The following is a 72,089-nucleotide window of genomic DNA, read 5'->3' as shown; positions in this document are numbered from 1 at the left end:
CTACCAACCATATCCTCAATTGTCATGCGTTTGCAAGAAGTTGTCGGTTATCTTTTGCAGAAAACACTAGCTAGGGACATTAATCTACACCTTAAGAAACTAAATAGAAATGATCCCTATGAAGTCCGTTAACGGGGCAGCCCTATCACGATGTCCCTCGGTCATACAACATATAAACTCATCATTAATCAATTCACATCAAGAAATAGGGTACATCACATTCATCTATCCCTCTTCTTTGTAGATTCTTACATCACCCTTCAAGGTGATCCTCTAAATGTTCGTTAACGGGGCAGCCCTATCACGACGCCCCTCGGTCACACAATCTATAGAATTCCTTTACAAGATCCACAAGAATTACAAACATCCAATAAAGAATGGTAATTAGATCCAAACACAACAATCCACACAAGATTGAATTGATACAAAACATAACAACATCATTGAAACAAGAAGTTAGCAAATCCATGAATTCATAAATCAATTCACATGACAAATACTCTCTCCATCCTAGAACAAGGACATCTACTCCATGAAACAAGAGAAAAGAACCGAAGACAAGATGATCGTAAACATTTAGATCCCAATCAAGAAGATAAAGAAGAAATGCTTATCTAAAGATGACGAGTGGTCTTTGGAACCAATTCGTGCTATCGGAGGCAAATCTTGGATGGAAACGTCTTGAAATCTCCGGATCAATGCCCAAAAGGTGAAGGAAAGGCTCAAGATTGGATCTCCCCAAAGGGAGAGCCTCCCCCCTTTTTCAAAAGAGAAGAACTCTTTATATAGAGAGGGGGGTTTGGGCACCACACGACTTGTGTCACGGCCGTGTGGATCTCACACGGCCTGGCAGTGTTTCCTCTCGGCCAAGGTCACACGGTCGTGTGACTCTCACAATGTCGTGTCATGCTTTGTCACTGGATGCCTTGCACAGTCGTACAGATCCACACGACCTAACAATGTTCTACCTCTGGAAATGTCACACGGTCGTGTGGCACACACGGCCAGGCAATGCTTGGTCTCTGGAAGGTTTACAGGCCGTGTAGATCCACACGGTCGTGTTCTGGATTAGCTTCAAAAGTGGCACGGCTGTATGGCTCTCACATGGCCGTGCCATTCTCTTTCTCTGCTGAAGTTGCACGGTCAGCCAGCTTCACATGGCCAAGGTCATTTTTCTTTGGCATGGGCGTGTGGCACTCATGGCTAGTGTCTTCTTCCTTTATTTGATTGTTGAATTGGCCATGAACATTAATTCTTCTCCAAATTTGACTCCTATAGACAGAAAATGCACAAGAGCATATCTCCGAACAATGAAGAGTAAATATGCTAAAAAAGCAAGGAGTATGAAAATACATAGATAAAGCATGCATAAAATATAGGAATGTGCGTCAAAATATGCTAAACAAGTGTATAAAATCTATGCACATCACACCTCCAGACTTAAACTTTTGCTTGCTCTCAAGCAAAATGTCGTAATCTAGACTCACGTGCTCAATAATGCATTATAATCCCTAATGCACTTTCCTAACTCTATCTACAAGTTTCATTAATAAGCATGATCATAGAAATAACCCAAGTATGGCTTAAGTCTTGTGCACAGTGCAAATAAGTGACCCAAACCCTTCGAGTTTCAATTTTCATCCTAATCAAGTCGTCATCCAATTGAGTTCCTAATGTTTCTGGTGATAGACACTTACCTGCCACACACTTGGTTTATATTTCTCAATTAACCCAAGGTCTCAAAGGCGTGCTCGATATCAAGAGAATCATAGTAGTTATTTCCCCAATAACCTAACTCGGTCTCAAAGGGGTAACTTTCTAGTTTCTACTCACGACAACTATTTTTTATATCCCTTATTCAACATTTCCTTTTCATTTTTTTTCATTTTTTTTCTAAGTGATTGCAAGGTGCAACACTTAACACATATGTACATAAGGACAAATGTTGGGATATTTTGATTTTTTTCAAATGAGTTTACATGATTCGAGCCTCATCTAGTAACCAAAATGAAGTTTGAGAAATCACCATGGAAACCAAGTACTAAACAAATAGGATGAATCATGACTATTTCAATGATATCAACTATTCAAGCTCAAGTAAGTGAGGGTAAGATCCTTAAGGTTAAGCCAAAACTTAAACTTATCTCCATACGATATTAGCTCACATCATGCTACTTAAAATAGAGAAAAGAAGTACACTAAACATATTAGCATAATTTACAACATCATGAATCAAAATAAAAACGTGCTAATAATTTTTACTTTTAGACAAACAAGCATATAAGTGAGGATTGATGTTTCCAAAATGAATGTCACAATGTTTCAAAAGACAATCAAATGAAAGTAAAAAACAAACCAAATAAGCATAACAAATGTGAGACAAAAACACACAAAATGCAGAAAACTGAAAATGCAAAAATTTTAGGTTGCAAACCCCCGACTTAAACCTTTCATCGTCCCGATGAAATCAATATGGTGGTGGAGGTGTAGTTCGGGGAACTCAGGAAGAGAAAAAGGAAAAACATTAATGAACCATCTTACTTCATCTCTAAAAAAATTTATGATATTCAAACAATTTATCTAAATCATCTTGCAAATATCTCATAAAATCTCGAAAATCTTCATTAAACTCCATTCGAGCTCTTTAAGATTTCATAAATCTAGAAATTTTATCACACAGATCTCTCTCACTCTTGAAACACTCTTGCAATTTCCTAAATTATTCCTCTCCCATGCAAGCTTTATTTGTAAGTAGTTCGTTAGTCGAATCTAAATCACTATGAATTTTATCCAAAATTATTGGAAATACCTTTGAAACAAGAGTTCCTTCCTTTTGTGGCAAGCATCTTTTCTTTCCCTCTTCTTGTTGATGAAGTATCCTTGATTACATTCGATATAGTAGAAGCTAAAAAGGTTGAACTTTTAAGGAAGATGAGAGAAGGGATTGAGTGGAAGTGGTTTAGAACCCTTGAAGAGAAGAAAAGAAGAGAGAAAAGAGTAGTGTGCGCCGGGCACGACCGTGTAGCACATACACCCCCATGCCCTAACCCTTAAAGGCTGAGTTGGGTCGTGCTTTTCTTTTCACACGGCCGTGTATGGATTTTTAGCACGACCATGTGAAATTACACGAGCCTTGCATTCTCCTTCTCGGGAGTGTCCACACGGTCATGCCAAATGGCACGGGCAGTGTTGGGGTTGCAAGGTTGCAAACATAGTCCCATATTGGAAACACATGGGAAAGATCATGGGTTTATAAGAGAAAAGATATCTCGATTGGCTTGAGGCCTTTTGGGGAGAGCCCAAGAGCAAAACCATGAGGGCTTAGGTCCAAAGTGGACAATATCATGCTATTGTGGAGATATCTAAATTCTTTTCGATCCTACAATTGGTATCAGAGCCCGGACTGCTAAAAGGTTTAACCACCGACTATGCAAAAGAGCTATGGTCTGATTGAACCATGTGAGTACAATATTGACCTCGAATAAAGAAAGTGGGGGCTCCTATGTTCGGATCAAGAGGACCAGACACCAGGCAGGAAGTCCTAGTTGCGGCTAGGCAAGGAAGTCCTAGTAGGTCGGGTGGACCGAGGGGCAGGAAGTCCTAGTAGGTCGGGTTGACCGAGGGGCAGGAAGTCCTAGTAGGTCGGGTAGACTGAGGGGCAGGAAGACCTGGTGGGTCGAGGATCGGACGTGGGAAGCCTATGGTCTTTTGTTTGAGGGGGGGATTGTTGGGGTTGCAAGGTTGCAAACATAGTCCCATATTGGAAACACATGGGAAAGATCATGGGTTTATAAGAGAAGAGATATCTCCATTGGCTTGAGGCCTTTTGGGGAGAGCCCAAGAGCAAAACCATGAGGGCTTAGGCCCAAAGTGGACAATATCATGCTATTGTGGAGATATCTAAATTCTTTTCGATCCTACAGGCAGTTCAATCCCCTTCACGGCTTGACTGTTACGATTCCACAAGTGCTCGGATTCATTGTCAGTAATAAAGATTATCGATCCCACGAGGACTGGTTATAAGCACTAGCAATTGTTCACTTAGGATTAGCTAAACTACCGATGATTGTAAGTTATCTAAAGAAAAGAGGTTGGGAAGAGGAAACGAGAACTAGTGAAGATAGAGTAATTAACTTGGTTTATGAAGAGTTCTAGGAGTTCGGTTTCATTATGGTGGTATTGATGTATCACGTTTTATCCTTTACTCATTGTCCGTCAATATACATTCACCGGAAGCTAAAGCAACTATCCTTAAGAACTAAATAAAGAAAATCTCTGTGAAATCCTGTTACGGTTAACCCCTGTCACTAGGGTGCCTCGATAGATCACAAGAGCGCAACTCTAATTGGTGTCATTAAGGATAGAAATAAGGGTTTGGTTTGGTCTCTTACTTCCTTGTGGAGAAGTTGCCTCTCCTTTCAAGGAAATACCCTAGATGTTTGTGAATGGCTTACCCCTGTCACTAGGGCCCCTCGGGTATACGATCTAAGATACTCTTTCTACGAGATTATCAATTCCTATACAATCAATTAATACGATATGGAAAACTAGCAACAAGTCTCATGCATAGTAGTTGAAACAAAGCAAGCGAAATCATCCAATGAATAAAGGCATAAACATGGGTCTTACATCAAAACCAATCCACAACTACTCTCTAATCCTAGAACAAGGAATCTACTCCATAGACGCTGGAGAAAAACCCGAAGACATAATGTAATTAAGCATGCAATTCTCAAACAAAAAGAGAGAAAGAGAAAGGATGCTTATCCAACGATGACGAGTGATCTTCGAATCCAATCCTTTGCTTCTGGAGTTGATGTGGTGATGAAGGATCGCTGGACGGAGGTCCGGGATGGCATGGAACGACACCAAGGCAATTCTCCCTTTGACGACTTGCCTCCTCCTCTCGAGAAGGGTTAGAACCCTTTTTATAGGCTAGGGTACGGCACCGCGGCACGACCGTGCAGATGTGGCACGGCTGTGCCTTCTTTTACCTCTGGCCGCACTGCACGGTCGTGCCAATTGGCACGACCGTGTGGATCTGGGGCACTACTCCTGGGACACGGTCGTGCAGGATCGCACGATCGTGTATGGCTTGGCTGCTGGTCGTGGGGGGCACGGCCGTGCAGGTTTGCACAACCATGCACAAATCCATCTCTGTTTGGTTGCACGGTCGTGCACTGTTCTTCCTCTGTTTGGCCACACGATCGTGTGAGGTTACACGGTCGTGTTCTCTGCCTCGTTCCGCTATCAGAGCGGTGGCAAGGAATGGTCTCCCAAGGATGATTAGTATTTTGGGATCCTCCTCCATATCCAGGACAATGAAATATGTGGGAACGATGCATCCGCCTACTTCTACTGGCACATCTTCCAATATTCTCATTGGGTATCTACATGAATGGTCAGCTAATTACAATGTCATAGTAGTCAATTTAATGTTCTGGAGTCCTAGCTTTTTACATAACGAGTACGAAAGTAGGCTAACGCTGGCTCCCAAGTCGTAGAAAGTTTTCTGTATGAGTCCAGAACCAATTTTACAAGGTATGGAAAAACTCCCTGGGTCCTGAAGTTTCGATGGAATATTTGCCATAAGTAGAGCGCTGCAATTTTTCGTTAATGCTACGGTCTCGAAGTCGCCCTTCTACCTCCTGTTAGATAAAATACCCTTTAAAACTTTTGTGAACTTTGACATTTGGTGTAGTGCATCTATCAGAGGTACTTCTACGCAAATTTACTTAATCTTCTTCAGGAATCGGTTGAACTCTTCATCCTTTTGGGATGTTATCAGTTTATGAGAGAAAGGAATTGTCTGACTTTGTGAGGGAATTTAAAGAGTTCCTTCGACCTTCTTGGTGATCTCCTCTCTATCCTTGTTATGGATCTGATTGGGCATGAGGGGAGAGGGCTCTTCCTCTGAATCAAGTCCTTTTTGAGTAGTGATTTGGGGGTCTCCCAAAGTTTGTCCGCTTCTCAGCTCAATACGGTTGCAGTGTTCCACCGGATTTATATCGGGCTTTCCTGGAAATGTTTCTTGTACTCTTGAAAAGGACTGGGCTATCTGGCTATCTTGCATCTTTTGATATTTTTCAAAATTTTCCAGTCTTTGAGTCAATTGCTTGATTTCATTCTTTATCTCTTTTTGCTCTGAGAGAGCTTCTTTAAGCATCTTTTTGATTCTACACAGTTGTGAAGGTTGCTGTTGTTGATAAGTCTGTTGTCCAGATGAGTAACTCTGTTGCACAGGTTGATAGCTTTGTTTTGCTGGTCATTGGTCCTGATTATTCAGGTACGAAAAATTTGGGTGGTTCCTCCATCCAGGATTATATGTGTTGGAGTACGGATTGTTTTTCTTTTGGTTGTAATTTACTATCGCATCGCATTGCTCAAGTTGGTTTATCTGTGTTTGTATTAACCCTAGGGGACAAGTATCTTGAGCGTGATCCATACTTCCACAAATTTCGCAAACACAAGTTAGGTTACAGACAATATGATGGACAATAAAAATTATATGTAAGATATCTCAGCAACCATTAGTTGGACAGAGGCAAGAAAACACATGCAACTAACCTGATGATTCCCTGTCCTTACATACTTGATATGATCCCCACTACCATAACATGTCAAAAAAAAATCAATTGATTGAAATCATATTTCAAATTATTGGTAGCATTAAAGCTGACAGTAAAATGCCACACCTGTTTTCTACATTAGAGATAATAGCCAGCAAGGTGTTGGAACCCCAAGGTTGTTTTGGTGTGATCAACAAGTTAAGTTAGGTCCTGCGTTGTTTCTAACCTTGTGTCTAAGTGTGCAGGAGCTTAGGAACACAGGTAGTCGAGCGGAAGACGCAGCTAGCGAGAAGGACGGCAGTCCGAGGGACGAGGTACTGCAGAAGAGTACACCGGCGGACGAGAAGGAAGCGCGCGGTGGCTCCGAGGGACGAAAGCTGGAGCGGAAGATTGCTCGGGGAGCAAGAGACGCAGCTAGCGAGAAGGTCGACGACTGAGGGACGAAGACTGCGGATGAGTACGCTGGCGGACGAGAAGGAAACACGCGGCAATTCCGAGGGACGAGAAGCCGGAGGGAAGCCCGCTTGAGAAGACCGGAAGTTGGGTTCGGGTGAGCCCTTTTCCGGATGGCAGAGATCACCCAAGTAAGCGGATCCGGAGCGGAAGACCCGGACCGAGGTGGGACTAAAACGGAGCAGAGGTCCCGGACGCAAAAGTCAACCAAAGTTGACTTTTTGCTCCGGGGCGCCCGGAGCATCCTAGGGCTCCCGGAACAGTCTGGGGCGCCCGGAACGTGAAGTTTGACCAGAACGCGTCTTTCGCGTTCTGGACGTTGGGGGATAAAGTTTTATCCCCCCAGGGCGCCCGGAACCCTTCCAGGCGCCCCGACCAAGACTATAAATATAGCCTTGGTCCAGAAGCTGTTAATCAATTGAGAACTCAAGCATTCTTTATACACTTGTACGCTTTTCTGTTTTAAGCTTCTATTGTGCGCTTCATTGCTGTAAAAGGCTTCTCCGCCTGAAGGAGATACTAGTGCTACGCTTTCTTGGATTAACAACCTTCCCGGTTGTAACCAAGTAAATCTCGGTGTGCCTTTTACTTTTCTGCTTTTATTTATTTCTCTTATTTTACAAGTGTTAGTTTAAGAGTTCGAGAAGGGTGTTTGCGTTTTGATTTTTGCAGGCCTATTCAACCCCCCTTCTAGCCGGCCCAACGGTCCGACAAGTGGTATCAGAGCCAAGACGCTTCAGGAGGACTAACCGCCAATCGAAGCAAAGATAATGGCCGGACCAAGCATCCACCCGCCGAAATATGGAGGAGATTTCGCTACGTGGAAGAATCTGATGCAGGTATTTTTTTACCACAGACTTTGAATTAATTTTAACAATGGAATCCGATTTTGTAGCTCCAGAAGGTAAGGAAAAATGTCAATGGACAAAAAAGGAGCAGGCTGAATTCGTGGTGAACGGCAAAGCAGAATACCATCTGCTAAGCGTTCTTCCACCTCAAGAAGTCAACAGAATCAGACAATACCAGCACGAAGGGACTTCCGAAGCCAAGCTCGCCAGAAGAGATCTACTTCGGAATCAGCTCACCAGCCTGCAACTTGGGGAAGATAAGACAGTCGCGCACTTGCACTCAAGAATCAAAGAGATCATCACCGGACTATCGAATCTCGGAGAAACAGTAAGTAACCGAGATTCGCTAAGGTACGCACTAAATTCATTTCCTAGAAATTCAAAATGGGCATCACTAGTAGATGCCTTTTATATTTCTAAAGATTTAGAAAAGATCTCGTTAGAAGAATTTTTTTCTACTTTTGAAGTGCATGAGTCAAGATGTGCAGGAATGAAGGAGCCCAAGAATAATGTCGCCCTCAAAGCTTCAAGAGACGAACCAGAGTCGGAATCCTCTCTCGATGACGAGGAAATGGTAATGATGGTAAGAAGATTCAAGAAGCTTTGTAAATCCAGATCTACTAACCATCCACAGGGGAAGAAGAAAAGGACGATCCGCTGCTACCACTGCGACGAAGAAGGGCACGTCAAGGACAATTGCCCCAAGCTGAAAACAAGAACAAGGAAAAGGGTAAGAAGCCTATCCAAAAGCGAAAAGCCCTAAAGGCGACGTGGGATGATACGTCGTCGGAAGTCGAGGCATTCTCCGGACTTGCTCTAATGGCAAGTCATCAAGACGACGACTGCGAGTCAAGCTCTTCCGAAATGAGCATCGAGAGCATCGATGAAGGGGGAGCTTCGTCTGAGGAAAGCAGTAGTTCAGGGGGAGACACGGAAAACGAACTCGACAAGGTAAGTCAGGTACGTTCACTTCCTCCCGATAAACTTTATAAATTTGTTAAGTTATTAACTAAAGACTGCTGTAAATTAGAAAAAAGAAATAAAAATTTTAAAAATAATCTTAGTTAAATCCTGCCCTCTAGAAGAATTAGATAAATCAAAATTGGAAAATGAAAAATTGAAACTTGAAAATAATGATTTGAAAATTCAAGTAGATAATTTGAAAAACCATACATGTTCATCTAATTCTAGAAAATTTAAAAATTTAAATTGGTATTATAGATATCACCCGGGACAAATTAAGAATATCTCTAGAAAATATGTCCCTAAGAAATTTTTAATCAATCCAGTAGGCTGGAACCTTTATTGGGTTTCTAAATCTTGCTTAGTCTAAGTTTTAAAATTAAGATTAAAATTAGCGCTTTTCAGTGAGAAAATTAAACAATGAATTTCTCTATGAGGTTTTGTCTAAGGAAGTGGTTGTTGCTCCAATAACCAAGAAGGCCTAGTGCCTCGCCACGACCCGGAAGCCAAAATATTGAAATAAATGTTTAATTAACTTTCTGTCAAAGCATTAAAATTAGAATTAATTAATTCTTTCAAAGTTTAAAAAAAAACATTTTTTCAAAATATTTTTATACTTAGAAAAATACTTTTTGCCAAAGTCAAATTTTCACTTAGAGAAATTCTCAAAGTTTTCACTTAGAAAAATTTTCTGCTTAAGTTACTTAGAAAAATTCTCATTTTTTATTAATTTAGAAAAATTTTCATAAGACAATTTTGTTTAAGTTAAAAGACCATTTTGAAATTGAAAATTTCTGCTTAAAGTCTTTAAGAAATTTTTTTTACTCTAAGTCTTTAACCCTTAGTTCTTTTTAAACCCCATTTTTTTTGTGATTAAAGGGGGAGAAGAATTAGTATAAGTCTAGGGGAGGTAGAAATTGAAAATTGAAAATTTTTAAAATTTAATTTTGTTGCACATTATTGCAATAACTTGTTTTAATTTTATGTCTAGTTTTGACCCTAGCTTAACTTGGGTTGATCACACCAAAAAGAGGGAGATTGTTGGAACCCCAAGGTTGTTTTGGTGTGATCAACAAGTTAAGTTAGGTCCTGCGTTGTTTCTAACCTTGTGTCTAAGTGTGCAGGATCTTAGGAACACATGTAGTCGAGCGGAAGACGCAGCTAGCGAGAAGGACGAGGCGCTGTGGAAGAGTACACCGGCGGACGAGAAGGAAGCGCGCGGTGGTTCCGAGGGACGAAAGCCGGAGCGGAAGATTGCTCGGGGAGCAAGAGACGCAGCTAGCGAGAAGGTCGACGACCGAGGGACGAAGACTGCGGATGAGTACGCTGGCGGACGAGAAGGAAACACGCGGCAATTCCGAGGGACGAGAAGCCGGAGGGAAGCCCGCTTGAGAAGACCGGAAGTTGGGTTCGGGTGAGCCCTTTTCCGGATGGCAGAGATCACCCAAGTAAGCGGATCCGGAGCGGAAGACCCGGACCGAGGCGGGACTAAAACGGAGCAGAAGCAGCCCGGGGCGCCCGGAACAGTCCGGGGCGCCCGGAACGTGAAGTTTGACCAGAACGCGTCTTTCGCGTTCTGGACGTTGGGGGATAAAGTTTTATCCCCCTCAGGGCGCCCGGAACCCTTCCAGGCGCCCCGACCAAGACTATAAATATAACCTTGGTCCAGAAGCTGTTAATCAACTGAGAACTCAAGCATTCTTTCTACACTTGTACGCTTTTCTGTTTTAAGCTTCTATTGTGCGCTTCATTGCTGTAAAAGGCTTCTCCGCCTGAAGGAGATACTAGTGCTACGCTTTCTTGGATTAACAACCTTCTCGGTTGTAACCAAGTAAATCTCAGTGTGCCTTTTACTTTTCTGCTTTTATTTATTTCTCTTATTTTACAAGTGTTAGTTTAAGAGTTCGAGAAGGGTGTTTGCATTTTGATTTTTGCAGGGCTATTCAACCCCCCCCCCCCCCCCTTTTCTAGCCGGCCCAACGGTCCTACACAAGGTTGCTAAAAATCCTGCTAATTTATGCACATCTCCATACCTGAAAGTGCAACAAGATGATACGAAACAGTTGGGATTTTATTTAATTGAAATAACCCGCAAGGTTGCTGAAAATCCTGCTAATTTATACTCATTTCCATACCTGAATGCAACAAGATGATATGAAAGAGTTGGGATTTTATTAAATTGAAAGAAACTGCCGTGCAAAGGCATGCAGATAGAAGATATATTTTTGAATAATAGATGAAAGAAATTCAAGTCTACCTAGAAAATATTGGCTTCCCAGAGTGGCTCAGTAAAAAGTAGTGTTTCTTTCGCTTTCTCCATGAGATGATCCACTGTCCTACATTTCAAGTGCATGTAAACTAAAACCAACAACCAATTCTAGGAAAAAAAAAATTGACATTCTAAAGTATGCAAACAATCATTAGCAGATGGATGAAGAAAAAATTCCATATATAGCTTGCCAGCAAAACTTTTGAATTTTATATTCCAAAAAGGGAAAATCATATAACTTGCTTTCAATCATCCAACAACCTTCAGCTTAAAAAAAAGCTATTGACCGTCAAACGTTCCCAAGACCAAGACAGAGATACCTCATCAAGATGACGCTTACGACTCCAATCATCTAGCAAAGCCCCTGGATGATCGGTTTCCTCAATCCCGCTAGACACTCCTCCGCTGCTCCCCCCTCTCACCAGCATAACCACTACTGCTGGGATTAGGCCGCACATCTAAGTCTTGCTCTGGACCATCACGCCAGGCATCACGACCAACAAGAGACGAAGTCCCCGCCATATCCCCAGCTACCGGAGAGCCCTCATCTGCGACCTCGATCTCAGTATCATCCATGTAGAAATCCGAGGGCACAGTTCGGTTACCGGAAGGTCGTTCAGCGCCCGAAGGGGCACTCATATTTTCGACCTTGGCAAGTTCAGCCACAGAATTAGGATTAGAGCTGTCCGGATCAGCCTGCTGGTGAAAATCAGTGGGCGTAGATCCATTGCTTCCCAACGTTTCAGCGCCAGCGGTTTCTCCTCCGTCCTCGAGATCGAGAGAATTCACCCGATCCACTACGACATGCTCGGCGTCGGGGATATAGTCAGGTTGGTCAGGATAGAGGTCTGTGGGAAGAGATCCCTCGGCGGCCGTTTGCAACGTCGGCATTCTCCGGACTGGGAACATTCATAAGCTCGACAGCGGAGGGCTCGGCGTCGGGGTCAGGTAAGGGATTCGAATCGGCGGAAGCGCCCTCAAAATCAATGGCGAGTGAGGGAGAGCGGAGGTAGGAGAAATTTACACAATTTGTCGCGGTTTTTGAAAAAAAAAAAATGTATCTTAAATTTTTTAAATTTGTATCGTGAGGATTTTCATTGTGTTGGATTTTTATTTTTAATCGTACATTTATTGGCTGACTTTTTGCTACTGGTTTCCTAGTCAGTATTTTTCACCTGTTTTAGTTAGGCAAGCATCGGACAAAGAGTCTTGTACATACGTAATTTCAACTGAAGAAGAAATACTTCGTCGCTACAAAACTAAATAAATCCATAGCGTCAAGCTCATTCAGGACAATCTCTGGAAGAAATAGATTCAGCCATTGACACGAAAAGAAAGCTGTGATAAAACTTTAAAATTCATCAAATCACTAGATTATGAGTTTCTCCTACCTGCATGATTCCATAGACCTTCAACGAAGGTGGCAACTGGAACAAATCACTTAGCCTTCTTCACGAGAGTTGATGTCCTGAACTTAGCGTCATTCTTGACAAAGCTCCACCAAAGATATGTGAGAGGAATAGTTGTGGCATGCCACAACGCATGGGCATCGACAAACCCATGAAATGGAGGGAAATCATATACCTCCAAAAGCACCGCCAGAGCACATCCGAATACAGCCGTCCACAGCCTGAAGCGCGAGGGATGACGAGTTACACCACCCCAGACTGCCCATATAAGAAGCTGAGAAATGCCCATCACAAGACACACTTTCATGTTCCACCCTGATGGAATAGAAAAAGATCAGACAATCGGGAGAATAATATGTATATGTTCTGCATGTGTTTGCATATTTTATGTTTCAACCTCAATATGAGAGATATCAGGCAAATGGGGATACACTTGCAAATGTACCCGTGCATGAAGTCTGGAATTGACTACTTTAAAGGATAAAACTACTTTTGATGCACTAGTTTTCTGAATATTTGGAGATGATTACTGTGACACAAGCTTAGATGAAGCACACTGAAACAAAAATGCATACATTTGATGATTACAACACTCATGTTGGTGATATTTGCTATCTGACAGTCAAACTTATGCATCTAGGGAAATCAGTTCAAATTTCTAAAGACGTGAAACTAAAACTAATCTCAAAGTGGATCCGAGATTATTTGAGTAAAATCAAAGAAAACATTTAGGGAATGCATGCTTAGCAACAGAGCCGCCAATATTTGGATTTTGACTATAGGCTATGCATTTTTCTGTGTCAAACAAACTATTATAATATCTCCTGCGAAGCTAAGAATGCCCTAGTTTTATTTTTTAAGTTGAAAGGAGAATGTATCTGAGGACATGTTAAATAGTGATAGATTCACATAACAAAAATATGAGGGGTAAAAGGAAAGCTGTTTGCTGTTAAAATGACAGAAAGGCATAAGCTAAATTTAAACCATGGAGACATTACCGTAATCCATTTCATAGAAGTTGAGGTACAAGATATGAGTTGTCACAAAAGCTAAAATTGGGGCAGCAAACATAACTCTTGAAGCTTCATCCTTTACATTGAACACCCTCAGTAAACACAAAATGAGTGAATATCCGAGTACTGCAACTGCAGACGAATAATCCAATTTTTCTGTCAAGTCAATATCTCTGCAATGAGTTTATTGCCAACATCATCAGGTAAGTATTCATCAGAGTAATCAACAATGATAAATATGAGAGGTTAGATCACATACTGGGTATGAAATATTGCACTCCAGAACCATGCGTTCATCGATAAGAAGCCATATATATGCCATAAGCCAGTGTATTCATAATAGGTCCTCCGACTCTGAGGCCTTAGAGGCAACTTGTAATTCACAAGGATGAAAAATGTCAGCCAACCAATGAAATGCGTCAATAAGTTGAGCGCTGAAAAGATAGCAGACACTGGCTCCTGCATGCAAGGGGAAGTTACCAACAAAGCAGTAGTGTTTACCGAGTGTACCATTCTGAAATTTAGTCTGTAAACCATGATGAATTAACAAACCTGGAAAACAGAAACACGTTTAAAAGGCCATTTTCCATGGTATTTGTGAGGGTTTAGGCCGTGTTTTTCCCGTTCATTTTCTCTCTGCACCATACAGTAGTATCGACAGTCACTCCTGCAGTTCAGTTGCTTCCACTGCAAATAAAGTGGCTCTTGCATATACCATGAACTGTTGGAAGGCATATCATTCCTGGAATACTGGCAGTGCTGGATTGTTTGGTCACCAATTATTCCTGTTCTTTCACATTGCTCCACACAGTTTCTGATACAAAGGGATGACATGAAACACAAAACATAACCTCAACAATTTAAAGGCAGGCATATAAAAGTTTAAAAAGGGAAAAACTAAGGAAAGAATCTGGAACTAAATATTGAGGAACTCTCAACAATCAGTACTTAAAGATTGCAGATGTTTTAGACATATTTGACGAGAATAACAAAGCTTCCGATTCAGTTGAGATGATCCAAATCTTTTTGTCCACTAATTTATAATATTTAAAAATAATTAAATATGAAATATATATATATATATATATATATATATAATTCAACTTTTAAAAATTTTAGCTTCGTTATTTATTTTATTTCTATTGTACTAATAAGTTACATTGAATTTAATCCTATCCTTGCAATTTCTTGTTTTTGTATAATTGGTGATTGTTAAATACTTATTGTATTTAATTATTTACAGAGTAATATCAATTATGTGTTTATTATCACTCTGGTTTTGTCATACTAAGTTTAATCTATAAATTTTCAAAATACAATTTAATATGAAAGAATTATAATTTAACTTAAAAAAATATCCCAATTCATCATTAAGAATATAGAAGAAAATTTTTTTAAAAAAAAGTAATATAATTGTTTCATAAAAGCTTTTGAACTTAAACTTTTAAATGTGTAATTCTAAATCAATGTTAAAACAAATTAATAAGTACATATATAAATATTAAATATTAAATATTAATTTACAAAAATAACTAAGCATTGTGCAGGATAAAAATTAAACAAAAAAAAGGACAGCCCGGTGCACAAAGCTCCCGCCATGCGGGTCCCGGGGAAAGATCCATTATACGCAGCCTTACCCTGCTTTTGACAAGAGACTATTTCCAAGATTCGAACCCGTGACCTTTTGGTCACATAACAACAGTTTTACCGTGCAGGGTAAAAATTAGTGGTACCTAAATTGGATAGTTGTGATTTTGCATATTTTGTTAGTATGAAGTTCACACTAATGCACATGCATTACAAATAAATTAAAAGGATAAAATTAACGCTCACCTCTATTGCAAGGTCCTGTGACTAACTAGCTGAACAAGAATCAAGATATTGAACTTTTAAAGTGAATTAAACAACAACTTCAAACAAATATGATAATGGGATAAGCTAATAACATGCTATTTTAATTGTTTATTATTTACCATTATTAAAACATTCCACAAAGTATTTATTTGGTTCTAACTTCAGAAATGCATGTTGTGTTACCTCGTGTCACATCTGCAAGGAAATTCCAAATAACCAGACATAAGAACATGAATTAATGCAGCTGCTTAGAGTAACCTAAGAATAATTTTCTTATATTGATATTAAAAAAAAATTAGTTTCTTTGGTAGAATATTATGCATTGTGCTAATGAATCTGAAAACTCTGATGATGGTCGACCATACCAAACCCTAGCACAAAGTTTCCCCTATAGAGCTTCTGGTTGCAAACTCGATGCATTCATCCATGAAATAATGCAAATAGGGTAACCTTTAATGCAACGTCCAAATTATTCATCTCAAGAGATGAATTTTTTTTTTGAAAGTATTGAAGTATAAAATGATTGATATGCTAAACCAGTTGTGCAGTTAAAAACAAGAGAAACATCTTAATGTGTCTTAAACAGGATGAAGGCGAAGGAAAAAGGTAGATTCTATCCATGGATGTGTAAATCGAGAACTCAATCACTACTCACAAGGAAGATGACTTGATAAAACAAGCTTCAAAATTTTGAACTATGAGAGTTAAACATTGAGAAAATCCTGTGAGTATCTACAAATAAGAGAAAGTGAGAATCCTTTCATTCACGAATACATGAAACTCTTATAGGTTGGACAAATTTCTAAAACAACCAACCAGTGGTGAAACCTAAAGATTATATTAGAGTCAAAAAAATCTCTAAATAATGTAAACAATGATTCTGTTAGGTTCATTAATTATGCATTGCTCTCATTCTATTTTTACCTGTGTTATCTTGTCTACTTGTTTATTTGTCTTTGAATTTGATGTATATTGCATCAAGCATGTGCACAGGAAGAACGGAGGTTCAGAATGTTCAATAATCTTGTTAAACCTTGTATATAATGAACTAATTCATAAGTAACTTGTTGATATTCCTAATGAGAAAATAACTAATGAAGTGCTATAATCTTAGATGTACAAAATACCACACATCTGAATATGAGCAGTGTTAGAGCCATAGGTCGCTAGATTAGGAATGAGCCAAAGTGATCAGTTCTTGCAGACTTTGACAAACTCTGTGCATCTTCGTGCTATTAAAGTGAAAAATCATTTCAGCGGCTATATTTGTTTCGAAGTTGTCATTTTATGGGTAGTGAAACCCTAACTGAACGATGCTAATATCTCTTTTTGTTCAGTCCTCCCCTAATTTATTGCCTCGTAATAAAAAGAAATGGCTTAGAGAAAACTCAGGTCCATTTTAAGGGAGAATAACTGGATCATACAATGAATCAGAGCTTGAGACAAATCTAAGAGCATCTCGTACCGATAGAGCGGATCCGCGTCGCCGGCGCTGGCATCTAGCTGGTTAAACAAGAACCCGAACGCAAAAAGCAGAGAAATCCAAGGATAGGTACCCATGTCGCTGGAGAAGGGTAGGGCAAGCGTGAGCGGCTCCGAATCCGATGGAGGGATTCAGATCAAGATCACGGATAAGAACCGTCTTGAATGAACGATCGGGCTTGCCTGGCCTGTTAAACCAACGGATCTTGAGACTAGAAAGACGCCTCCGGCGACGAATCGAGGGAAGGAGATCGGAAAAAATAGAGAGAGAGGCGACGACTTGAGGGAGCTCACTGCGAAGAATGGAAAAGCTCAACGCGATTCCTCCTCACTCCATTGGTCTATTCCCAGTCAACGGGTCGGATTTTGAAAAATATTTGGGCTTACTGAACTCGTTTACCCGTTTAACAGGATTTGGAAGACGACATATGTTTAGAATGCCGCTCAATTTTTTTTAAATCATCCAAGTAACCGCTTGTAAGTTTTAATATTTTTTTTAATGTATAATTGATCTAAAAAATATTTAATTGATGGACCTTTTATTACGAATGCTTTTTAATTTATCTTGTGTTAGGTGGAAAACTTCCGTGAGATAAGGAAGTATTTCCTGATTTATTCGATGAACAAATCAAGAATATGACCACTCATCTCTAGGGTTGATAGGTACATTAAATAATAATAACTACTTAGTAATCTCTACTCTTTAAGCTTAACATTTCATTTGTATTTGAGAATTGAGTATCAATCATCACAAATAATTGAGATTACAAAGAAGTTTGCTCTATTATTTATTGTAAAAGAGCAATTATAGTGGATTGATTGACAGGAACTCATCTAACGAGTTATATGTTATTAAGCAGTAACAAAGTTCCTAAAGCACATAATATTGATAGTATTAGAATTGTTTTTAATTTTATTCTATTTCCGTTGTGAACAATACTCGAAACAATCAACTAACTCACACAAACACATACACGAATACAATACTAATAATTAAATTATCTTAGATCACGACTATACTCATCCTCTCTTTAGTTGGTACACATTGTACACTACAACAATTCTACATTATGATAATAAAAGTTCATATTTTACAAGGCACAATTGAAGTGGATCAAATAGTTTTGCTGTTAACAAGCCCAAACACCAGAGTCAAATAGAAGAAAGATGAAAAGTAGAACAGTACAGCTCAGATAAACCATGAATAAGTGAGCACAAAGTTTTGCAACCATAAACACCATGTTTATACCAGATTACATGTGATAGCCAGACCATGTCAGGTTTTACATCTAGAAAATTAAATATATTTACATCACAACCGAAATAAATAAGCATCACGAAAACAATGACATTTACACTTGAACACGGACTGATGAGAGATTACCTATAGAGCTGGTCGATGTTGACAGAATTATAATCATCCATTTGCCTGCCCTAAAGTTCACATTCCAGATAAATTTACACAGTTTATGAGACGGCTAGTTAAAGCTACAGGAACTTTTCTGCCAGTGTTGATGAGGAACCAGGCTTTGCAATAACTAGGTCACTAATCCAAATACCACAATGTACTGGAGAGGTCATTCACACAGATAATAGAACATCAAAGACCCAAACTTTAGCTCTTAAAGCTACTTACTAGCCACAAGGTATGGTATGCCCGGTGTGGAGTTGCTGGAATCAACTGGAGTTGTAGAAGTGCTACCGTTACTTGAATTGCTAGCAAGCATAGCCATAAGACTGCCACCATGCACCCTGCCTTCTGGAAGAGAAACCACCCTAGAACTAAGAGATGTTACACTATGCACATGCTCCTTGGCATTGTTTGGGCCCCAGGAGAGGATAAGGTTCTTTCCATTTTCCTTTTCAACAAATCTATCTAGATCAACAATCTCTTTCATCTTCTCAGGTTTTGTGATTCCTTGATTCTCCGAACTAAATGCCAGAAGTTGACCTTCCCCATGAACACATTGATCATCCACCAGAGCAGTGTGTGCAGTGCAAAGGCCACTCTTTCCTCTAGCCAAACGCTCGCAGGGAGGGCTACTAATACCAAGACCTGACTCAGGTTGGCCCCATGAACACCGCTTACCACCCCCATGCGCTTTACAGAATTCAGTGCTGCCCTGAGCGCTCTTTCCACAACCCTCAACTTTGCATCTCTTTCCACCGCCATGACGAACACAGAAATCTGTCCTACCTCTTGCACTTTTAGTGCACTCTGATACAGCGCATCTTTTTCCACCACCATGAGCAACACAGAACTGAGTGCCACCATGCACACTCTTTGTGCAACCGCCTTGAAAAGCACAGCGTTTCCCTCCACCATGTGCTTTACAAAATAGTGTGCTTCCTTCAGCTCCTTTTGTGCAACCCAAGTATGAGCACCTTTTTCCTCCACCATGTGCCTTGCAGAAATGGGTACCACCTTGGGCACCCTTTGTACATTCAGGATATTGGCAGCGCCGGCCACCTCCATGGGCGATGCATAATCCAGAATGACCTTCTGCACTCTTGGTGCAATACTCCTTTTGACATCTCTTGCCACCACCATGCCTTATGCATCGGCCAGATTTACCCCTAGCTGCTTTAGGGCAGCCTTCATGGCTGCAACGACGGCCACCACCATGGGCAATGCAATAGTCCGTGCGACCTTCAGCACTCTTGGTGCAGCCAAGGTGTTGGCATCGCTTACCACCACCATGAGCTTTGCAGAAGATGGTCCTTCCTTCAGCTCCCTTCTGACAACCAGCTTTTTGGCACCTCCGGCCACCACCATGGGCTATGCACAGACCAGAAGCGCCTCTAGCTCCTTTAGAACATCCTAGAAACTGACAATTTTTAGTGTTAATATAGCGTTGTTGAGTTTGAGTTAACTTAGAAGTGGCATCTGAACTTTTCTGTGGTTGGATGATTACTGATAAAGAGGCATCTGACGGTCCAGCTTGAGTAGATGCATTAGAGAATGCTTTGTCAGGGAATATAATATCATGTTTGCTGTTGCTACCTAAATATGGCAATAGTCTGCTACCACACTGGAGAGATGAAGTTGATCCTTCTAAAATATAGTTATCATTTGAAACTGGAGTCACACTAGTAACAATAGAGTTGGATCCACCTATTGATAAACTCAACTGGAGATCAACTTTAGCCTTTGGAACATCAGGATAAGGTTTTTTTGAGCTAACTATATTTTCATTACCTAGGTTGAGATCAAAATTTAGTCCAAGATCCATGGATGAACCTTCATCTGTTTCCCTGGCTGAAGACATGGTACAAGCTGTTGCAGAGCTCTTCTTGCTGCTGTCTGAAGAACTTACTGGCCGACCTAAGCCAAGTGTCAGTGAAGAAGCTTCAATACCACTGTCATATACATCACAGAACTTCCTCTTTGTCCCTTTCAATTTCAGAGCATCCAAACTAGAGTGAGAAGAGCCAATCCATAATGAGGTGTCAGTATGATATTGAGCCAAATCCTTGAAATCATTTCTAGACGAGAAGTTTAAACTGAGCCCGAAATGACCATGCCTGTTATCCATAAAGATGTTGGCAAAATAGAATTATAGCAAAATTTGCATACAAGTGAACCAGTTGCCTAACTTCCAAGGATGTGTCATATGCTCAGACTCAAGAAAGGCCAGTGCAACCTCCACTAACAAAACCCGATGTATCATTGCGATCCATTTGCTAAAACTTTTTACAGCCTGCTTATGTGCTTATTTGTGGCTAAGAATTGCTGCCAGGCTATAACATACGGAAACTGAAACCAGTAAGGATCAAGTAAGCAGTAACTACTGTTTGAAACATAACTTGCTAACAAGATAGAATAAATTCAAGTGAAAATTTTCTGTAGAAAAATATGACTCAAATATAAATATAACAATCACCAGAAATTTTTAACAACTTCCAAAATAAAAGACAATGAAAAAAAAAAACATGAAAACTACCCTTTAAAAGAACATCAGAGACAGTCATTAAATTATCCACTTGAAATTTCACCACATCAGAAGCATTCATTATTTGTTGGAAAGAGCAATGCACTAGAAGCTTAACCTGTCTCACATCACATTAGAATAATATGTAAACAAAGTTAAACTTCATCTTTTTTTTTAAATAGTGAGTTATATGTAAGTGTAATATCTTTATAGATTGAATTTACACAGTATGCAGAGTAAAATCACAAAGCCAATCATATTGCTACAAGATTACTAATTTTCATCTTTAAGCCAAACATAAAATGATCTAATTTTACATGACTGAGCAATAATACTAAGAGACCATCCAAGTCTCAAGTGAGTGAAGCCTAACTACTGAACAAATAAAGCATCAGAAAACCTTTTATTTACAATGTCAAGTTGAAAAGACACAAGAGCTTTAAAATGTCATATACAGGAAACAACTCAAACACAAACTGAGGGCACCAACATGTTTGTTGCAGTCTATAAAATCTGTTATTATTGAGCTAAAAAATAATTAGTTACGTTAGAAAGTCATTCATAAGTCAATTATCTATGGGATGGATGTGATATTAAGTTGGGGCATGTCTCAATGAATTTCTGCACCTATATGATTATGTATGAGTGATAATGACAGCTAAGACCATAGGCATTACCATTCAATGAAAAGAAACTTGAAATGGTTGGGACCCAATGTTTGAGTATGTTCCAGATAATGTCAGTGATCAGATAAAATTTTTACTAGCATCAACCAATCTAGCATGATATCCTCGTGATGTGCACTACATCCTTGAGATGTGATCTAGCCCCTCCGATTGGTGAGGGGACACAGGGACACAACATTTTTGGGACAGAGGATCTCAACTCCACAAGATGAGTAGAATGAAGAAGTGTAAAGAAGGGAAATGAAGATAGAAATAGGAAGAGACAAGAAAGGGAAGGCAAAAAGAGAGAATGGAGAATAGAAGAGCAAAAAAAAACTCCTAGCTTTCAGTAATCCTACTGACATAACTGGTCTTTTTGGCAGTGAGCAACTAGCTGGAATTGTTAGTTCCTGCTAGATTGTGTGGTATCAGGTAATATTTAGAAGTCAAACCATAGTCACACTTTATGGCTTGTTGGAGTAACAATATAGTATAAAATTGGATTAACTCATAAAAAACCTAGTCAATCTAACATAGATTTCAAACTACTAAATGTTGTAGTAGTTTCTTCTCCAATTCATTAAGAAAATGCTGGAAGGTATAATAAAATTGAGGACATATTTCTAGAAACCCATAAAACTGGAGCATCACACATGTCCTTATCTAATTTCAAATAAATAGGATGTCTTGTATGAGATTATCCAACATGCTATTACTGAGAGAATTATTTGCGGAAGTCCTAAATTAGAAGGGAACAGAAAGTTCAGGTTTAAAAATCCTGACAGTGTTCAACCTTCTAAAACTACCAAGTACCAATTTTAGCTTTAAATGGAACTGATAATTTGTAACGAGTATCCAATTGTACATTGCATGACACAAATGATGCTCATCACTGTTGAATTCCTAGAGAAAAATATCATACTAAAAGTATCTCTAAAAAATGGAGTGCTAGAATCTCTGGTAAATCACAAAAATAATATGATACGAAAAGCATTTTTTTCTAATAAAACTAATTTTAAGTCACTGAATTTCTACTTCTAATGTTCCTATGATCCTTCAATGCATATTTAAATTAGTTTACGAACTAACACAAGGATTTTCTTCTTTACCAAAAATAAAAAAGAAACAAGTGTCCAGCAACTATAAATACATTAACTCGTAACCAGCTTAAGGAAAATAAGCAAACCTCGAAAACTTGATGACTTGACAAGCAATTAATTGTTCCAGACTTCAGCGAATTAAATCTGGTGCAAATACAAACAAAAAAAAGTGGGACGGGAAAATCAATATTTTAGATTCGTTCATCATCAAAACAAGTAGAAGATGACGAATAATATATCTATATAACTCATTACATAGTCAGATAATTTGCTGATCCCGATTCCAGACTAAAAACAAGTTCAAAATGAAGTTATTTCTGTTTTTTTTTTGGCAGATAAAAGCAAATCAAAACCCCAATAACAGATGAAGAGGAACCAAAATAGCAAGAGACATCCGCGAAACCCAGATCGGAATACCAAGAGATGGAGTTTGATCAATTAAAACCAACTAGAAAACAAAACCCCAGGAGAACTCGTAAAAAAAAAATTAATGGAAACATTTTGCTTCTCCAAATTGAAAAACTTTCCGACTAACAGACTCCCCAAACAAAGCGCAGAACCAATCTAATAGAAGCATGGAGCTAGAAGTCACATTCAAATATCATAAGCCAAAGAACTAAGCAGGAAGAGGCAAAAGAATCAAAAGATTTACAACTATATCATAAAAATCGAAGCAAATCCGCGATCCAAACATTGAAAGTAAGATTAAAAAAAAAAAACCTAACCTTCCATCGATTCGGGGATACCAAAGAACAAGGAATCGCAGATTCCGAGGGTTCCTTTCCTCTTCTTTCTTGTTTATTTTATCCTCCCACTCCCGTTTGCTCTTATCGCTATTGCTCTCGCGAACGGCAGCGGAAACAAGAAGCCTCACAGACAGAGAGAGAGGGCGACGCGAATCCAATTCCGGCAAATGCATAAAAGGAACGGTCTATTTTACACGCACACCCCTGAATTATTCATGTTACTGCATAGCAACTATTCAATTTTGTTATTGTTTCGAGAGCATTCTATAGAAATGGAAGGGTAAAAATGTAAGAAACACGATTTCGTCACGTGTTTAACGGGCTGGCGTCTGTGGTGACGAGGGCGCTCTGCTCTCTGAGCCCCGGTGAATCGTATATATTTTTCGAATTCGAACCTCGTAGTTCTCAAATTTGCTGGCTTAAATAAACAAAGAAAAGAAAAGGGCAATATTATATATTTATTATAATCATAGGATTCATTTTAAACAAGAAAAGGAAAAGATACCAGTTTAAGGATTCCAACCATGACTCGCATCCACTGCCTTTCGATTCCGCCGTGATTCGACAAAATATCATGGGGGCAAAAGTCAAAAAGGTACTTATATTTTGTTGAATTATAAAAAGGGGTATATAATTTTATTTATTATCAAAAGATCATCCCGTCTAATTGTGAAAAAAATAAACTTATAACAATCCTTAAAAAACAAAATCGAAGGATTAAAATATACAATAAAAAGATTATTTTAAAATTTTTGAATAATTTAGGTAAGGGTTTAAAGAAGAAAACAAATGGATCAATTTTTAATTAATATTATTATATGAATCTAAAGAAATGAAATTATTATTTATTTTGAGAGTTTTTCAAGTTTGACCAGTTAAGTTAAAAGAGGGTCTGTTTAAAGTATCATATACCGCACTCTTCTACCTCTAGAACAGGGAAATTCATCTTAATGAAAGTTTTTAGAAGTTACCTCGGCGAGTATAATGCAATTGAACACTGAAATAAGATTAATAAATGAATAAAATAAAATAAAAACAAATCTTATTCAACAATGACGATATGTTGGGTCCCATATGACTCAGCTACGTGTGTACAAATATGTTTGAAGCATGTCACAATAACCAATTAGTTTACACAAGTCTACTTAATTTACTTAAAAAATGCTTGGAGGATAAAAAACAAAAGGACAGATCCCCATATGGGCGTCCTTTTTGCAAATTAAAATCAAATTTAATGTAAACTATCTAAAATCCTTTTGGATCCGACTTTAAAGAAGGATGTAAATGAATTAATTTGCTCATAAATTATTAGAAACTCAATTCGATAAAAATTTATTTGAACTCGTTTAATAAAATTCGTTAAGATAAATAAATTAAAATCAAGCTTCATAATATTCGACTTTATATTTATGAATAAATTTTTAAATAAAAAATAATAATTTTAATATTAAATTTATAAATTTTATACTCTATTTATGAAAAATATAGACAAATACATTAAATTTATTTATTAAAATAAAATTATAAATTTTAATAAGAATATTATAATTTTCTCTAAATATATAATTTAATTTTTAATAAATATTTAAATTTATAATTTATATTTATTAAGCTCATTTAAGTTCGATAAAAGTTCGAATAAGCTCGTGAGTCATAAGTATATTCGTTAAATAAAACTCGAGCTCAGTTTGATTATAAACGAGTTAAACTCAAATATTAAAGAGTTCGGCTCAGCTCGACTCCACTCGGTTCGATTACACTCCTAACTTTAAATAGTAAATAATTATTATAATCATAAAAATTAACAATAAATTTTTAAACATTGTAATAGTTACCGTTAATTTCTTTGATTGTAATGAGATAATATTTATTCATAAAATTCGTTTAGTTTATTTTATTAATTAAAATATTATTTTAATCATATTATCCCTTTCAATAAGTAAAATTAATATAAAATGATAATATTATCATGAAGATAATAACTAGTTGCGATTTAAATCTTAAAATCTATTTTTGGCAAAAAGACAAGGATTTATCAAATGACGAGCCCTTCTCATTATTTTTCTCAAGATTAAATATAAGGAAAAATTTGACTAAACAAATGTTGTTTTAAAATTAAAAAGAATTAAAGATATAATTTATAGTGCGCACTCGGCAATTGCTACGAACATGCTCACTAATGCACATCCGGCAGGTTTTTTTTTTTTTTTTTTTTTTTTGAAGACGTCGAATACGAGTGGATGAAGAAAGCAAGAGCAATCCAATGACGAAGAACTTTCTATATTTTTTTTTTGAAGTGGTGCATAGTGATTCAGATGTCCACAACATCCATTTTCTTATCCTAACAGTCGGACCGATCGAACAGAAAGTGAAAGTCATGGTACCTAGTTACTCAACTGAGTTCGACCGGTTCATTAGGTAGTTGGTTGCGGTTCAAAATTGTGGAAAAAAATAGTCACAAGGCATGAAGTGTCCTGTAGCTGGTTGCACCGTTCAATTTGCTAAGCCAAGTGCTTTTGTGATTAAGGATGTGTTAATTCATGTTTCTCCAGTCAAAACAGACAGCTTAATTTAATCTGAATGAATCCTCTGGGTTAAGAACCCTACAAGCATTAGTCAAATTTAATCAATTAGTTAATAAAAAGTTTCAATCATCTTATCCACCTGATTCGGACTAATTTCATGCATGCTACTATAGACGACGAGGGCAAAATTTAAAAAGAGCCCTTTCATCCCATTCCATCACCCCTGTAGAATAACATATTTATTTCAAGTATATATATTGTTGGACATTATTATTATTTGTCACACATATTAAATTTTTAAATCAATTGATTAATTATGAAACTGTAAATACTTCGTCATAGTAGTTATAATTTTATAACCACCATATGACATGAGTATTATTGAATAAGATAAGTTGATATTATAATAATTATAAAATCATAGCAGTTACAACATTAAGCTTAGATATGTTATATTATATATATTTTTTTATTTATAGTTTTTAGGATAATTTATTTTTTTTTCTCATTTTTATTTAGGATTTAAGGTTTCTTAATTTAACTATATAAGGATTCAATAATATGATTAATATTTTCTCTTTTTTTTCTACATAATATCATAGTAGTTTTTCTTCTCTAACATAATTTTTTTCTGTCGTCCCTTGTTACTAATTCCTATTGTTGTCGTTGTCTCCTATTGCCGCTGTCGATTTCGACGTCAACATCTTTTTCTGTCGATTTCGGCGCCGATGCCCTGTGTTGTCGATTTCGATGTCGATGCCTTGTGCAGCCGATTTCAACGTCGATATTTTTTCTACTAATTTCGGCATCGATACTCTTTTTTACCGATTTCGTGTCAATGCCCTGTGTTGCTGATTTTAACACCGACATCCTTTTCTGCTGATTTTGATATCAACGCCCCGTGCTGCCGATTTCTACACCGACATCTTTTTTTGCCTCAAATTCTTCGTGTGACTACTGGTCATCCTGACACCAGTTTTTGTAGATCATAAGATGTGTATCCTTATAGTTTGGTATCTGAGCATTATTCGTTCTGTCATCATGTCTGGTCGTACAGATGCTTCATGGAATTCTAATCTGTATATGTTAGAGTAGTTTCAACAGTTCCTTGCTTCACAACCCTCTGTCATGTTAGCTTCTTCTCATATAGGTTTGTCATCGTCTGATATTTCAAGTATATCTTCATCCTTATGGATTTTGGACTCTGGTGCCTTCCATCATATGTCATCTAATTTATCACCTTTTATTTCTTTTTCTCTCAGTTCATCTATATTTATTATGACCGTTGATGATACTCTTATGTCATTAGTAGATGTTGGTTCAATTGTTACATCTTGTTTACTCTTACTAATATTTATTATATTCTGAATTTTACTTTAAATCTTATTTCCATTATTCAATTATGTGAGTCTAGATACCTAGTCTCTTTTTTTTCATCCAATTGTTATATTCATGATCTGCAATCTCAGAGGTTGATTGGGACATGCTATAGACAAGGAGGACTTTATGTTTTAGATGAACTCAAAGTACCAAAAGTTTGTAACTTCAAGTGTGGATTTATCATCTTTTCATCTGGGTTGTTTATCTTTTGATTTTTATTTATGACACTCTCATTTAGGTCATGTTTCAGCGTCTCGTTTACAGTTTTTAGCTTCTACAGGAGTATTAAGACCTTTAAAAAGTTCTAATATTTTTTATTGTAGCAGTTGTAAACTGACCAAATTTTTTACCTTACCATTTTCTAAAAGTCTTTCCTTTTCTTCTACTCCATTTGATCTTATCCATTCTGATGTGTGGAGACCCTCTCTTATTCCTACAAAAGGGGATCAAGGTATTATGTTTCGTTTATTGACGATTGCACTCGTTACTCTCGGGTCTATCTTATGAAACACAGGTCTGGTTGTCTTACAATTTTCAACAACTATAGAACTCTTGTGAAAAGTCAACATTCTAGAATCATAAAGTGTTGTCATTGTGATTTGAAGGGTGAATACTGTTGGAACCCCAAGGTTGTTTTAGTGTGATCAACAAGTTAAGTTAGGTCCTATGTGTTTTTAACCTAGTGTTTAAGTGTGCAGGAACTTAGGAACACAGGTAGTCGAGCGGAAGACGCAGCTAGCGAGAAGGACGGCACGCAGTACGTCCGAGGGATGAGGCGCCGCGGAAGAGTACGCCGGCGGATGAGAAGGAAGCATGCGGTGGTTCCGAGGGACGAGAAGCCAGAGCGGAAGACTGCTCGAGGAGTAAGAGACGCAACTAGCGAGAAGGTCGGCACGGGGTGCGAACGATGGACGAAGACTGCAGATGAGTACGCTGGCGGACGAGAAGAAAGCATTCGGCGATTCCGAGGGACGAGAAGCCGGAGTGGAAGCCTGCTCGAGAAGACCGGAAGTTGGGTTCAGGTGAGCCCTATTCCGGATGGCAGAAATCACCCAAGCGAGCGGAAGACTCGGTCTAAGGCGAATGGAGCCGGAGCAGAAGATCCGGGCTGAAAAAAGTCAACGGGCCTGACTTTTCTAGTCGGGGCGCCCGGAGCTGTCCGGGGTGCCCAGAACACTCTGGGGTGCCCGAACCCCTCCGAGGCGCTCGGAACCCTTCCGGGCGCTCGGAGTTGACTTGTACACATGATCGAGTTTTGACTCGATCTGAATGTTGGAGGATAAAGTTTATCCCCCCAGGGCGCCCGGAACCCTCAAGGTGCCCCGACCAAGGCTATAAATATAGCCTTGGTCTAGAAGCTTTTCATCAATTAAGAACTCAAGTATTCTTTCTACACTTGTGAGCTTTTTCTGTAGTTTAGCTTCTGTTGTGCGCTTCATTGCTGTAAAAGGCTTCTCTTCTTGAAGGAGATACTAGTGCTACGCTTTCCTTGGATTAACAACCTCCTCGGTTGTAACCAAGTAAATCTCGGTGTGCCTTTTTACTTTTCTGAGTTATTTTCTGTTTATCTATTTATGCAAGTGTTAGCTTAAGAGTTCGAGAAGGGTTAGTCTTTGTTTTTGTATTTATAGGGATATCCAACCCCCCTTCTAGCTGGTCACAACGGTCCTACAAGTGGTATCAGATCCGAGACGCTTCAGGAGGACTAACCGCCAATCGAAGCAAAGATAATGGTTGTAGGGGTGTCAAAAATGAACCCAACCCGACGACCCAACCCGAGTTGACCCGAAAAAAATTAGGTTCGGGTTGGGCATTTTCGGGTTCGGGTCGGGTTCGGGTTGGAGAGTAAAAAAGTTTCGGGTTGGGTCGGGTCGGGTTCGGGTTGACCCTGGTTGACTTAAATATAGGGTTTGTGGATTTTTTTTGGGTTAAATTAAATTTTATTTTAAAAATTTAGATGTTTTTATGTATATTAATATCATGTTTGTATGATAATGATGGAGTATTGAGATAAAAGTGAAGAATTATAGGGAAAATAGCCCCAAAAAGTCGTTTTGAATAGGATTTTTGGGTTATATGGGTCGGGTTCGGGTTGGTCGGGTTCGGGTTGAGGTGTTTTGGGTTGAACTCGAGTTCGGGTCGGTTCGGGTTGGGTTCAAAAAAAAAAACTCAACCCGACCCAACCCAACCCGACCCGACTCACCCGAATTGACACCCCTAAATGGCCGGACCAAGCATCCACCCGCTGAAATACTAAAGGGATTTGCTACCTGGAAAAAACTGATGCAGGTATTTTTCACAACAGATTTTGAATTAATTTTAACAATGGAACTTGGCTTTGTAGCTCTAGAGGGCAAGGAAAAATATCAATGGACAAAAAAGAGCAGGCTGAATATGTGGCGAACGACAAAACAGAATACCATCTGTTAAGCGTTCTTCCGCCACAAGAAGTCAATCGAATCGGCAACTACAACTCCACGAAGGAACTTTAGGAGAAGTTCCTCGAGCTGTATGAAGGAACTTCCGAAGTCAAGCTCGCTAGACGAGATCTGCTTCGCAATCAGCTCACCAGCCTGTGACTTGGGGAAGACGAGACAGTTGCACATCTACACTCAAGAATAAAAGAAATCATTACCAGACTTTCGAATCTTGGAGAAAAGGTAAGTAACCGAGATTCGCTCAGGTACGCACTGAATTCTTTTTCTAGAAATTCAAAATGGACATCACTAGTAGATGCCTTTTACATTTCGAAAGATTTAGAAAAAATTTCATTAGAAGAATTCTTTTCAACATTTGAAGTGCATGAGTCAAGATGTGCAGGAATGAAGGAGCCCAAGAACAATGTCGCCCTCAAAGCTTCGAGAGACAAACCTGAGTCAGAATCTTCTCTCAACGATGAGGAAATGGTAATGATGGTAAGAAGATTCAAGAAACTTTGTAAATCTAGATCTACTAACCATCCACAAGGGGAAAAGAAAAGGACGATCCCTTGCTACAACTGCGACGAAGAAAGGCACGTCAAGGACAACTGCCCTAAGCTGAAGAACAAGGATAAGGAGAAGGGTAAGAAGCCTATCCAAAAGTGAAAGGCCCTAAAGGCGACGTGGGACAATACGTCGTCGGAGTCGAAAGTCGAGGCATTCTCCGGACTTGCTCTAATGGCAAGTCATCAAGATGACGACTGCGAGTCAAGCTCTTCCGAAATGAGCATCGAGAGCATTGATGAAGGGGGAGCCACGTCGGAAGAAAGCAGCAGTTCAGGGGGAGAAACGGACAACGAGATCGACAAGGTAAGTCAGGTACGATCTATTCCTCCCGACAAAATGTTTAAGTTTGTTAAACTTTTAACAAAAGATTGCTGCAAATTAGAAAATAAAAATAAAAATTTAAAAGTAATTCTAGCTAAGTCCTGTCCCTTAGAAGAATTAGATAAATCAAAATTAGAAAATGAGAAATTGAAATCAGAAAATAAAGATCTGAAATTCAAGTAGATAATTTGAAAAATCATGCATGCTCATCTAATTTTAGAAATTTTAAAAATTTGAATTGGTATTATAGATATCACTAGGGACAAATTAGGAATATCTCTAGAAAATGTCTCTAAGAAATTTTTAATCAATCCAGTAGGTTGGAACCTATATTGGGTTCCTAAGTCCTATTTAAATTAAACTATTGATTAGACTTAGAGCTTTTCAGCGAGAAAATTAAACATTGAAATTCTTTATAAGGCTTTATCTAAGAAAGTAATTGTTGCTCCAATAACCAAGAAGGTCTAGTGTCTCGCCACGACCTGGAAGCCAAAATATTGAAATAAAAATATTTAATTAACTTTTTGATAAAAGCATTAAGGTGGAAATTTAATAATGCTTTAAAAAGTCTTTTAAACATTTTTCTTTTAAATTTTTTACTTAGAATTTCTTTTAGAATTTTTTTTTTACTTAAATTTTTTTTTAAGTTAGAATTTTTTTTTAAAAAAAAATATCTCTATACTTAGAAAAAAATTTCGTGCGTAAATTTTTTGGAAAAATTCAAAATTTAAGTTAGAATTTTTTTTTTTGCAAATTCTCTAACTTAGAATTTATTTAGAATTTTTTTTTAACCCTTAGATTTTTCGGAACCCCAATTTTTTATATGATCAAAGGGGGAGAAGAAAAAGTATAAGTCTAGGGGGAGGCAGACAAAATTATTTTTCTATTTTTTTACACTTAATTGTAAAATTTAGTTAGTTTATTTTCATGTCTATTTTACCCTATCTTAACTTGGGTTGCTCACATTAAAAAGAGGGAGATTGTTGGAACCCCAAGATTATTTTGGTGTGATCAACAAGTTAAGTTAGGTCCTGTGTGTTTTTAACCTGGTGTCTAAGTGTGCAGGAACTTAGGAACACAGGTAGTCGAGCAGAAGACGCAGCTAGCGAGAAGGACGGCATGCGGTGCGTCCGAGGGATGAGGCGCTATAGAAGAGTACGCCGACGGACGAGAAGGAAGTGTGCGATGGTTCTGAGAGACGAGAAGCCAGAGCGGAAGACTGCTCGAGGAGCAAGAGACGCAGCTAGCGAGAAGGTCGGCACGGGGTGCGACCGAGGGATGAAGACTGCGGATGAGTACGCTGGCGGATGAGAAGGAAGCACGCGGCGATTCCGAGGGACGAGAACATGGAGCGGAAGCCTGCTCGAGAAGACCGAAAGTTAGGTTCGGGTGTGCCCTATTCCAGATGGCAGAAATCACCCAAGCGAGTGGAAGACTCAGTCTGAGGCGAACGGAGCCGGAGCAGAAGACCCGGGCTGGAAAAAGTCAACGGGGCTGACTTTTCCAGCCAGGGCGCCCGGAACCCTTCCAGGTGCCCGGAGTTGACTTTTTCACAAGATCGAGTTTTGATTCGATCTGAACGTTGGGGGATAAAGTTTATCCCCCCGAGGGCGCCCGGAACCCTCAGGGCGCCCCGACCAAGGCTATAAATATAGCCTTGGTCTAGAAGCTTTTCATCAATTAAGAACTCAAGCATTCTTTCTACACTTGTGAGCTTTTTCTGTAGTTTAGCTTCTGTTGTGCGCTTCATTGCTGTAAAAGGCTTCTCCGCCTAAAGGAGATACTAGTGCTACGCTTTCCTTGGATTAACAACCTCTCCGGTTATAACCAAGTAAATTTCGGAGTGCCTTTTTATTTTTCTGAGTTATTTTCTGTTTATCCATTTATGCAAGTGTTAGCTTAAGAGTTTGAGAAGGGTTGGTTTTTGTATTTACAGGGCTATCCAACCCTCCCCTTCTAGCCGGCCGCAACGGTCCTACAAATACACTTCGAATCATTTTTCAAATTTACTTGTTTCTGATGATACTATTCATCAAACCTAGTGTACAGATACATCTGAATAAAATAGTATGGATGAACTAAAACATAAGCATCTTGTTAAAATAACCCATTCATTTTAATTATCTACCAGTGTTCCTAATACCTTTTTTTTGGGGGGGGGGGGGAAGCAATCCTTACTGCTGCTCACATGATTAATATAATTCCAACCTCATACAATTCAGGCTTGTCACATTTTGAAAAATTATATAGGCATGCTCCTATCTTTTCCTCTTTACCTGTTTTTGGTTGTACTTGCTTCGTCCTTTGTCCACATGTAGAGCATAATAAGTTAGCCTCTCAGTCTGCTCTTTGTGTCTTTCTGAGTTATGGTGTTAGTCAAAAAGAATATCATTGCTTTAATCCAGTAGTCAAAAATTGTAGGTCTCTCGTCTTGTTGTGTTTCTTGAGCATATTCCATTCTTTTCTATTCCGGCTAGTTCACATAATATGACAAAGTTATATCTACTTTGCATTGATCCATTCAATACCAACACTGAGTAAGCTTCACTCACAACTCCTACTGATAGCTCAACTGAATCTGGTACTTTGGTTCCTGAGATATTCGCTCCACATGCTCCTCCTTCTGCCACTACCCAATCATCTCCTGAGGTTGCAGATGATCATTCTCTCCACCATTGTCAATCCACTCGTGTTTATAAGTCTACTAAAACTACCAGGTTTTGCTTACTTTTGTTATTCTCATTCTTTTGCTTCATTTGTTGAATCTATTCATTTTCTTTCTGAGCCTATATCCTATAAAGAAGTTATTTGTAACCCACTTTGGCAGAGTGCTTTGAGTGAGGAACTAACTGCTTTACATCAGACTCATACATGGGATTTGGTATCGTTGCCACTAGGAAAATACACTATTGGTTCTCGTTGGGCATATAAGATCAAAACTAAATCTGATGGATCTATCGAACGATATAAAGCTCGTCTTGTTGCTAAAGGTTATTCTCAAGAATATGGAATGGATTATGAGGAAATATTTGCTCCCGTTTAAAAAATGACGACTGTTCATACTCTGATTATTGTTACTTCTATTTGTAGATGGAGAATATCTCAAATAGATCTCAAAAATATATTTCTAAATGGTGATCTTCATGAAGAAGTTTATATAACACTCCTCTTAGTATTTCACATCAACCTGGTGAAGTTTGCAGGCTTTGTAAAGCACTTTATAATATCAAACAAGCACCTCGTGCTTGGTTTGAGAAGTTTTCTATAGTGATTATACTTCACTTAGTTTTCATTCTAGTAATCATGATTCAACATTGTTTGTCAGATGTATGAGTATAGGTCGTTATCATTATATGTTGATGACATGATTATTACTGGTGATGATTATGATGGAATCGCTTCCTTGATGTCTGAGTTGGCTTGTTGTTTTGCTATGAAAGACTTGGATATACTACGTTATTTTCTGGGCATTGAAGTCTCTTATTCCCCAAAAGATTATCTTTTATCCCAATCAAAGTATATATTTGATCTGTTTGAGTGTGCTCGTCTTACTAATAATAGAGTCGTTGATACTCCTATTGCGACTAATGGTCGATATTCTCCATCTGATGTCTCACCTTTGGCAAATCCTAGTTTGTATAGCACTATTATTGGAAGCTTGGTTTATCTTACCGTGACTCGTCTAGATATTGTGTATGTTGTTCATGTGGTTAGTCAATTTGTCGCTACACTAACTATAGTTCATTGGACTACTATTTTTCGTATTCTTAGATATCTTCGGGATACTCAATTTCAAAGCCTTTTATTTCCTTCTACTTCATCTCTGGAACTACGTGCATACTCTGATGTTGATTGGGTTGGTGACCCTACGGATTGTAAATCTACCATTGGCTTCTGTATTTTTCTTGATGATTCCCTCATTTCTTGGAAGAGTAAAAATTAAGATGTTATTTCTTGATCTTCCATAGAAACAGAGTATCGTGTCATGACCTCAACTACTTGTGAGATAGTTTGGTTGTGTTGGTTGCTTGTGGATATGGGTGTCTCTCTTCATCAACTTACTCCATTATATTGTGATAATCAGAGTGCTATTCAAATTATGCGCAATTTAGTTTTTCATGAGCTGACAAAACATATTAAAATTGATTGTCACATTACTCGTCATCATCTTTAGATTGGCACTATCACATTACCTTTTGTTCCTTCAAATCTATAGATTACTGATATGTTTACCAAGGCGTATTCTGCTTCACACTTTCATTTCTTGTCTAACAAACTCTCAATGCTTCTAGATATAGCATCGTGAGTTTGAGGTGGGATGTTAGATTATATATACTTATTTGTTTATAGTTTTTAGGACAATTTAATCTTTTTTCCTTTTCTATTTAGGGTTTAGGGTTTCTTAATTTAACTATATAAGGATTCAATAATATGGCTAGCATTTTTCTTTTCTTAATTTCTACAAGATAAACATATCAAGTCCATATTGTAACAATTACGATTTCATAGCTACTATTGTTGGGTGCTACTTGGAATTCCGTTCTGTTTCCCTTGTTCAAAAATTTGTACAAGAACAAAACTTTTCCTAGCAGTCATGTGCTCTACAGAAGTTAAACTTAGATTGCAAACGAAACTTAACATTTTTAATCCAAGTTGTTCTTCAGTAGTTAAACTTGGATTGGAAACGGAACTTAACATTTTTACTCCAAGTTCAACCCATGTGTTCTTCAAAAGTTCAACCATATTACAGAAGTTGATTAAATATCTATTTCAAAGATTGGCTTCCAGGTTAAACATGGTGAGGTACTCGGCCTTCTTGGGTATGGGATCATCCATCACTTCCTAGACAAAGTCTTTCAAAGAATTTGAATATTTAAACTTCTTACAGTAACCTTAGGTTTAACTATAGAGACCACAATAAAAATACAAAATCGAAACACAAAATCGATAGCCTATTGTGTTGATATTTTAGAATCCACACAAAGAAAAACTAAACTAGTTTCGCTGTGGAATAAAGAACTAATTATACCTTTCTTTGTATCTTAAAGATCTCTTGATCTTCTGCCGTATTCCTCTCCTCCTCTTGGATGGCGTGTGGGCGACGATCTACCAAAACAAAGACACCCGACCTTCTCCTTCTTTTCCAAGCTTTCGGCCACCAAAAAATATAAAGTGAAGAGGCCTCCTCCTTCTTCTTCTTCTCCTCCAAGCAACCGGCCACAAGGTGAAGGTCCTTCTCCAAGTGTCACAGACCCTTATGAAGAGGAAAGGGAAAAGAGGGAAGAGTCGGCCACAAGAAATTAGAAGAGGAGCCTTAGGTTGTGTTTAGAGAGCATCCCCTCCTCTTCTTTTATAATCTTTGTTAGCGGCTAATAAGGAAAGTTTTTAATAAAATTTACTTTTATTTACTATTGTAGATGGTTACAAAAAGGAAAGATTTTAACAAAATTAAAATATCTCTTTTAAACCATTGTAAATAGCTATAAAAGGAAAGATTAACAAAATTTTGTTTTAAACAAAATCTTCCTTTTATTCCTATAATGGTTAGTTACAAAAAGGAAAGATTTTAACAAAATTAAAATCTCTCTTTTAACCATTGTAGATAACTACAAAAAAGGAAAGATTTTAATAAAATTAAAATCTCTCTTTTAACCATTGTAGATAACTACAAAAAAGGAAAGATTTTAACAAAATTTTGTTTTCAACAAAACTTCCTTTTCTCTTCTTGTATGGCCGACCCCATGCTTGGGCACAAAGCATGGCTTGGTCGGCCCACATCTTGGGCACCGAGAGGGCTTGGTCGACCCCTTTCTTGGGCAGTAAGTAAGGATGTGGTTGGCCCCTCATTTGGGTAAGAAGGAAAATCAAAACGGGTGAACGCGAAGCTTTATAGAGACTACAGTAGGGACCGAGAGGAGGAATTAGTTTTGGCCTCCCGATGAGCTTGAGCTTCCTATGTTCGACCCGAACACCCAACTCAAGTTCATCAATAATAACTCATACCACTAAAGAATTATTATTGAACTACCGCACCAATCTCATATTACATTATGGGCTCCTTCTTATCATGAGTGCATTAATCTCCCTGTGTTTAAGATATTGAATGCCCATTAATTAAATGAGTTATTAACGACTCACTTAATTAATATCTAGCACCAAGAGTAGTACCACTCAACTTCATTGTCATGTCAGACTAAATCCACCTGCAAGGTTTACATGACAATCCTTATGAGCTCCTCAAGGGGGCATCATCAACCTAGATAATTAGGACACAGTTTCCTTCTATAATCAACAACACACCATATAAATAATATTATTTTCCAACTTATCGGGCCTATTGATTTAACGAATAAATCTCACCCATTGATAAATTAAAGAAATAAATACTAAGTATATGTGTTTGTTATTATATCGGGATTAAGAATACGCACATCCATAATAATAGAGGTTATGTTTTTTTATGCAGTCAGTATAAAAGGAACAACCTCAAATGGTCCTGCTCAATACACACATAGTGTACTAGTGTAATTTTATAGTCAAGATAAACTAATACCAAATTACACTACAATCATTCCAATAGTTTGTCCCAATCTATCTTGGTTGTGAGATACTATTTATAATTTATAAAGAACTAATAATATGATCTTCTGTATGATACCACACACCATGTTATTTACAATATAAATTAAATGGATAATTGCATTTAACTAAATACAGACATTTGACCAATGTGATTCTCATTTCAAAATAAATGTTCATACAAAAAGTTAGGCTTTTAGTATACATCCTAACAACTATAACTCGAATTATAGCAGTTATAAAATCGTAACTGCTACAATGTGAATGTTATTGAATAGGTCAAGTTCACTCGATCAATTCAGAATTTAATTTAAAATTGACTTGTCAAAAATTAAAACTGAACTAACACTATACTTAAGAGCAGTTGTATTGGTTAGGATTAGTCCTAGTATCAATTATGACATGATTGACAAGGGCACCTTTTGTATCATATTTCACTTATTAATAAAAGGCAAAGTTGATTATTATATTTACTTCAATTCAGTGTCGAATGAATAAGTATAATAATATCCTAGAGTAGGAAGTTCTAATCTATAATATATATCAATTGGTTGAATTGATAGTGAGATATTATAGATATATATAGAACACTACTCTTAATTATTCCTAGTCAAATATTAATATACAAGGATAATATTAATGTGTTAAGACTAGCATGTAGGTCAATGGATAACTTAATCTCACAAGTCATTGATATGAGATATCAGGTTGACACATAGGTATATATTAGAGAATATATACTGAATGACCCACCATGAGAATGTTTCATGGATTGTTATATGAGTGTTATAAACATTCTCATGTGACTATTGGTATAGATAGTCCTTAGACCTAAAGTCACTAAAGTTCCCTACTTAAGGAGTTGTGTACTTTGGTATCGACAAATGTCACCTATAGTAAGGTGGACTATAAAGTCGATCACTGGTATATATGCAATAAGTTATGCAGAGGGATATGAGTGATGTAGATAAGATCTATCCCTTCTATATGACAGAAGTGATATCTGTGGGTCCCTTGATTAGTAGGACACAAAAATGCATGACCATACTTAAATGAGTCAATATGAGATATTGAACTTATTTGTTTTGAGTGTATCTACTTAGAGATCAAGAAACATAAAAATTGATAAGAGGATGATACGATCTATGCCTAATTAATCAATCTAGATATCAAGGATAGAAGAATTGAGTCATACAAGATAATAGACACGAAAATGTTAAGTCGGATCTCGACATTCTCTCTACTTGGGTAACAATGATGTCTTGCTAAATGTCACTCATTGTTTATATGTCTAAAATAGTTTTAGTGACATTGCCAACGTTGTGAGAACCTATTGGGACACATACAAATAACAAGTTGATTTGGAGATGGGTCCATATGATAGATCATTGGAATAAGTTTAATTCAAATTAGACTCATTGAGTTAGACTCAATTGGATTCAACTATTAGATTGAGTTCAATTCGAATTAAACTCATTAAGTCAGCTTGGATTGATGATTAATAAGTTAGACTCATTGAGTGATTTAATGAATTTGAATTCATGAAGGAAGAGGAGTGTTCAATTTAGAATTGATTATGCATTGGATGAAGAGTAGTCAATTTTAAATTGCTTATATATTGGATGAAGACAAATATTAATGTCAATTAAGGCAATTGACATTAAGGTAATTTCATGAATGAGTATGATCCTGTCTAAAAGCTGCGAGATGAAGAGCTGGGGAAGGTAGGCGATGACTCTGAAGAAAGGTAGGCGATGACTCCAAGGAAGATGAATAACGATAGATCTGAGAAAATCAAAGTAGATCCAGAAGAAGCCTAGTAGAGGATATCTCCCAGCAAAGAAAACTACAGATCAAGGCTAGATCTGAGAAAATCAAAGCAGATCTAGGAAAACTCCGATGAAGAATGCCTCTGATGTCTCCGCTCCTGCGCACTATGAAACCAACCAACAAAGCGTTAGTGACCTAAGACCGGGGTGGGAATCTCTGGCTAGGTACTTTGACACTCAAGTCAGTTTTTCCCCTTTTCAAAGAAGGAAGAAGAAGAAGAAGTACAGTAAAACTGAAGTAGAACTAGGGTTTCAGTGGTGATGTTGCACGTACCTTGCCAACGGAGAGGATTCCCCTTTTTATACCACCTCATGTAACCTCCGTGATCATGAGGTGGACCCCGGTTTGTTAGAGTTTGTTATGAGATGATGTAAGCACCTACTATAATAGTTTAAGGAATTTTTTTTGTACCCCAGATGTACCTTCTTTGTCGTTTAGCGCACTTATAGAAGTTTCTAGAAACTGTTTCCCACTAAATTAACCAAACTGTCATATTATCATATTGCTCATATATCACATATATTTAGTTATACTAATCCTTACTGACTATGTTCATGAGATTTAGTAAGTGTGAGTGTCTTTATGCCCAGCCAGATTTTGCCAGGTCGATCTTATACTAATAGCCTTATAAAAGTGCGTGTTTATATGCCCGCCCGGGATTACATTACCGAGCATATTATGCCTATGTTTGATCGGATATTTCCAAGCCGAGCTTATTCTGACAACCTTAGTTTGTATGTCTGTTCGCTCGCCTGAGATTATATTACCAAGCAAGTTATGTTCATGCTCGACCGGGCTTCTATTACCGAGCGTATTATGCCTATGTTTGACCGGATATGTCCAAGCTGAGCCCATTCTGATAGCCTTAGTTTGTATATCTGCTCGCTCGCCCAAGATTATATTACCGAGTGAGTTATGTTCATACTCGTCTGGGCTTCTATTATTGAGCATATTTATGCCTATGTTTGACCAGATATTTCCAAGCCGAGCCCATTCTGATAGCCTTAGTTTGTATATCTACTAGCTCACTCGAAATTATATTACCGAGTGAGTTATGTTCATGCTCGACCGGGCTTCTACTACCGAGTGTGTTATATTTATATTATGTTTATGCTCGATCGGGCTTTGCCTATTAAGTCATGTTGAGCCTTATGGTATGCAATCGGTCTTCGCTTGACCGGCTCTAGAGATTGCTTAGGAATGCACGCCTTTAAGCTCAGCCGGGCTTTGCCTGCTGAACATTCTTAGGTTGCTTTAGTTTGGCCAGTACTTTATGCTCGGTCAAACCTCGACTACCGAGTGTATCTGAACGCACTAGTCCTTTGTCTGTTTTAGTTCAGTTGGGTTTATATTCTTAATCGAGCTTATATTCTCGGTCAGGATTTCATGCTCAACCGAGACTTCCCTGCTGGGCGTAGGTACGCGTGCTAATATTTCACCCATTTTGGTTTGTCCGGCACTACATGCTCGGTCGAGCTTTACTTGTCGGGCATATCTAACTGCGTCGTGTGCTCCATTAGTTTTATCTCGGGCGGTCCTACATTTTTTACCGAGATTTGTTTATTGAGTGCATTTACCTCACCCGAGCCTCCCTACTTCTTCACTCTTCTCCTTGTATCCCCTTTCACATTATTGTACGGGATCCGATCCTTATAACCCATATCAGAGTACAAAAAAGGTTTTTATTTATTTTCATGATGAGACTTTGGTGTTCTTGCTCTTCTTCTTCTTCTCTTCCCTCTCTTGGCCGAAACCTCCTAGTGTGGTTGCTAGCACAACCTTAGGTGGGTTTTCTTCTCCAATTCTTGAGTTTGTGAGACGGACGGAAGGCTTGTTTGTGAAGATACTAAAAGAGGCGTGAACACTTGATCGTGCTGAGATCCAAGTTGTTGGGAGTACGCGTTTACGCAACAAAAGTAACTCCCTTTAACAAATACTTAGTATATGATTTTCCTTCGCATGGATCTTCTAGAAAGTAACTTATTTTTTCACCGCGCTTTCTACATGTTTAGTGTTGGGATATATCGGATGCGGTGTGTGCTAAAACACGTTTTGTAAATATGCGTAGCAGAAAATAAAACAATAATAATTCTTAATTATTACATTACACGCACCACACGCATACAAGAATATAACATGCCAAACATGATCGCATAATTAAATTTTTTATGAAAAGTAAATTTACACTAAGTGTACCTTACAGATGGCCTGTAACGAGAAGTGCATCAATCGTAGCAATGTTGTCGAACCTCGTCTCTATTCGTATCCATGCTGAGCTCCTCAAGACAACTCCTTGAGTATATGCCTCTCCTTCGGAAGTTACTAGCCACGAGCGAAAAAGAGGGATCAAGAGGAAGAGGAAGAAAAGCACACAAGGAAGAGATTTCTTCCTTATGGTGGTCACAACAACAAAGGGAAGGGCTTCCCCTTGTTGATGGTGGCAAATAGAGAGGGGAGAGAGAGAGAGGAGAAGACATCATTATTCTTCTTCAAGCATTGAACCAGCTCGGTTTTCAGCACAGGGTCAAGATCGGTCGCGACATAGGTAGTGGCTTCAGGTCAACCGGTCTGTATCTGGACTTCTTCTTTCTCCTCATAAACCAGAACAGGTGGCTTTTCTTGAATGACATTAACCTCCATTCTTTGCATTTTTCGGGCGGCATTGGCCTCAGTCCTGACTATCTCCACATAGCATTTTTTAGCCATCTTTTGATCACCCCGTACTTCCTCGACCTAGTCATCAACAGGACATTTAATTTTTTTGGCAAAAAGTAGAAACGACCGCCTTAAATTCGTTCAGGGTCGGTCGACCGAGTATTACATTATAGGAAGATGGGCCATCCACTACCATAAAGTAAGATCTTCTTGTCCTCATTAGGGGCTCTTCCCCTAGAGATATGACCAACTTTATTTGACCCAGAGGTTGTACCTCATTACCAGTGAATCCATACAAGGGAGTCACCATCTGTTGAAGTTCGCTCGGGTCAATTTACAGTTGATCAAAAGCTTTTTTGAAGATAATATTCACAAAACTACCAGTATCTATAAAGGTACGAGAAATAGTGTAATTAGCTATCACGACCTTGATTATTAATGCGTCATCATGACGTGTTTCCACCCCTTCAAGATCTCTAGGCCCAAAACTAATCTCCGACCCTGCTGCTCTCTCCATGCTACATCCTATGACATGGATCTCGAGTCTTCGTGCATGTGATTTCCTGGCCCTGTTGGAATTTCCATCAGTGGGCCCGCTCGCTATCATATTAATGCTGCCTCGGGCGGCATTACTCTTGTTTTCTTCTTGTCGAGCTATTACGGCTTCATGCTGAGCTTTCTCAGGCGCTTGAGATGTACCGGCCGGGGTTGATGATATACCCTGTTGAGGTTCGACCGGGCGATATTCTAATTTGAGTGAACTTTGTTGCCTAGGATACTACTGCTGATAGTAGTTTCACCTCTGATAGCGATCCCTGTTTGCTCTCTTGTTTTTCAGAACGAAACAGTCTTCTGTATGATGACTGCTGGTTTTATGATAAGTGCACCATCTTCTTGGTGCTTCTTGTTGCATCTCCACATGTTGTACCGCTTGTGGATGATATTCTGGATGACGATGGGGTGAAGGGACTACCCGAGGTCCTCTTGGGGGAGGAACATGAGCAGGGGCCTTCTCCTTAACAGGAGCAGGAGGAGTAGTAGTATTTTCCTTTTTGCGTGCAGCTTGAGCTTCTTCAACATTAATGAATTCGGTAGCACGCTTGATTAATGAGTCAAAATTGGCAGGACGATTTCTTACCAGATCCTTAAAAAAATCATTATCATTCATGCCTTGAGAGAAGACACTCACCAATATCTCGGTAGTAGCATTGGGTATATCGATAGCTACCTGATTGAATCTCTTAATATAGGCTCTGATGGACTCCTTAGATCCCTGTTTAATTGAGAATAAGCTCCAGGGAGTTTTGTGATACCTCTTGTTGCTAGAAAAATTATGCAAGAAAACCTTCTTGAAATCTTTAAATTTCCGAATAGAATTCTCAAACAATCTCTTAAACCAGCGTTGAGCAGCTCCTCCGAGTGTGGTAAGGAACATCCGACACTTTACTCCATCAGAAAATTGTTGTAATAGTGCTACATTCTCAAATTTTAACAAATGATCCTCTGGATCTGTAGTTCCAGTATACTCGCCGATCTGAAGATTTTGATATCGCTTGGGAAGCGGATCATCCAGTAGACTTTGAGAAAATGGGGAGATAACTCTTTCCGGCGAGCTACCATCATCTTAACTTTGCACTTCTCTTTGTCTGGTGCCTCGCCAGAGGATTCCTGAAATATAGGCCTTCGTCCTCACTGTTCTAAAGGAGTGCGAAGGAAAGCTCGAGGACGCCTAGTCGGAGAAGCAATGGTCGGAGGGAAATATGCATGATCTTCTTCTTCCGGCTCCTTTCCCCTTCGGTGCTCAGTAGTCGAAATCGTCGAATTATGAGCTACTGGCAGAGTAGCTCCAGTATGGGCCTGTTGTTGTTGTTGTTGTTATAAAGCTTTTTGTACATGAGTGTTGATGAGGAAATCCAGATCTTCATGAATAATAGTGAGTAGGTTCGATTTTCCAGTATCTTCCATCTTGCAGTCTCAGATTCAGGTGAAGTTCCCACAGACGACGCCAAATTTGATCTTGTCTGAGAAGCCTGACAAAATGGAAAGTTGGGAGAAAACTTACTGCTGATGAAGAATAATACCTATAGAATATCGATCCGAAAAACCCAAAACGGATCTGGGAGAATGAAGTCATAGGATGCCCTCCTTGTGTGAAGATCCCAAGACGAAAGGAAAGCTTTGATGAAGAAAACCGAGATCTGGAGCTTCCAAGGCGAGATCTGGAGCTTCCAAGGTTTCCTACGCACAAGAGACCAACCAACACTATTGTCAGTGACCTAAGACCGGGGTGGGAATCCCTGGCTAGGCCCTCTGACACTCAAGTCAGTGATCTCTCTTAGTGTGGAAGAAGAAAAAAGAAGATAAACAGTAGCTCAAAATTAGGATTGTGAGTGTGAGCATGAAGATGATCATACTTGGCCAACGGAGAGGATTCCCCTTTTTATACCACTTCATATAATCTCCGTAGTCATGAAGTGGACCCCGGTTTATTAGAGTTTGTTATGAGATGATGTAAGCCACGTACTTGCACAAAATAGCTTTTAAGGAATCTTCTTTATACCCCAGATGTACCCTTTTTGTCGTCTAGTACCTGCAGAAAATTCTAGAAGCATTCTTCCCGCCAAATTAGTCAACCTATTATACAATCATATGAAACAGATATTTTCAAAAGATATTCATAAATATCCCCAAAATGTTTATTCTCGTCCTGTTCTATGAGTAATATTTTATCACCCTTGCCTGGTTACCATGTCTTCACTATGTTGTGGACAGCCCGATATTATACTATGTTTTGTATTGGTCGGGATTGATCCTAGGTTTCGTACAGGCGGGTTATTATTTTTATTTAACACAGGTCCTCATCGTCCGATAATATATTATAAATCCCGTACGGTCTTGTATTTGTTCATTCCCGGACGATCATATACATCCGCCTGATATTAGTCTATATTCGTATGCGTTAGCTCAGACAATCTCGTCCGATATTGGCCTTTCTTTCTTAAGGTATATCCCGACCGATATTGGCTTATATTTTCTTAAGCGTGTTATCTCGGTCGATCGTGGTCCATATCTACTTAAACCTGTTGTCCCGGCCGATATTGGATTATATTTTCTTAAGCGTGTTATCTCGGCCGATATTGGACTATACTTCTCAAGGTATTACCCGGTCAGGATTGGCCTACCTCTCTTAAGGTATATCCCGGCCGATACTGATCTATTTTCTTAATTCTGCTATCTCCTTTCTCTTTTTCACCAGGGACCTACTAAACCTAACCCATATCACATATCAATATATATCCCTCATTAATTAGTTGAATTAGAAAGCCCAAATCTAACTCATTATTCCTTAACAAAAAATTAGTCCATTAACCCCTTGATTTGATTCACAACTAAACCAAGTTGGTTCATGACTAATTCATAATTAAACCAAATATGGTCCAACTCTTCCATAAGAGATGTGGCTCATCCGCGCTTCCATTGCAACAAATATTTTCATATTTGTCTTATGTATGATCCAACCAAACATTTATCTCTTGATCTAAGAATCCTATTCTTTAACTTATTTTACGTCTTTTAAAGACTCGTTAGTGCGTGTGACCCAATATGGTTTATTTTGGTCATCCATAATTAACTTCTTAATTATAGAACAATCATGAGTGACACCTAGTAGTAAATCATGATCCCCAATTAGCCGAAAAATCATAGTTGATCTTAGAATTAATTCTAAACCCTTCAGCAGCTATAGTGAGTCGTGCCTCATTCCTTTCATTCGTCTTATACCCACTTGGTTTAGGACATGGTCTATGTGTCTTGTCCCCACTAGGCTGATTACGTCACACCTAGCCCAAGTAATACTTCTTCGTTCTACTGATTTAAATTACTTATACATGTGTACAAGAGTCTCGCACTCTTAACATGTGATACTTTGACCAAAGACTTTGAGTAATAATCCTAACGAGTGGTCATAGGGTATACGTCTCCTCGCAAGAAGCGGTGAATCCTCTGTGTATCCAAAAACCTTCGGACACTTCAACTTATACCCAATTATCCCGAGTCTACACCTCAATGAAATGCTTGCTTAAGATGTCAAAGTATAAGTTTCCATGACCAAGATGACTTGTATACCTCAAGTCGAAGGAAACTTGCACTCATGTTGTAGTAAGAACTTCACAGTCATATCTATATATATGTAGAGAACCACATGAAGTCTTACAGCGAGTCACTCCAATGAACTAGTTATCGTAACCAACATCCATGTTTAACTCTTGAAATTCCAATGTCTTCAGCTAGTGAGAAAACAACTGCTTGCTGAACCAAGGAGTATAACCCGTGCTAGTCTTATAGAATTGATGATGTCCAAATGCATTAATTCGACGACTAGGGAAATTTCAATATATTCATAATTGTACATGTAGAGATAATCACTAGTTTCGATTCAATCACAAATTCTCTCATGCTATGAATTATATTATAGACATTCAGTAAATGAATTTAAGACAATCAAATATATAATATGAACTCAAATAGTGAATCTATACTTATCAAATAAATAGAAAAAATCATAAGGCGATTACCTTAGGACATCCCTTAAATTTTAACACTCTCACTTGGTCTAAAGCCAATTGCCATGGTGTCATAAACCGTAAGAATAGATGTGACTCTCAAACTTGTTTTATGGTAGAGCCTTTGTCAAAGGATCCACTAGATTCCTTTCAGTGGAAATTCTCTCGAGTTGTATTTCTTTCCTACTAATGTTCTCCCTGATCAGATGATAACGACGAAGCACATGTGTTGATCGTTGATGAAACCTCAGTTCCTTTACTTGTGCAATGGATCTAGTGTTGTCGCAATAAACAGGTAATGCTTCAACAATTGATGGAGCCACTCCAAGTTCAGTAACGAACTTTTTGATCCAAACTGCTTCCTTTGCTGCTTCCGAAGCTGCAATGTATTCTGCCTCACAGGTAGAATCTGCAACAGTGTCTTGCTTGGAACTTTTTCAACTAACTGCACCTCCATTTAATATGAATATGAATCCAGACTGGGACTTGGAGTCATCCTTGTCCGTCTAGAAACTAGCATCTGTATATCCGCGTATGGTTATATCACCATCTCCATAGACTAAGAACATATCCTTAGTTCTTTTTAAGTACTTAAGGATCATCTTGACAGCCACCCAATGATTCATTCCTGGATCAGACCAGTATCTGCTCGTAACACTCAAAGTATATGATACATCGGATCTTGTACATAACATAGCATACATGATAGATAATATTGCAGACGCATAAAGTATCTCATCTATGCAAATCCTCTCATCTTCTGTGCGTGAGCACATAGACTTCAAAAGTTGAATTTCATGCCTCATATATATGAAACCTTTCTTGGATTTAGACATGCTAAATCGCACTACAACAAAAAACCTCATAGACATCAATTTTCCACCGCTGTCTATTACATTTTCGACCGATGTCTATGAAGGTGATGTAAAAGGTCTGCCATTTTAGACATCGGGTTATAACCGGTGTAGTATCACTTAACGACATTGGGTGTAAAACCGATGTAATATTATATGTTAATAACACCAGTTTTGACAGCGGTATATGACCGATGTAATATTAGTTAATGACACCGGTTTTGCAACGGTGGAAAACCGATGTAATATCAATATTGTTTAACGACACAAATTCGATTACCGAAACAGTGAAAAATCGACAGTATCCAAGAAAATACACAAATATTCACAAATTACACAAATATTCTTCTTCCAACAGTATCCATAAAATACATAAATTTTCACAAATTACATAAATATTCTTCTTACAACAATATCCATAAAATACACAAATATTCTTTTTACATCAAAAGCTAATAGATATTGTACACATCAAGGTAGAACATGGTGAGTCAAAAATCAAGCTGAGGCTACATTAAATTATGAGAATCAGAATCTGTTCAACTTGCTATACTGCTCCATTCTTCTTGCGCCTTTCATTTCCCTAATCTCACCACTTTTCACCTTCAAATGCCGAGTTTTCTGAGTTAAAACATCCACTGTTCTAATCTGTCAAACAAAAGTATCATTTGGTCTACTTAACTATAGCAAAGAACAAAAATAGAAGAATTATACATGCTGTAGAAGTCCTAGAATATCACCATCAGAAAGAAATTGACATGGGACAATATACGCAATTTACATTCCTTGCAAATGCATGCATCATCCAAAGTTTTCAAAAATCAAATACCTTTCCTACTCAAATGTAATCTAGCATGCATTCAGCCCACTCGAACCACACTTCATCAATTTCAACTCTGGAGTACTTGAGATTTATAAACTGTAAAAACACATAAATAATATATTAGTAAACCAAGACCAAAAATCATAGTTGAAAAAGTAGTAAGAGCACCAGGTAACAAGATGACTAATTTGAATGCTTAAAAAGAGACACATTCATCATTTATCTCAACCACATCATATAGTGATAGATCTATCATTCCTGGGAACTTAATATATTCCAAACTAGAAATTATTGCAACAAAGTTTTCTCATAGTTGCAATTTAACTAATTAATCCATTTCCAATCCAAATCAATTTAACTAATATACTCACTGCTTCAATAAGCATCTGCACTTCAGACTCCACTAGATGTGAACCAAATTTAGTGAGCCCAGTTTTGAGTTCATCATGGGATACAATGTCATCATTGTCAACATCCATCATCTTGAACATCTCTTTAATATCTTCCACTTCTTCAGTAGATAAGTGATCAGCAATAACCTAATGAATAATCAACCAAACCAAGTTATACTCTGTAATCAAAAACATCCCATTTAACTACTAATTGCAGTGAGACAAACCCTTAAAGCTCTCCTTTTGAATCTGTTCATCGTGAAAATTGTTTAAGTCTTGACTTGACAACTCACCAAGAGGTACATTTGAGGCTTTCTTTGCATTCTGAAGCCAATGATGCTCTGTATGGGGGCAAAATGTATAAGCATCAGTTCGACATAAGAAAGAAAACAACACCAAGTATAAAACCCAAGAACAGGATGATAAGCTAAAGAAATATGGATACCATCTCAGATAATGAAAATGATCTCAATTCTCAAATTATCAAATGTTAGGGACACTTCCATTAAAGTTATATTAACAAATAGCATACAGTGTAAACATACCAAGCACTTGCTTTGCAGTTAACCGAAGCTTGGGATTAGGTTCCAACATCAGCCAAACTAAATTTTTAGCACTGTCAGAAATACTAGGCCATGGTTCCCGTTTGAAATCTATTACGCCCCTAAGAATTGCTTGAGCAACTCCCTGTTCAGTTTTTGCAATTAAGAAATCATAGCTCGTTAGATAGAAAATGTATATGAAGAAATACAAAAAGTGTATTAATTAATAGACAATAAGTATCTTATTAGCATAAAGTGATAGAACTAATAAAGAATAGATTTATTCATGGAAAGCTTACAGTAGACAATAAGTAACTTATTTGTAGAAAGTGGTAGAACAAATAATGAAGTGTGCAAAATGGACTTATTGATAGAAAGCTTACCAGCCCAAAATGGTGGAACTCCACACAGTAAGATATAGAGTATAACTCCAGCACTCCATATATCAATTTCTGGTCCATAATTCCGTTTTAAAACTTCTGGAGCCATGTAATAAGGGCTTCCAACTATCTCAGAAAATTTTTCCCCTAGAATTGGGGTAAAAAGAGAAAAAAAATAAGTAGAGCACACCCTTATAGTAAAACTAAACTCCAAGTTATGTTATTGAATGGAAGTGATCATTAATGAGACTCAACAAAAATGAAGATCATTAGTATGCATTCATATGGTAACTAATCATTCTAACTTCATTAACCAGGAGAACTTTAAGACTAAAATAAATAGATGAATACAGTAAAAATAAAACTCTCCCTCAACTCTACTGAACAAAAATTGCTTCTTGTTCAAGCAGTGCCATTGCCAATAGTTCACTCCATTCATAACATTATGAACTTAATCTTCTCATTCCAGACACTCAGCGATCAAAATATTCAAAGTAGACATGAAAACAATCTCAATAAGTGCATTGCCAATAGTTCTTAAAATATTACCAAGGAGGAGAAAATAAGGAAAACATTCTTACGAAGTGTTCTTTTGTTTTAGCAAACTAACTTAGCGAAATGCAAGGAACAAAATGTTAAGTAAACAATGAATTGTGAGATAAATTCTTTCCTTAGAACAACATTAACGACAATACACGAACTATTTTAGAAGACAACACTAGCATAGATAGTTCCACGGCTGCACCACATTGTTAGCAACACAAAATAATCAGATAAAGACAGTATCAGTGGAAGAAATGTTATGTTAATTATCTATTCTGAACCTAATCACAGGATTAAATCAATGTGCCCACATCCGTACCTACACAGAAACTTCAACTGGTCCAAGCTTCTCTAATTAGAAAGAAGACACTTCATCAAAGGGGGAAAAAATCAGCAAGCAGTAGAAGATGAGGACGATTTGTACCTGCGAAGTTCAAAGTGGCGAGGGTCTTTTGGTAGGACTTCGCGCAGTACAAGCAGCCATACACCATGGGACCTAAACCGATAGATGATGATCGTTCTTTGTCAATGAAATACACAGTGAAATCAAGTGATCATACTAGGAAAGAAGGGAGGAAATGGGGGATGAAGGAGAAAATAAGTGTACCCAAAATGGCGCCTCTTCCGGCTTCATCAATGTCCATTATGCAGGGCTTCGTAGTCCATCTCAGAAGGGAGGAGCAGGAGAAGGCATCCTCCCTTCTCCGTCCAAGTTGCTGCCAATTCCAACACAAGGAACTGAGGAAGGAACTCACGGATCATGAAGACATCCTCAACAATGGTCTTCATGACCACAGCTGCCGCGCGCTCTGAGTAGTGGCCCCTCACCACAATGGGGTCAAAGAGCTCCCCGCCCTCGCACAGCTCCATGACCAAATGCACGACTCCGTCATCCTCGCACGCCTCCCGTAGGTTCACGATGTTGGAGTTCCTCGGCAGGTGCCGCATTATCGCGACCTCCCGCCGCACGTCCTCCACGTCAACCGCCGTCCGCAGCTTCCTCTTCGAGATCGACTTGCAAGCGAGCAGTTCCCCGGTGAAATGGTCCAGGCAGAGGTAGGTGACTCCAAACTCCCTGCGATAAAGCTCGTGATCCAGTACGTACTTCTCCTCGATCCCGCCCACCGCCCTGGCGTCTCCACTAAGAACCGCCGCCATTCACTTGGAGTGCCCGCCGCTGTTCTAGCGGAGGTGGTTCTTGTTGGCTAGTGGGCGGGTGTCGTGGTCATGATGGGGACGGGGGAAGGTCTTGATGTCCTCCCGGGCGACGGCCTCCAGCGAAAGGCAGTAGTTTCCCATTGTTACGCTCCGCAAGTGTACGGAAATGTCGCAAGTAATATAAAAGATTATCGTATCCACAGGGACTGGAATAAGCACTAGGAATGTCTCAATGCGAATTAGCTAAACAACTATCCAATCGTTTCAAATGCAAAGTGAAGGTAAACAAATCTAATATTAAAGATCAACAAACAAGAGTTTAGTGTTTTGGGTTATAATAAAGGGAGATTCTAGGAGTTTCGGTTTCTTTGTAAGATTTCTTGAATGTAAATGGTTCACCAATTCTTTTCCCTCAATTGTCAAACACTTGTAGAAAGTTGTCGGTTCTCTTTTGCAATAGATAACCGGCTAAGGACTGAGAAATGTATCTAAATATGATCAATTAGATGTGAACCTACGTTGTCCTTACACAGAAGCGCACCTATTACTATGCCTTCCTCGGATATCAACATAGAAGCCCACAACTTATTAATCTATCAAGATACAAGGAACTAATCACAAAATCCATCCTACTCTCTTGAATATTCCTATTTCCTCTTCAAGATTATCTCTCAAACGTCCTTACACGGGCTTGCACCTGTCACGTGGATCCCTCGGATGATCGAGTGAGAGTTTATCTCTACCAAGTCCACAAGAAATCCAAACAATCAATCAAGAATGAGAATTAAACACAAATCACCATTAATCATTCAAGATCTAATTGATACAAGCAAGATAATGTCATTGAAACAAGAAAATGGCAAATCCATAAGAAATTACATCAATCCATCATACAAATACTCCCTTAATCCTAGAATACAAGATCTACTCCATGAATCGAGGAAGAAAACCCGAAGAAGTAAAGATTACAAGCATTTCTTAAATCCCCAATCCAAGAAACCAAGAAGAGGGGGAAAGAGAAAACTTATCTATGAAGAAAGCCTCGTCTTCGGATCCAATCCTCGCTCCCGAGTCGAAATCGTCAAGAACTCCCTTAGAATCGCCCAGAAATCCTCCCAAGAATGGGAGGAAACCACCAAATCTTGCCTTCTCCCAAAGGGGAGAGATCCCCTTTCAATTCATGAAGGAAGGTTTAAATAGAGGAGGAAATCGGGCGCCACACGGCCCCACGACACAGCCGTGTGAGATTCACACGGCCATGTCCAGTTCCCTCTCTGCCAAAGCTGCACGGCCGTGTGACTCCACACTCCTTCTCTGGAAGTGCTACACGGCCGTGTGGTGCACACGGCCACCACCTGCTTGGTTTCTGGAAACCTCACACGGCCGTGTAGATTCACACGGCCACCACCTGCTTGGCCTCTGGAAACCTCACATGGCCGTGTAGATGCACACGGCCATGTAAGGCATCTGCTCTGATTTCTTCAAATCAAGACACGGCCTTGTGAGATTCACACGGCCATGTCCTCTTCCCTTCCTGTTAAGACTACACGACCATGTGTGGTACACGGCCTGATGCTCTCTCCCTTCAATTACTTCCAAGCTTGCCCGAGGACGCATAATCTTCACCAATTTCGACTCCTGTGTACAGAAAATGCACAAAAAGCAGATCTCCGAACCAAAAGAGTAAATATGCTAAAAGGAAAGCTGAAAGTATAAAAATGCATAGATCAAGCATGCTCAAAGTATGTAAATGTGCGTAAAAATATGCATAAAAGAGTATATAATCTACGCACATCACACCCCCAGACTTTAACATTTGCTTGTCCTCAAGCAAAATGCTGCAGTCTAAATTCATATGTTCTACAACACATTCATAAAACCTAGTGCACTTTCCTAATTCTATCAAAAAGTTTCATTAACAAGCATGATCATGGAAACAAGTAAAGTATGGTTCAAGCATAAGAATCTTGTGCACAGTGTAAAAGTAACTCAACACCCTTCAAGTTTTAATCCATGTCCTAGTCAAGTCGTCATCAAATTTGAATTCCTAATGTTTCCAGTGAAAGACAAGTAACCAGTGATAGGCACTTACTCACCATTCACTTGGTTCATATTTCTCAACTAACCCAATGTCTCAAAGGTGTGCTCAATCTCAAGAGAAGCTAAGCAGTCATTTCCCCAGTAACCTAACTCGGTCTCAAAGGGGTGACTTGCTAGATTCCACTCATGACAACTGTTTTTTATATCCCTTTTTTTTCTTTTTTTTTATAAGTGTTTGCATTGTGCAAAACTTATTCACAAATATACTTTTAGCACACATGTTGGGATATTTTGATTTTTCCAAATGAGCTTTAATGATTTGAGCCTCATCCAGTAACTAAAATGAAAGTTGAGAAATCACCATGGAAACCAAGTACTAAGCAAACAAGATGAATCATGACTATTTCAATGACATCAACTATTCAAGCATCAAGCACAAGTGTAGTGAGGATAAAATCCTTAAGGTTGAACCAAAACTAAAACTCATCACCATAAGATTCTTAGCTTATTAATGCTTCCCAAGATAGAAAAAAGAACTACACAAAGTTTACTACTAGCATCATTCGAACATCATGAATCAAGACAATAATCGTGCTAACATTTCACTTGAATCCAAGAAAGCATATAAGTGAAGATTTGATGTTCTCAAAAAAAAAATTTTTGCCATGATTATTTCAAAAACAAGCAAAATAAAGCAACAAGCAATGAAAATAAGAACCAACATGAAAAACTAACAAAAACTAAAAACTAAAAACCAAACTAAACAGTACATGACACCCCCCCAGACTTAAACTTTTCATCGTCCCGATGAAATCAATATGGTGGAGGAGGTGGAGGTGGACGAGGAAAAGGGGGTCTACGACGTGGTTGGCCAATAGGAAAACTAGGAAAATCTGGAATCTCACCCAAGGATCTATGATACTCATATAAAGCATCTACTTGTTGGCTAGTAAGTGTCATGCTCTGCATAAAATCTCTCATCCTAGCCTGATCAGTATCATAATCCTGCCACTTGACCTTGAAAATTCCTCGTAAACTGAAAATAATTTTGTACCTCCCTAAACTGATCACCAGATAAAGAGAAGCGACCCTCCAACATTTTTCGTTGGGCATCTTGGTTCTCATGAAGTGATTCTAGAGACGTACGAAAATCTGAAAAATCAAACCTAGAAGATCCCGTGCCATATGCAAAAGAATGTCTAGCAGGCTCCATAAAACTAGAAGGCTGCGGGTGTCCAAATGACGAGGGCTCATGATGTGGCTCAGTGTCTCCAGGTATAGAAGGGTTATCCTCAAAATCTAACTCAGAAATTACCCAATTAGCCGGGTTACGAATAGTAGTTCGTTCAGGAAAAGGAAGGGGTAAAGGAGAACCACTCCTCCTAGGAAACGCGAAATCATTCTCATCCCGAACGATCATTTTCATAGCAAGACATGCATCAATGTCAATCATGTCATTACCATGAATTATTTCCAACCCATCAACATCAAGATTTAAATTATAAGCTATTCGGGTAATCAAACCACCAAAAATAATTGATCCCAATGATGCCCTAGCAGATCTTAATAAGGTTTGAACAAAATGAAAACCAAAATCAAATTTAACCTTATAAAGCATAGCCCATAAAGCATAAAGCTCTATCTTTTTAACTACCCCATCACTCTCTCCCCTACCAAAAATAGTTTTACTCATGACTCTATGTAGATACCTAAAGATGGGGTTTTGCATATTGGAGGCCTTAGCTCTTGAAGGCTCATAAGGTTGATCTAACCCAGTTATTGCATTCCAAAAATGATTCCAATTAAACCTTGGATCAAACCTACGAGGGCTCCCGGTGGTTAATCCAAAACAAGAATTAAAGTCACCAAATGTCCATAGAAATTCTTGATTCATTAGTCTAAATGAGATTTTTTTCAAAATAATCATCTTCATTAGTAAAATAGACATCCAATGAACTTAAAAATTCCAAAACAAGACGAGGATATGTAGGCAAATGTGTGTACATAATATCACTCCAATCCAAAAACCCAATCATCAAATCTACATCTTCCCTAATTCCAAGCATATCAAGAACAGTTGGGTCCATATATCTAGTACACACTATCTTTCTATTGACAAGAATTGCAAATCTAGTTACTTGATCATCATTTCTAAACACAATATTGAATTCATTGTCATTACCTTCGTTGCGTGAAGTCCTTTTGCCTTTTCCTTTCACTGATTGTTTTCCTTTGTCCCTTGATGGCTCCTCCTCTTTGTCCCCACTGGATCCACCACCTCTTTTGTGAAGTTTCTTCAAAATGTTAGACATCTTAATGAGTTTAGATAGGGGAGGAATTATCTAGGGTTGGAAGAATGAAACTCAAAGAACAAAACTTCAAAGAGCAAAGATCTTAGGTTAGGAGAATGAAAAGTCCAAGTCTTAGAGAGGAAGAGAATCCAGATCTAAGAGATCTTGAGAGATTAGAGAAGAGTTTTTAAGAGATTGGGAGAGAAAGAGATGTTTTGGAGAGTTGGGGGTGTGCGGAACACGGCCAAGATCGAGCCGTGTGAGGTAGAAAGAACACTTTTAATAGCTCCCCTACACGGGCCGTGCAGATCCACACGGGTCTCCCCCTCTTCTTTCACTGGTTTCCTCGCACGGCCGTGTCTGGGACACGGCCTCTCCATCTTTCTTCTCGGGACTCTTTGCACGGCCGTGTTTGAGACACGACCTAGACCTTTTTCTCCTCGGGATATCCTACACGGCCGTGTCTGGATGACACGGCCCAAGCACTTCCCTTCTCTGCAACCTTTGCCTGGCCGTGTATAGCACACGGCCGGGCTCTGTTTTGCACCTAACCTGAAAACAAAATCAAAAGAATGCATCAAACTAAAAGAAATTAAAACACAAATCCAAACTAACTAAAAGAACCCTTGGGTTGCCTCCCAAGAAGCGCTTGTTTAAGGTCTTTAGCTCGACCAAACTTGATCATTCACTTCTTTTCCTCGCCCTTGGAGGACAGATATACTTTTCATTTTTGTTGGGAGATCTTCTCCCAACATCTTCCACGACATTGTCTCCTTCATTTGGTGGCCTTCCATGAGGATAGAAATTCCATTCCTCAAGTTTATAAATGCTTGTCCTGCTACAAGCATTTAAAAGAGACGAGACATGGTTAGAGATATTAGATAAATCATATTCCAACCTTTCCTTACCAATTACCAAAGAAAGCTTATGATTTTTGACATCAATTATAGCTCCAGCTGTAGCAAGGAAAGGTCTTCCTAATATGATAGGAATCCTAGGGTCCTCTTCCATGTCCAACACAACAAAATCTGTGGGAATAACATTCCCATCCACCTCTACTGGCACATCTTCTATAATACCCAAAGGGTACCTGCAGGAATGATCGGCAAGTTGAAGTGCCATAGTAGTAAGTTTAATGTTTTTGAGACCTAATTTATTACAAATTGAATAGGGAATGAGGCTAATACTTGTCCCCAAATCACAAAAAGCTTTTTCAAAAAATTCTTTTCCTATGCTGCAAGGAATATAAAAGCTCCCTGGGTCCTTTAGTTTTGGGGAAGTGTTCTTCTCAAAAATAGCACTACATTCCTCACTAAGCGCAATGGTCTCAACCTCTCCTCTTCTTCTCTTGTTTGACATGAGATCCTTCAGGAATTTGGCAAATCTAGGCATTTGAAGAATAGCATCAATAAGAGGTACCTCTACACAAATTTCCTTAATCTTTTCTAAAAACTTGCCAAATTCTTCATCTTTCTTGAGCATTGTAAGTCTCTGAGGAAAAGGGGCAGCTTTGCTCTGATGGTTCAGTGGAAGAGTCTCTTCAACCTCAATGGTACTCTCCTCATTAGCTTGAATCTGATTTGGTATAAGAGGAGAGAGCTCTTCTTCTTTTTGTATCCCTTTTGGAGCAGTCACTTGGGGGTCTCCCAAGGTCCGTCCGCTCCTAAGCTCAATTCTATTGCAATGCTCCATAGGATTCACATCAGGTTTTCCTGGAAGTTGTCCTGGTGCTCTGGATGATGAGGAAGCTAGTTGGGCAATTTGACTATCCTGGATCTTTTGATGCTTTTCAGAATTATCCATTCTCTGAATGAGCTTTGCTAAATCTTGCTTCATTTCATTCTGACTTGAGATAATTTCTTCAAGCATCTTTTCAATATTTGACTTTGGTAAGCCTTGAGAAGATGGATGTTGAAAATTTTGTTGCCCAGCTTGAAAATTTGGCCTTGCCCCCATAGATGGTCCTTGATCTTGATTATTTCTGTAAGAAAAATTGGGATGGCTCTTCCGTCCAGGGTTATAAGTATTTGAGTATGGGTTGTTCTGCCTTTGATTGTAACTCATGATTGCATCACATTGTTCCAGTTGATTGATTTGTGCAGTGATAGCTCCAAATGGACATGAGTCATTTGAATGCTCTGAACTCCCACATACTTCACAAGATGTACTAATAGCATTGACCATATTAGCACTAGTCCCCATATTCTCAAATTTCTTTGTAAGAGCGTCCAATTTTGCAGACAAAAGAGTGACCGCATCTACATCAAACTTCCCTGATGCTTTAATTGTTGGGTTTACAGAAGAATAGCCACCACTTCTTTCATTTGCCCATTGATGATGATTTTATGCTACACTGTCAATAATTTCTTCAGCTTCATCTAAACTTTTGTTCATAAGTGCCCCTCCAGCAGCTGAATCAAGGGACACTTTGGTATGATAGTTGATACCATTATAAAAAGTGTGCAACACTAACCATCTTTCCAACCCATGATGTGGGCATTGTCTGAGCATACTATTATATCTATCCCATGCTTCAAAAAGAGATTCTGAGTCAGTCTGCTTGAAGCTTGCAATTAAATTCCTCATATGAGCTGTTTTGCTTGGTGGATAGAATTTATCAAGAAACTGTTGCTCACACTGCTCCCAAGTGGTGATGCTATTAGGGGCTAAAGAATTCAGCCATTGCTTTGCCCTATCTCTTAGAGAAAACCCAAATAATAATAATCTAACTGCATCTGAAGGAACTCCATTCATTTTCATGGTACCACATATTTCATAAAAGACCTCTAAGTGTTGATTGGGGTCTTCATGAGGTCCTCCACCAAATTGGTTCTGCTGCACCATAGATATAATTGCGGGTTTGATCTCAAAGTTATTAGCTTCCACTGAAGGTCTTGAAATACTAGATCGAAAACCTCTTGCATAAGATGCTGCATAATCCTTGAGTGGTCTATTCGCCATGTTCAAATGTTCCTGTTCTTCAATTTGCCTTTGCAGAATTCTTCTTTTATGGAAAGTTCTGTCAATCTCAGGGTCAAAAGGAAAGAATTCCCCTGCAAAGTTAGATCTTCGCATACACAAGAACAAGATGGCAAATGACAATTCAACAGAAAAAGAAAAATAAAAGAATCAAAAATGCAGAATTGAATTTGTAAAAAGAATTAACAAGAAGTAAAAGTTATACACGAAAGTAAAAACAGAAATCTAATGATTAGTTACAACTATGCAATATGAAAGGAAAACAAATGTTATGTTTAGTCTAACTCAATTGATAATTCCTAATGTTATAGCGCAGTCCCCGGCAACGGCGCCAAAAACTTGTTACGCTCCGCAAGTGTACGGAAATGTCGCAAGTAATATAAAAGATTATCGTATCCACAAGGACTGGAATAAGCAGTAGGAATGTCTCAATGCGAATTAGCTAAACAACTATCCAATCGTTTCAAATGCAAAGTGAAGGTAAACAAATCTAATATTAAAGATCAACAAACAAGAGTTTAGTGTTTTGGGTTATGATAAAGGGAGATTCTAAGAGTTTCGGTTTCTTTGTAAGATTTCTTGAATATAAATGGTTCACCAATTCTTTTCCCTCAATTGTCAAACACTTGTAGAAAGTTGCCGGTTCTCTCTTGCAATAGATAACCGGCTAAGGACTGAGAAATGTATCTAAATATGATCAATTAGATGTGAACCTACGTTGTCTTTACACAGAAGCACACCTATTACTATGCCTTCCTCGGATATCAACATAGAAGTCCACAACTTATTAATCTATCAAGATACAAGAAACTAATCACAAAATCCATCCTACTCTCTTGAATATTCCTATTTCCTCTTCAAGATTATCTCTCAAACGTCTTTACACGGGCTTGCACCTGTCACGGCGATCCCTCGGATGATCGAGTGAGAGTTTATCTCTACCAAGTCCACAAGAAATCCAAACAATCAATCAAGAATGAGAATTAAACACAAATCACCATTAATCATTCAAGATCTAATTGATACAAGCAAGACAATGTCATTGAAACAAGAAAATAGCAAATCCATAAGAAATTACATCAATCCATCATACAAATACTCCCTTAATCCTAGAATACAAGATCTACTCCATGAATCGAGGAAGAAAACCAAAAGAAATAAAGAATACAAGCATTTCTTAAATCCCCAATCCAAGAAACCAAGAAGAGGGGGAAAGAGAAAACTTATCTATGAAGAAAGTCTCGTCTTCGGATCCAATCCTCGCTCCCGAGTCGAAATCATCAAGAACTCCCTTAGAATCGCCCAGAAATCCTCCCAAGAATGGGAGAAAACCACCAAATCTTGCCTTCTCCTAAAGGGGAGAGACCCCCTTTCAATTCATGAAGGAAGGTTTAAATAGAGGAGGAAATCGGGCGCCACACGGCCCCACGACACGGCCGTGTGAGATTCACACGGCCATGTCCAGTTCCCTCTCTGCCAAAACTGCACGGCCGTGTGACTCCACACGGCCAGGACCCTACTATTCTCTGGAAGTGCTACACGGCTGTGTGGTGCACACGACCACCACCTGCTTGGTCTCTGGAAACCTCACACGGCCGTGTAGATTCACACGGCCACCACCTGCTTGGCCTCTGGAAACCTCACATGGCCGTGTAGATGCACACGGCCATGTCCTCTTCCCTTCCTGTTAAGACTACACGGCCATGTGTGGTACACGGCCTGATGCTCTCTCCCTTCAATTACTTCCAAGCTTGCCCGAGGACGCATAATCTTCACCAATTTCGACTCATGTGTACAGAAAATGCACAAAAAGCAGATCTCCGAACCAAAAGAGTAAATATGCTAAAAGGAAAGCTGGAAGTATAAAAATGCATAGATTAAGCATGCCCAAAGTATGTAAATGTGCGTAAAAACATGCATAAAAGAGTATATAATCTACGCACATCACCCATATCGAGCTCGGATCTGATACCTCCGCTCACACAAATCGACCTAACAGCATGGAAGTGACTAGGGTTTCACATCAAATCAACCTCTCGCAACCACAACGAAAAAGAACCATTTTTCCCCTTTTGTTTGGGGAAAAAGAGATAGAAGCAACTGAGAAAGCATCCGATTGGGGGAAGGTGAAACTTTTATCGCTGACTGGACCAACAAAAAAAATAAGCGAGACTGCGAGCAACGTGGCCGAGGTTTTACAACGCAGGCGCTTCTCCTCCTCCTCCGTAACCGTGGCCTTGGTTAGCAGAGTTACAGGCGAGATGAGGATGAGAAGCGGAAGCTGCCATGGCGGTAGCTTTATCCTCCGCTTGGTCGAGTGCGAAGTGTAATGAGGACATTTGTGGTTGGACGGAGAAACAAGGGCGTCGTGTCTGATCGGGAGAGGAAGGGGCGTCGATTTAGGAAGGGGAAGAGGGAGATGAGGTTGAGAGAGATGGTCGGAGGTTTAGGGTTAGGTTTAGGCTGAGAGAGATGTTCGGAGGAAGGGACGCGATATAGGTTTAGGTTTGGAGGGAACTTCACAGTGTTGCAAATTTTGTCTATGAAAAAATTAAAATATTTTATTTTGATTCATTAACACCGGGTTTTAAAAACCGCTATTAAAATCGGTGTCTATTAATAAAAAAAAAGGTGCTCATAGACATTGCCAAAAAAACTGATGTCTATAAGCGAAAATCTACGCTCATAGACACCGATTTTTGAAAAAATCGGTGTAAAATATTCAAAGACATCGATTTTTGCTTAAAACCGTTGTTGTTCCACTGATGTCTATGAGGGTTTTCTTGTAGTGTCGTTTTAGCACTCTGTCTATATATGTCGATTGTGAAAGACCAAGCAACCTTTTCAATCTATCTTTATAGATTTTCATCCCGAGGATGTAAGTTGTTTCTCCCATGTCTTTCATGGAGAATATATTGGACAATCAAACTTTAACTGACTGTAGAACCGGTACATTATTTTCTATAAGCAATATGTCATTAACATATAATATTAGGAATATGACTACACTCCCACTAACCTTTTGATACACACAAGGTTCGTTTAGATTTTGTGAGAAATCAAATTGTTTGATCGCCTCATTAAAATGGATATTCCAAGTCCTGGATGCTTGCTTTAGTCAATAAATGGGTCATTGAATCTTGCATACTTTATTCTTGTTGACATATGTAAAGCCTTCGAGCTTTGTCGTATACACATCCTCGAGCAGATTTCCATTAAGGAAAGTTGGTTTCACATCCATCTGATATATCTCATAATCATGATGAGCTGATATGGCCAAGAGTATTCGAATGGATTTAAGTATGGCCACAGGTAAGAAAGTTTCATCATAGTCAACGCCTTGCTTTTGACGATGGCCTTTCGCTACCAACCTTACCTTGTAGGTAATAATATTACCATCCATGTCAGTTTTCTTCATGAAAATCCATTTGCACCCTATAGGCGTAATGCCTTCAGGTGGGTCCACCAAGTTTCAAACTTGGTTTTCGTACATGGAATCCATTTCTGACTTCATGGCTGTAAGTCACTTGTCCTTTTCTAAACTATTCAGAGTCTCTTCATAATCAGTAAGTTCCTTATCCTCAATGAGTAACACATCATTCGATTCTCTTACAAGAGATCCATATCTCTCAGGAATATTGCGTGTCCTACCTTATCTACGAGGAGGTTGTGTCATAATCGGTTGTGGTTCTTGACTAGGCATTTCATTAGTGTTTATTAGAGTCTCTTGAACTTCATTAAGTTCAACCATACTCTCACTTGCTTCTTGAAAGAGAAATTCTTTCTCTAGGAAGGTAGCATGCCTTAAAATAAATATTTTTTTGTTTCAAGGGGTGATAGAATTGGTAACCCTTAATTTTCTTAGGGTATCCAATAAATAAACACTTATCAGAGTTGACATCCAACTTGTCTGATATAGTCCTCTTCACATAAGCAGGACATCCCCATATCTTCAAATAAGATATGAAGGGTTTCTTACTAGTCCATACAACATATGGAGTAGTTGAGATTGTCTCCGTTAGGACTCTGTTTAGCAAGTAAACAGCTGTTATGAGTGCATAACCCCAAAAGGTCTTTGGAAGATCTGCACGATCTATCATTGATCTAACCATGTCTAACAAGGTTCGATTACGCCTTTCCGATACACCATTATATTGTGGCGTATAAGTATTGAGTCTATTGGGACAATATACCATTATCTCTTAGATAATCTAGAAACTCTTGGCTTAAATATCCACCAACTCGATTGGATCGAAGTATCTTAATATTTTTAGCAAGTTATTTTTCTACTTCACTTCTGAATTCTCTAAACTTTTCAAAGGCTTCAGACTTATGTTTTATTAGATACACATACCTATAATGAGAGTGATCATCAATAAAAGTAATGAAGTAGCTATAACCTCCTAATGCATGAGTCATCATTGGTCCACATACATCGGTATGTACGAGCCCAAGTAACTCATCAACTCATTCACCCTTTCGAGAAAAAGGTAACTTTGTCATCTTGCCTTTTAAGCATGAATCACATGTATCTAATTCAAATGATTCGAGAACTACAATCTTTTGCAATTCGGACATGTGTTTCTTACTTATATGGCCAAGGCAACAATGCTACGAGTAAGAGGTTAATTGATTATATATTTGGGCGTGTTTATTTCTCTTTTTGATATTGAGTACGTCACTAGATATATCTAATGCGTAGATACTATTGCATAATGTTCTAGTGCTATAAAGAATGCCATTTATGGTTATATAACAACAATTATTACTAAAAGTTAAATGGAAAACTTTTCTATTTAAGCAAGAAATAGAAACAATATTCTTTATTAATGCTAAAACAAAATAACAATTATCTAGTTCTAAGACAAGTCCACTAGGAAGCTTTAACAAGTATGTTCCGATGGCGACTACAGCAACCTCTACTCCATTTCCAACTCGCAGACTTGTTTCTCCCTTGAAGAGTTTTCTGTTATTCCTTAGCTCCTGTATGTCATTACATATATGTGAGTCACACCCAGTATCTAATATCCAAGTGTCTGAGAAAATAACATGACAATTAATAATGAAAATACTTGAAGAGGATGGGGCATCGGATGCCTTATTCTTCTTTATGGACTCAAGATAGATCTTGCAGTTTCTTCGTCAGTGCCCCATCTTACCACAATGATGGCATGAGCCCTTTTGTGTCGGTTCTACTATCTTGGCCTTTTTTGCTCTTCCCTTTAGCCTGATGTTTTGGCTTCCTCTTAGAACCTTTCTTGGAGGAGTCTACAACATTACAATTTTCTGTTCACCCTTAATAGAAGGCTCAACAGTCTTGAGCATATTTATCATCTCAGCGATGATCATTTCCAAATTGTTCATCTGATAGTTCATCACAAATTATGAATGACTTTTCGATAAACTATGTAGAATTAAGTTAATACTTAACTCATGATTCATCGTAAAACCGAGTGATGCTAAACGCTCTATGCAGCCATTCATCTTTAATACGTATTGTATTGCAGACGAACCCTCCTACATCTTTGAGCAAAAGAGAAGCTTGGAGATTTTGAACCTTTCAGATCTAGCTTGCTCGTCAAATAGCTCACGATGATGAAAGACAATATCATAAGCATCCAAATGCTCATGCTGTTTCTATAATTCAGGAGTCATAGCGGCTAGCATGATGCAATTAGCAAGTACAGAATCATCATTATGTTTCTGAAGGGCCAACAGTTGGTTCACAGTTGCATCGACATCAAGACTGATGGGAAGAGGCTGATCAAAGACATAAGCTAGCTTCTCAACTTTGAGAACAATTCTCAAATTTCGAAACCAGTCCAAGAACTTTGGCCTAGTCAATTTGTTCGAGTTCAAAATTGAACACAGATTAATAGAAGTCATAATTAAATGATTAACCTAGAAATACAAAATAAGAATGTATAAGAGACATGATTTTATTTATGTAAATAATTTACATAAAAGCCCACATTTATCAAATTCAAATACCCTTATTTTGAATTCAGGGGATGGTAGGTTTTCTCCAAGTGGGTTGATATCCATCATAGATAAGAATAACCTTGACTTTGACCAACAAGCCATTCTTAGCTAACTCTTTTAAAAAATTTTAAATTTGGGAGATAAATAATTTCTAAGTGATGAAATTATAAAAAAAAAATTGATTTCTAGATAATTTCTAATAGTATTTTTGATAAATATTGAAAGTATTATTTAATTATTACATGCTTAATAGCTAGTCAATTAAACATTTATTTCCATAATCGATTTCTAGGTTGTGACCAGGCACTAGGCTTTCTTGGTTATTGGAGCAACAATCACTTTCTAGACAAAACCTCTTAAAGAAAGTAAATATTTAATTTTCTCTTTAAAAGTCCCTATGTTAAACATTCAAAAACTTAATTTATGCATGATTTTGGAACCCAATATAGGTTCCTTCCAACTTGATTAACTAAATATGTCTTAAGAATATATTTCTTTGATAATTTTCTAATTTGGCCCTTGTGATTTCTAAGGTGCCAATTTAAACCATTATATCTTTTAATATGTGAGCATGCACGATTTTTCAAATCTTCTATTTCTATTTTCAATTTTTCATTTTCCAATTTCATTTTATCAAAACCTTCTAATCGACAAGAAATAGCTAATGTTGATTTTAAGTCCTTATTTTCTATTTCTAATTTATAAGATATTTTAGTCAGAAACTTTATAAATTTAAATAGTTTATCAGGTAGTAAGGATCGTACCTAACTTACCTTGTCGATTTCAACATCTGAGACTCCCCTTGTAAAACTGCTCTCTTTTGATGTTGCTCCCCCTTTATCAATGCTCTCGATGCTTATTGCGGAAAAGCTTGCTTCGTCCTCTTTTTCTTGGTGACATGTCATTAACGTGATTCTGGCGTAGGCCTCGATTTTTTATTCTGATGAGATTTCGTCCCACATCGCTTTTAGATTCTTGTGCCTTTTCTGGGCTGGTCTTTTGTCTATGCTTATGTCTTTATTCTTGTCCTTACCCTTGTCCTTCAATTTTGGATAGTTATCTTTGATGTGCTCTTCTTCATTGCAGTGGTAGCATCTTATCTTTCTTTTTCTTTTTGTACCCGCACTTGATTAAGTTTATTAGATTTAAATAATTTTTAAAATTTCCTTACGATTAAGGTCATTTCGTCATCATCCAGTGATGCCTCAAAATCTAGTTCATCCGCTTTTTCTTTTAAGGAAATGTTTTGCCTCAATTCCCTTTTTAGACCTACACATCTTGACTCATGAATTTCAAAGGCTGAAAAAAGCTCGTCTAAAGTGCTTACCTCTATATCCTTAGAGATGAAGTACGTATCTACTAAGGTCGACTATTCTAGAGTTCTAGGAAATGTGTTGAGCGCGTACCTTAGCGAATCTCGCTTAGTTACCTTTTCTCCGAGATTCGTGAGTCCAATGATAAGCTCCTTGATTCTTGAGTGGAGGTGTGAGACGGTTTCACCTTCTTCTAGATGGAGGTTGCTAATCTGGTTCCGGAGTAGGTCCCATCATGCTAGTTTTGCCTTCGAGGTCCGTTCGTGTAGTTCTAAGAATTTCTCCCAGAGCTCCTTGGCTAACTCGTAGGCTCTGATACGGTTGACTTCTTGAGATGGTAAAATGTTAAGCAGATGAAACTCTGCTTTGCCATTTTCCATGAAGTCGGCTTGCTCCTTCTTCGTCCACTGATATTCTTCTTTATCTTTCAGGGCTGCAAAACCATATTTCATAATTATTAATAGTTCAAAGTCTGTCTTAAAAAATACCTCCATATTTTTCTTCTAGCTCAAGAATTCCTCCTGGAATTTCGGTGGGTAGATGCTCGGTCTGGCTATCTCGTGTGCTTCGTTCAGCGGTTAGTCCTCCTGAAGTGAGCTAACTCTGATACCAATTGTTAAGACCGGTGGCGGTAGGTTAAAGGGGTGTTAATAGTCCTGCAAAATTAAATGAACCTTTCTCGAATGTTATAGCTTAAATAAACACTTTCATAAAAATTAAGAAAGTAAAATTAACGAGAAAAGGCACAAAGAGTTTTACTTAGTTACAACCGAGAAGGTTGTTAATCCAAGGAAATTGAAAAAGCACACTAAATTCTCCTTCATGCAGAGAAGCCTCTTTACAGCAATTAAAGCACTCAACAAATAAAGGCAGACAAAAGAAGTTGTTTACAAGTGTTCTATTTTAGCTTCTAGAACCAAGACTGTATTTATAGCCCTGGTCAGGGTACCTGAAGGGTTATAGGTGTTGGTTGCTACTCGGAAAGCCTAACGGTTCCACTATACAAAAATTTTGTACAAAGGTCTGAACCTTTTCCTAGCTACCATGTGTTCTTTTAAATTAAACTTGGATCGCCTGCGGAACTTAACACATTTGATCCTAAGTTTAACTTATTTGTTCTTTTAAGTTTAGACTTGGATCTCCTGCAGAACTTAACACGTTCGATCCAAATCACCTAGGTCACGAAGACAATTAAATATCTATTTCCAAAATCAGCTTCCAGTACTGCATGGCGAGGCACTTGGCCTTCTTGGATATGGGAGCAACCACCACCGACTAGACAAAACCTTTTAAGAAAATTAAATATTTAACCTTCCTATAGTAACCCTAGGTTAACCACAAAGAACAATCGAATCACAAGGAAAAGAAAAAAAATAAAAGAACACAACTTCGAAAACTAATTCGAAAAACTAGAATCGCATGTCTCTTGTATTTGGTATTTTTACAAAGAAACAAAACTAACATGATGCGGAAAACAATTATTAGTTATACCTTTCTTTGTGGATAATGACCTCTTGATCTTCTACCGTATTCCTCTTCTAATCTCGGACGTTGTGTGGGCAACGATCTTCCGAGACGAGAACCACCTAGCACCTTCTTTTTCTTCCTTCAAGTTTTGACCAAGCACAAAAACTCCTAAGGATGAAGAACCTTTTCCACCAACCAAGCTCCAAGGGATGCAAGCTTCCTCTTCTTCTTCTCCAAGCTAGGATCCGGCCACCACTTAATCTCCAACAGGAAGAGGAGGTTCGGCCACAAAGATGGAGAGAAGAGAAAAGGAAGAGGCCGACCACACCAAGGAAGAAAAGAGGGAGAAATAGAATAGAGGTTGTATCCATGAAGGCACCCAACCCCCCTCTTTTATAATCCTTAGCCTTGGCAAATAAGGAAAATTTAATAAAACCTTCCTTAATTCTTTTGCCATTGAAAAGAAAATTTTTAATTAATTAAAATTAAAATCTTTTTCTTAATGCATATGGCCGGCCACATCAAAACAAGCAAACAAGGAATTTTTTCGCTAGAAAAATTAAAGCTTCCTAATTTGCTTCCAGAAAAATTTTAAAATAAAATTTCTCTTTAATAATCCCTTCATGGTTGATGTTATAAAAGGAAATTTCTATAATTTTAAAATTTATCTTTTCAACATGTGGATGATTTATAAATAAGGAAAGTTTTTACCAAAATTAAAATCAACCTTTTAATCTACAAATAAGGAAAGAGATTTAACTCTTCTCTTAATCTTTTGTAGAATCTTATAAAAGGAAATATTTTAATTTTTAAACTTTCTTTTAAATCATATATTCCATATAAGAAAAAATTTAAAATTAAAATTCCTTTTCTATTTTTAATGGCCGGCCATACATAGATTGAACTCATGCTTGGGTCGGCCACAATCATTCCCATCTAAACATGATTTGGCCGGCCCCTTGCTTGGGCTCCAAACAAGTCTTGGTCGGCCCCTTTTAGATGGGTGCGAAGGTGGGTATAGTACTCTATAATTAAGAGGCTACGATAGGGACCGAGAGGAGGAATTGGTTTTGGTCTCCTGATAAAATTAAGCATCCCGTGTTCGCCCCGAACACACAACTTGATTTTATCAATAATAATTCATTCCACTAGAGAACTATTATTGAACTACCGCACCAATCCCAAATTACATTTTTGGGCTCCTTTTTATTATGAGTATGTTAGTCTCCATGTGTTTAAGATAATGAATGTCCACTAATTAAATGAGTTACTGACAACTCTCTTAATTAATATCTTAGTCCAAGAGTAGTACCACTCAACCTTATCAACATGTCGGACTAAGTCCACCTGCAGGGTTTAACATGACAATCCTTATGAGCTCCTCTTGGGGACATTCTCAACCTAGATTTCTAGGACACAGTTTCCTTTTATAATCAACAACACACACTATAAGTGATATCATTTCCCAACTTATCGGACTTATTGATTTATCGAACTAAATCTCACTCATTTGATAAATTAAAGAAATAAATATCAAATATATATGCTTGTTATTATATTAGGATTAAGAGCACACACTTCCATAATAACTAAGGTCTTTATTCCTTTATAAAGTCATTATAAAAAGAAACGACCTCTAATGGTCCTGCTCAATACACTCTAAGTGTACTAGTGTAATTATATATCTAAGATAAACTAATACCTAATTACACTACGACCTTCCGATGATTTGTTCCTTTCCATCTTGGTCGTGAGCTACTGTTTATAATTTATAAGGTACTGATAACATTATCTTCTGTATGTGACACCACATACTATGTTATCTACAATATAAATTAATTGAACAACTACAAATAAATGTAGATAATTTGACCAAATGTGATTCTTTATTCAAAATAAATGTTTACAAAAGCTTAGGCTTTCAGTATACACTCTAACACTAGGCGCTTGGAGGGGGATAAAAATTTATTCCCATCACAACGGATCACGTTTGATGCGATCCGGATAATAATTCAGGTCCGGGCGCCTGGACCAAGAAAGTCAACCTCTTATTGACTTTCGATCCCGATCTTCCGCTCTGGTTCCGCTCACCTTGGTTCGAGTCTTCTGCTCTGGCTCTGCTCGCTTGAGTGATCTCGTCCATCCAGAATAGGGCTCATCCGAACCCAACTTCTGACCTTCGAGCAATCTTCCGCTCTGGGTTCTCGTCCCTTGGAAACGTCGCATGTCTCCTTCTCGTCCGCTCGCATACTCTTCCACAGCACCTCGTCCCTCAGACGCACCGAGCCTGTCGCCTCTCTCTCGTGCCGTCCTTCTCACTACTTGCGTCTTTTGCTCAATTTCTTGTACTCCTCAGTTCATGCACACTTAGACACAAGGTTAAAAATCAATAAGACCTAACCTGACTTGGTTGATTACATCAAAACTACCTTAGGGTACTAATACTATGATCTAATTGAGTCATGCGAGTAGAATATTAACCTTGAACAAAGGAAAGTGGGGGCTCCCATGTCAGAATCAAGAGGATCAGACACCAGGAAGAAAGTTTTAGTTGTGGCTAGGCAAAGAAGTCCTAGTAGGTCGGGTGGATAGAGGGGTAGGAAAACCTAGTGGGTCGAGGATCGGACATGGGAAGCATGTGGTCCTTTGTTTGAGGGAGGGGAGGGGATTGTTGGGTTACAAGATTTCAAACAAAGTGCCACATTGAAAATACATGGGAAAAATCTTAGATTTATAAGGGAAAAATATCTCCATTGGTATGAGGCCTTTTGGGTAGAGCTCAAAAATAAAATCATAAGAGCTTAGGCCCAAAATAGATAATAACATGTCATTGTGGAGATATCTAAATTCTTTTTGGTCATAACAAGGACATCATGCAAGGCTAGTGCAACCCCCCTAAGTATCATGGCACCATTGTAGAAATATCTAAATTTCTTTTGGTCATAACAAGGACATCATGCAAGGCTAGTGCAACCCCCCTAAGTATCATGGCACCATTTTCTCCTCTCCTCCGTCTCGGATAAGTCATTCTAGGCAACCAACTAGTAGAACTCCTCCATATAATCATTGACCAATCTTGTGCCCTGTCTCAATGCGTGAAATCGCTAAAATAGAACTTGGGTGTAGCTGAAAGGAAGTGTCTCCTCGTCTTCTTCTTCATCTTTTCCTAGTCAGTTACTTGAGATTTTCCCTGTCTATCTTGTGAACGTCGCAACTGCTCGTATCACGTCAATGCTCGACCCTTAAGTCTGATGGTAATCAACTTTACCTTCATCTGATCTAGAACTTCCTTATAATCAAAGATCCACTCCACTTTATTAATCCAATCAATGAAGCTCTCTGCTTGTAACATACTAGAAAATTAGGACAGATTAACCAAAAAATTGAGGTCTCCAAAAGACTCTCCCAACCTTGATATTTCTGGTATGTAGCCTGATGGTGATATGGGTTCTTGAAGGTTTCTTGAAGGTAGACTCAGATTCACAATTTGAGATCTCACGATCTTTAAAATTTTGCACCACCAGATGTTGGGTTAAATCTGCGACTTGCCTCTGTAAATTCTCAATCGTCATCATGTCTTGAATGCTACATACAATCACGGTGCTCAGTTTTCTCAATCGAAACTTGTCTGTTATTACGATCGCGACCACGATGACCTTCCATTAGATCTGATGTGCTCTAATACTAACTAACATCAGACGAATAACGATTATCCTACGGGCTAACGAGAAAGAGAATGTGTGGAGTAAATAAGAAGAGAAATAAAAAAAAATAAAGAGAAATCATTATCCTCAAGGTTTTATCGAAAATAATTATTTAATAATAAAATATACTCTCTCAAATAGCTAAACAGATGGTTAAATAGATAAATCCTAATCCAAAAATATCCAACATATCAAAAAATAAAAATTATTAAAAATAATAAAAAATATTAGAATCTCAAAAAAGATCCTAAATAATATTTTTCAAATCTAAAATTTACGAGTTCCACCTACTAATAAATCTAGATCTCTAAAATGAACTTCAATTCAAACCCAATAGCATATTGTTCTAGTACCTAAGTCAAAGATTATGCCCCATTAAAATTCAGAAAATCTTCTGGGATCAATCCTGCATTCATATCACTTGTAGGTTTATTTTTTTTTTATTTCATTCAAAACTAAAATTTAATTTTAACAAAATAATTATAAAAATAAATTTGAAATTACTCATAAACCACTTTCTGAAAAATATATATGCAGAATAAAATACTCTTAAACACGATAAGAATCACCACTTTCTCTACTTTATCCATGCGACTCAATAGCTCAAGTAGATAAAAAGTGCTAGCTCCTTGAATTGGAGGAAGGAAAGGATTGATCGCCCATGGAGCTCGAGGGGTCCGACCATTACTAGAGTAGGAAAGGGAGTGAAGAGCGATAAGTTATAGATTAGATCTAAAATTCCTCTTTCATCTACAAGTTATAGATAAGAATAGCTACGTTTCTTTTGAGTCCATCAAGTCGAATAAGCCACTAACCCTTAGCCCAATTAGCATCTTTCTATCCACGTCGTGATCCAATCCAATTAAATCTATCCATAAAGATACAATCCTAAATTCAATCCAATACTCGGTGATGAGATTGAATCTCCTCCGTTGGATCTTAAATCACATAGACAATTAATTAGGATAATATAAAGGATAAAAATTAAAAGGGGCACTCCTTTGTTTTAAAAAAAAAAAGTTGAAAAGACAACTTATTATATTATTTATCCCGAATGTAGCTTTACTTGTTATTAATGCATCAAAAGATAAAGAAAGTGAATAAAAGATGGATTAAAACGAATTAACTACTGAATCGATCGAAATTAAATTTAGTTCAATTAATATAAAATTTTATTTTTAAAAATAAAATATCGGTTATTTCAAATTAATTAGTTTGATTTCGGTTTTAAAAATTCAAAATCAATTAAACTGATTAAATCGAACCGGACTGGGAGTTTAACAATTAATATCCCTAGTTTCCAACCTCACTCGTCCCGACCTCCTCTCTCAACTCCCGCTCTTGCCTCTCCTCCCAACACTCTCGCCTCCTCCCCTCTTGTTGATCTTGTCGTCAGTGAGATCGTCGTCAACAACCCTCTGAATCCCCTAGTCCTCATGCAAGCCGTAGCGAGCGAGTGACAACACTACGAAGCCTTCC

The 72,089-nt window shown here is 38.2% G+C and overlaps 2 protein-coding genes, 1 non-coding gene and 1 pseudogene across 7 annotated transcripts; 1 reads left to right on the top strand and 3 right to left on the bottom strand.

The window, feature by feature from the left end:
- Positions 1–12,311: 12,311 nt before the first annotated feature.
- Positions 12,312–17,193, bottom strand: LOC122040835 (post-GPI attachment to proteins factor 3-like). 2 transcript variants are annotated; one of them, XM_042600287.1, is made up of 5 exons: positions 16,844–17,193; positions 14,077–14,338; positions 13,784–13,983; positions 13,510–13,697; positions 12,312–12,826 (listed from the first exon to the last, which is right to left on the bottom strand). In XM_042600287.1, the coding sequence occupies exons 1-5, from the start codon at positions 16,936–16,938 to the stop codon at positions 12,540–12,542; spliced, it is 1,032 nt and encodes a 343-aa protein (XP_042456221.1). In that variant the 5' UTR covers positions 16,939–17,193; the 3' UTR covers positions 12,312–12,539. The 2 variants fall into 2 exon arrangements, with proteins under 2 accessions (XP_042456221.1, XP_042456222.1); XM_042600288.1 differs by lacking the exon at positions 16,844–17,193 and adding an exon at positions 15,562–15,617.
- Positions 17,194–18,030: 837 nt separating this feature from the next.
- LOC122040833 lies at positions 18,031–23,461 on the bottom strand. 4 transcript variants are annotated; one of them, XM_042600284.1, is made up of 3 exons: positions 23,283–23,461; positions 22,644–22,701; positions 18,031–20,617 (listed from the first exon to the last, which is right to left on the bottom strand). In XM_042600284.1, the coding sequence occupies exon 3, from the start codon at positions 20,394–20,396 to the stop codon at positions 18,489–18,491; it is 1,908 nt and encodes a 635-aa protein (XP_042456218.1). In that variant the 5' UTR covers positions 20,397–20,617; positions 22,644–22,701; positions 23,283–23,461; the 3' UTR covers positions 18,031–18,488. The 4 variants fall into 4 exon arrangements, with proteins under 4 accessions (XP_042456218.1, XP_042456217.1, XP_042456219.1 ...); XM_042600283.1 differs by having other exon boundaries at positions 18,031–20,601; XM_042600285.1 differs by lacking the exon at positions 22,644–22,701.
- An 18,023-nt stretch (positions 23,462–41,484) lies between these two features.
- LOC122043564 lies at positions 41,485–50,975 on the bottom strand (annotated as a pseudogene).
- Positions 50,976–57,647: 6,672 nt separating this feature from the next.
- LOC122044699 lies at positions 57,648–57,753 on the top strand. The gene has a single exon (XR_006129719.1). It is a non-coding gene; the product is annotated as a small nucleolar RNA R71 (small nucleolar RNA).
- Positions 57,754–72,089: the final 14,336 nt, after the last annotated feature.

The sequence above is a fragment of the Zingiber officinale genome, chromosome 2A, assembly GCF_018446385.1.
Source record: "Zingiber officinale cultivar Zhangliang chromosome 2A, Zo_v1.1, whole genome shotgun sequence".
Classification (NCBI taxonomy): Eukaryota; Viridiplantae; Streptophyta; class Magnoliopsida; order Zingiberales; family Zingiberaceae; genus Zingiber; species Zingiber officinale.
The sequence above is the reverse complement of the archived record's forward strand: the minus strand, read 5'-3'. Positions and strand labels throughout refer to the sequence as shown.

Excerpts from the sequence above, each read along its gene's own strand:
- LOC122040835 (XM_042600287.1), bottom strand. The coding sequence starts at position 16,938 with ATGGGTACCTATCCTTGGATTTCTCTGCTTTTTGCGTTCGGGTTCTTG. Across the intron at positions 13,984-14,076 it reads AACGTGTTTCTGTTTTCCAG|GAGCCAGTGTCTGCTATCTT; the intron begins GTTTGTTAATTC and ends CCTTGCATGCAG. Across the intron at positions 12,827-13,509 it reads CTTCTATGAAATGGATTACG|GGTGGAACATGAAAGTGTGT; the intron begins GTAATGTCTCCA and ends CTATTCCATCAG.
- LOC122040833 (XM_042600284.1), bottom strand. The coding sequence starts at position 20,396 with ATGGATAACAGGCATGGTCATTTCGGGCTCAGTTTAAACTTCTCGTCT.